The sequence below is a fragment of the Thermobia domestica genome, chromosome 12 (genome assembly GCF_964235325.1).
Source record: "Thermobia domestica chromosome 12, izTheDome1.hap1.1, whole genome shotgun sequence".
Lineage (NCBI taxonomy): Eukaryota > Metazoa > Arthropoda > Insecta > Zygentoma > Lepismatidae > Thermobia > Thermobia domestica.
In genome coordinates this window covers 114,728,632-114,800,720 of record NC_137465.1, presented here as the reverse complement: position 1 = coordinate 114,800,720, position 72,089 = coordinate 114,728,632, and positions in this window count along the sequence as shown.

Below are 72,089 nucleotides of genomic sequence, written 5' to 3'. Positions count from 1 at the left end.
TAAAATGACATCGTCTAGGGCTCTCTTGTTCCACATTTTGATTATCTTTTTATTTATTTGAAGATATCTCATAATTACTGTAAAATTAGCAATATTTAATTTCGCCAGGATGGCCGCCATGACAAATGTTTAAACGTCGAAAATTAATTTAAGGTGTGCTCTTTATGATAAATAAATTTAGCTTGAACAACTCTATTTTAGAATTTTGTTTTTCAAAACGGTACTTACTTTATATTGTATCACTTTGATTAAGGGGTGTATTCTGAGGGGATAAAGGGTTCAAAATGTATGTCGAAATAGGATAATTTGTGGGTTATTATTATTAACAATTTCATTGAAATACTAGTTCTTAAGGGGGGACAGGAAGGGTTCCAAATATTTTCCATACACCAATTCTTCCCGTGCAAAGAACGGGCATTTCAAGTACCATAATTTTAAAATAATAATAAAAAAAGATCATCATATTATGATAGCATTCATCTTTATTTAATTGTTTATATAAAACTATGGATTATAAATATTGTTTAATCATCCTATAAATAGACCATGAAATGTGGTTTGTTTCATGGACTCATGCTTCCTTATAACAAATGAGTTTTCGTACAATTGTTTCATGAACATTATTACTTTGAAAATACTACCTCATTTATAACATTAATACTCCAGTAGGACATGAGGAAAGATAAACTACCAATTGGGTAGAAGGAAAGAAATGTATTTAAAAAACAAACATAACCATATCTTTTTAAATCATGATTAGAAGCAGCATTTTTTTCTTTGTTCTATTCCGTTTATTGTTTGTGAACTTTTTTTAAATCCTGAAATTATACTGGGAATGTGGTGGCTATTGATTTTTTGGTAAAGAACGATCTGATATAAGTACAATTGCACACTTATATTATCCTCCCGGGGACTCATTTATATATGGAACACAAATGAGTGCATATATGTGTACGTATATACCTACGAGAGCTACGAGGAGCTGAATAAATCCCTATTCTCCACCAATAAGCATCGTCGTTCGCTTTTAAATCTCTCATTTCGTAAAAGTAAAAATTGTGTGCTTGGGTGCAATAACTAGTTAAGCCATCCTTCATATTGTTATACGACTGTTCTGTGGGTTCCTCAAATGTATGATGGGTAGGAAATTAAAAACAAGAAAAATAGGAACGAAAAGAATTCATTTATATTATTAATATCATATATTTGTTTTTCACTGTACACTGTAGAAATTCATAACGATAGAAACAGGTGGATTGGATTACTTAATTAACATTAGAATATTACAATATAAATGAATTACTAAACTAATATCTACTTTATAGGCGGCATTCCTTTTTTAAAAATTCTGATTCATATTGAAAATAACAGGAATTTTATTCAGGTAGTAAAATACTCAACTTGCATAAAACGACGAAAATTTGTTTTTGAATATATTGGGATGGTATTAATGCATACAATGGTGTTTCTAAAGGTGCTAACTAACCTATTTCAAACTGAAACTAGTAATGTCATGTAAGTATGATTGATTAATTGGATAGAGAAGTGCCCACTCTTTTTTTTATTTTTTTGTTGTTGTTGGGAGGGGTCCACGACTACAAACCACTACTCGTACATCTATGTTGTATGGAACAGGCTTTATTCTGCATCCGTAAAGAAGGTGAGAATTTTGTAAAATATTCTCACCTATACGGTATTAAAAAAGGTAGTACTAGATTGCTTTTATAATAGAAAGAGTACAGATGAAGTGTTAAATCAAATGTTCATGCTACAGCAATTATTTCCTGTTATAACAAAGTAGTTTTATTGAGAAAATGTATAAATGTACAAATGCATATTGAGTTATGAATTCTGGGCCCGGTGTACCCCGTGTGTGCACCCCTGATTCACCGTAATTTCCTTATATTACTCTGGATTAATATTAGCTCCACGGTAGGGTACATCTTCCTACCTGAAATATACATTCTTCTGGAAGTGGCATTTATGTACTATGTAGTCAACAAGAAAATATTGTGACATGATATTTAATTTCGTCTATGACTGTACAAGAGCCAATGGTTAAATATCGACAATTCTCAATAAACTGTTCATTCAGTAGCGTAGCTAGAACTTTTTAAGGGGGGGCCAATGAAGGGCCCAAGAAAATTTTGAACGGGTCATCTCCAATAAATGAAAAATTTTATTTACATAAATACACATACACACACACATACACACACACACACACACACATATATATATATATATATATATATATATATATATATATATATATATATATATATATATATATATATATATATATATATATATATATATATATATATATATATACGTGTGTGTGTGTGTTTTCATCTTTGTTGTTCATGATTTTACTCTGTTACGGTGAAAATGTAAGAATTTACTACTTCAAACAACTAGGATACATTAAAACAATTGATTTGTAATATAAGTAATTATTTAATCGCTCCGTTTAAAATATGTGTGGTTGGTTGATTAAAGTGGAAGCAGAGAAATACACTTTTACAGGTCAAGAAAATAACTTATAGCTTCATGCCTCTACTTAAAAGAGGATCTTTCTATTCTTGTGAACAGCACCAAACTTATCAAGTTCTTGAAGATCTAACGATTTAGCAATTTTCTTCAATATAAAATAATCCTAAGTTTTGCAACCTATCATCAGTCATTGAATTGCCTATATGTCTTCAATCTTTTCAAATATGAAAATGACTTTTCACGTGTAGCACTAGAAACTGATATAGTCACAGAGGTGATATCTAACTTCTAGGTTTCTAGGAATGCGTTTTTGTAGATGCAAAGAACAACGAAATTCATCAAGAAATCAACATTGGTTTTCTCTCGCCTTCATACAAGTTAATTGTGTTTGGGATGATTTTGAGTTCACATTTGAATATTTCCAGATCACTTCCATAATACTGGGCCATAGGCTCCACAATGTTGTGATTTAGAAAGTTTTCACCTTTTGGGTGTAGAGTGGTGATTGATCTGATGATTTTACTACATGATCCAAAGCGTTTTTCCGTCTCAGTGATTGCCTTATCAATGGTAGGCCCAATGAGGGAAGAGATTCATCCAAAATGAATTTGTGATATTTCGATGGCGAATGTCTACTTCATTTCCACGAGGAACCCCTATATTCTATCTGTTTCCGGTTCTGGAATTTCAAGACCATTTTCTTTGCATATCCACAAATATTCATGATAAATTTGTTCGAATGTTGTTTGTTGAGAGTCATATTCTCCAGACCTCATCTTCGACAGCTTTTGAACTAGTGAAACTACAAGAATCAAACCTTCCGACATGTCTGCATCTACTTGAGATAAGGTGAAGCTCAAAGTTAAAACATGGCAGCAGTCATCTCAAATTTAACCAGCCCGAAAACATTATGTCTTGTACAGATCACACTTATTTGCTGGATGGAATGATGGAAATAAATAAATAAATATCACAAATTCCAGATTTGGTTTAATATCGCATAATAATATAAATAGTTGTTTGGCAGATAAACTGTATTATTAGTAATAATAATAAAGTAAAAAGTTATGTATATACAAGGACAAAAGTGATTACGAGACAAACATCGCACATAAACAGGAACTGAACTCTAACAGGACACTGATTTGCCGTAACAGCCTACTTTAAATTATAAGCCTTGCTCTTGAAGCTTAAGTTCCACTTTAAAGTAAACTGCCAATAATTATGATGTGTTCTTAATATTTCAGGAAATTTCCCGATTTCATGCTCTAAAAATATAGTAGCCTAATCAATGACGAAACTAGACATTTGGTGCACAGGGAAAACTTCGCGATTAGTATCCCTTTCATCTACATCTACACCAATAAACACACAGATTAGTTTACTGGCGCCCGGGGCAACTATCCCGGATGCAGCATCTTGTTTTGATCTGGCCGTAGTTCAATTATTTTCGGTTATTTTTACCCTTGAGCTCTAAAACTGAGTAATGAATATGCCTTTACTTTATTAAAATGATGAAGTGAGCACACTTTGAGGCAAAAAGAGGAAATGCGTTTTTCTTTCCCTAATATCAAACAGTGTTTTCTTTCCTTAATATCAGACATTTCAATCGGGACTCCTTACAGCAAAAGAAGTATAGGTAACCTTTTTCTTTCTTTCATTTGTTTACCTTCACTAGTTTTTAGAATTTGACGTGAATTCAAATACACAAACACTTCACGCCAACACCGAATGGCCAAAGCTCAGCGGTAGAACATCAGCTTAAGATTCGGAAGATGCTGTGATCGATCCCTCGTGGATAAATATTTCAAATGAGAAGATTACCAAGATTCTTCCTCGGTGTTACTAGGGAAATTTTTATGGCCCTCATGACTCATTTCCCTTATTTCTATCCTGAGTCTTGGATGTTTCAAAGCCTTAAAATAAATTCAAATGTAGTTGGAATAACGCTACTATCTTGTAGTCGATGCTAAATTAATATTGTAAATTTTGAGATTCGATTTGAAGGAGGGATATTAATTAGTACATCCTTTTGAAAATTCATGTCACCACTGATTTACTGTTCTACATAATTCCTACAAAGTATTTTTACAGAAATGCTTAATGCTTAATTTTCTCAGAAATGCATATTTTGACGGAGAACTAATATAAAACTGTGATAAAAATTGGCATTCACTGACTGAACTTACTGAATTGAATAACTGTGAACCAGTCCTATAAACTCCTGATATATCTTTGATTACTAAACATCAGATAACAGGATGACACAACCTGGTCATGAGAGTAGCTACCATATTTACACAAAATAGCATTACTGCCGCGACCAAGTTGTATCATCTCGGTATCTTAACATTTGGTTAGTAATCAGGAGATTGTAGCACTGTCTCTGAGATAAATTTCGGAATTTCTGTAGTAGTACCAATTTTGGGATTAAGCTACAGTTAAAATCGTTTGAAAGAAAATACTTCTGAGCGATTTATTTGTAAAGAATCACTGATTTTGTTTAGCTTCATTTCCCCAGGCCTTAGTTAGTAGTATAGATTCACTAAACGCTGACTCCGTTTACCTTGGAGATCGTTAGTATCGCTTATTAACATCACAGCAGAAGGTTTCTACTTAGTTGCCACGGCCAAGAGCGTTAGGAAACTAGACGTACTAGAGACAAGACCAGAAGGTAATCGAGAAGGAAAACCAGTATCAGTAGCAAATAGTAGGTGTTGGTAGTATTCAGTATCTTAATTTTCTCGAACGATTGGGATACGAACAGCAGAGAGAATGACAGAAATAATAAAACCTTCTGCTCTCTTGTTTTGCTATAAACAAGCCTGGAGATTTTTGCTCGGAACGCAGACTTTTGCAACATACGGTATTCTGCAGTTGGCAACTCTGTTGTCGAGAGATGTTACGGTAGTAGTTTCACTTGTGGCCACTATCAACTCACCGTTTGTCGACCTATAGTAGTATCACTGTGTGGGGGGGGCCACTAGGGGGGACAAGAATTTGAGCAAGGGGGCCTGGCCTCCCAGGCCCTCCCTTGGCTCCGCCACTGTGTTCATTATATTTCTTGTTAGCGTTCTTAATAAAAGGACGTTGACTGGAACAGTTTGCGTTTCTTCCATCTTCCTGAGAAAATACAATTTATCGTATAATAGATTATACCATATCTTTTTTAAAGATTGCAGATATCGGGAAACCAATCGATGTGACCCTTTGCTACACCTACCTTAAAATAATAAATACCAAATACTTCCCGTGCAACCTACTTTATGTTAACATACCGGGCTTACTGGTTCCAATGGATACAACATCAATAGATGGCACTTTGCAGCTACATCAACCGTACTTTTTGATTATATCTTGTATATGCATAACATACAAAATAGCAAGTGTAACTGTAAATTTATAATTACATTTTAAGGAACGAAATGAAAATGAATAAGTAAAAAGCAGTTATAGAGCTCGAAGAAACATTAAAATATGTAGCTAGAAAATACGAAATTTTCGGCACTGATTTGTAACAAGACTGCTAAGCCTGTTCCATTTTTACACAGGTAGAATGCTGTTGCGGCTGACTGTGCAATTTCTGAATTAATAAATCTTGGTCTCGAATGATTGTCATCTGCGTAATTTTGCTGATAAATCGTCTTTGGCCATATTACCCACCGAAATTGCTGATGAATTCGTTTTACTCAATCATCCATTTACTGAACACACTATTTTTTTATTATCTTATCTATCACCTATAACAGAGCTTAAGCTCCAATTACAATAGGCATTATAACTATGTAATTAGTAATATGCAGATTTACGAACATACATCACAATATACATAAACTATCACATTGTACAAATAATCAATATAATATGCATATTCGAAATTACATTGTACAAATAATTTATATAATATAAATATTTGCAATTACATTATAATTCTTAACCATTGCACAAGATTTAAAATTGGAATCAGTAATTGAGGGTAAGTCACCTACGACGATAATAATATTATAGAACTGAAAATTAGTGATCTCCTCAAATTTTCTAAAAAAAAAAAAAAAAATCATAATATGATTCAATTTTTGAGTTAGGTGGAAAGTATACTGATACAATAATATAAGTACTACCTTCTGGTATCATCTTAATACAGACAATCTGTACATGTTCAATATTTATCCTAATTTCTTGTACTTGAAACATTTTAAATACTGCCATAAGTGAACCACCTCCTATTTTATTTGATCTATCTTGTCGAAAAATTATATATCTGTCATCAATGAATTCACTATCAAATACACTATTATTCAATCATGTTTCTGTCAATACAATAAAATCATAGTTTTCTGTTAAAATACTAGTATATATTTCATTTAATTTAGTATTAATTCCTCGTACATTATGGTAACATATTGAAATCACTTTATCATTATTACTCATAAATTATGTTAGTTGTCGAATATCCTCTATTGTACGAAGTGTTTAAATTACAGAGTCATCTGCTCTTTTTCTCAACTTAATGTTAGCAGACCAATCGACCCACAAATATTCGTAATTTTTTTCTCTTTTAATTTTCCGCGCCTCACTGAATACAATTTTTCTTGGTACAGAGAGACATTGGTTTACGTAAATAGGTCCCCCTGTAGTAAAGCCAATATCTTTACAATTTATATTACGTTTAACCTTTCTTCTATGTAAGAACCTATCTTTATCTATTCTTCTTACAAATTTAACAAAATCATTAGCAGCATCCTGACCGGGATGTTTTTTTACTCTGTGGCACGCATCAATCATGTTATCATTAAGATCTACGTCTATAGCACGACCTCTATTTTTTTACAGTAGTCAATATGTTTTTATTTGGTAGCTCAGGAATGCCGCACAGTTCCAACGTGTTACGCCGTTCGTATTGATCCAACTCATCAATTTGTAAGTTCATTTTATCTATTTGTTTTTGCCTTAAATTTTCACTTTTTAAATTATCGATAGTTTCCTGGCATGCTTTTAGCAGTTCACTTTGATTTTTGAGAAGCTCCGAATTTTCATCTAATTTTTCGTGTGCTAAGTTTAGCGACTTTCCTAATTCATCTTCGACTTCCTTGTTCGATTTTTTCAAGTCACTAATGTCTTCTTTAATAGATAACAGTAACTGATAAACTTCAAGTAAGGAGGGACACTGTGTTGTAGTCTCCAGTAACTTGTCACTATCCATAATAGAACGCCTAGCTCAATCGCAATTGTCGCAACGCCAAGCTTGATCATTCGATCGAAGAAATTTAATATCATCTTCCGCGAGATTAACACAAGTACCCTGAGATATGTTTTTACGTTTTTGCATTGAATTTTCAGATTCAATTCTTGCCTGGGAACAGCTTTGGAACATTTACTGCAAACTCCCATATTTAACTATAAATTTCTTGATATTTAACAAAAAGTTTTAAAAAAAACTTGCTCCAAATCCGTAATTTTATTAACAAAAACTGGGAAATCTCATGTTAACCATATTTAATAAAAGTATTTTGGCGTAGTGTAGCTTTAAATAGTGTCTATGACACTGATATAACACGGCAATTTCAGTTATGAAAGTTTCGAAATGTGACCTAGTAACACTGAATTTCCATCACAATAATTTTCTCACACTGAGTTTCCAATACTGTCACTGGTTTGTTTACATTCTTTAGACCGATCACTTCAATATTTCATTGCTGATAATTTACTGAAATGAACAAGTAGCTACTAAAGGTAATAATCCATTATAATCTACAGTACTTACTGTTCACTTCACACTAAATCTAATTCAATATCGGATATTTCTTCCCATTTTAATACACAAAAATCTGCGGAGCACAAGCCACCTTCACACTGCCATGATGGGATCTTTTCCTTCTTTTTTATCATCCTAGGTACTCTGCAGGTCACTTTCTGTAAGTGTTCAGTGCCGTTGAATGGATAGCTTGGGTGTTTCTAGACCACTTCTTACTGAGTACTATTCCTTTGGGCACTGACTGATCAGTGATAACATAATAGTATAAAGTAATTGGTAAATTAGTTAAAATAAGAAGAAGCGGACTGAGATAATCTACAAAGTCAGAACTATTGAAGATGATAAGAATGTGCTAACCACACTTTACTTAAGTAAAATATGTTTTGGTTGCCATAAGCATAAGTACCATAAAATCAGTTTAGTATAATTATTATGAGGTATCAGTCCATATTTTTGTTCTTTTTTTTTTTTAAAAAAAATTCTCGACTTTTGATTGATTGATCTTGATAAAATTAGTTAAATATGTCAAGGTAAAACATGCAACTGTATGAGTAAATGTTCAAAAGGAAAACGAACATTTCTACTGCACTAAGTGCTAGTATTGTCTATATACTTATATACAAAAAGCAAGAAAAGTAATAAGGCAATAATTTCATAAGCTTCCATTTTATAAGCTTCTTCTTTTTAGGTGAGAGAGTAAAGGTATAAAATATATCTTTATTCATCACTTTTAGAACAAATTTTTAGGGAAGAGACCTCAACTTCCAGCCATTAGAAGGTTACACCATCTCTTTGACACAGACGTTACGAGAACTTTTGTTGAATTAAGAACAATTATAGCTAATCTAAGTACAATTGTAACTAAGCTAATATTTAACAGGAAAAATAGAAAATACACATTAATTCTCACGAAAAATGGGATAATAATTATTAGTGCGGGAATACATTCCATGTGTTAAGTTGATGGACCTGAAAAAAAAACACGAAATTAACTATAACATAAATATACTGTGAAATTGTAAATAAGGTATGTAATATCGTCTCTTTGTTTACAAAGTGTCGTATCTCAGTTTTTTTTTACATTTTTCAGGAGAGCGACTTGAAATTTTGCCCCTATTTCACTCTCCTCTTACGGTCGTGTTTACCAACAAATATTTACAAATTTTTGGTACAATGTAGCCAAAAGTACGTCCGTTAATACAACATGTTCAAATTACGCAATACTGTAATATTAAACCCATAAAAATATGTTATTTGAGATACGTCACTTTGCAAACAAAATTGTATGTTTTAAGAATGAGTTACGTCACTGTACGTAGTTCTTGGGATATAATAATAATGCCAAGTTGAAGTTGGAAAGCTGTAAATTTGTCCATTGGTGTACATCTAAGTTGCTGTATTCACCTTTGATAGAGTGAGTTATAAAAAATAGTAAACAAACGATAAAACCAAAAGTCTTATTTCTTTCACTAATTATATAATAATGCTTATGAAATTAATATTACAAATTATCAATATTAAGTGAATATAGTAAAGCTGTATGAAAAAAAAATTCAAGATGAGGTCTAAATAGTGAAATAAGTTATCGTAAACAAACTAGAGTATAATAGTAGACCCTATTATTTTAAGTCAACATGAGTATGGGTATAACTTAAATGTGTACAATTAATAGCACCTCCACACATTACTGAAAATTACTAAATCATGTCCGTAAAATAATTGGCAATAAACAGTCCTGAAGTTAACAAAACTACGGAAAGAAACTCGTTTTTGTTTGAAACCGCCCTAATTGTCTAGGTGCAAGTAATATTGCTGGTGCTCAGACATTTTAATAACAGGGGTAGGTCCGTTGCACAGAGATGTTAAGTCGGCGTATTTTTCTTGGACGACTTTCAGCTTTCGCAGGTTAAGCTTCCCGACCTTAAAATCTTTTAGATTCTTCTTAAAGGCGCTTAAGTTGGAGTTCCTTGTAGTCTAATAGTATTTGGCTAATTTTGTAGAAAATAGTTGTCGGCAGTAACGTAACTAAAAGGAGGTGGCAAACAGGTCTTGTGCCGGATGGGCAAATATTTATTTTCACTATAAGGCAAGGGAAGGAGTTCTAGCAAACTAAAGATCATTAAAAATACCTCAGAAATTTAACAGAATAACAACGACTCACAAACCTTATGATCAAATCCACAGAACATACTGTAAGTTAGCTTCAAACTATCTTTTGAGGACATTGTAATAACGTTTGCACCCAAAAGAGCCTGCAAAGTTAAATTTTAGTTCCAGCTCTTTGTGTTTTCGTACAACTTACATCGATTTAAGAGATTTTCAAAATGTCCGAGTGTAATACTTGAGACAACAGCTTACTGTTTGTCATAATTAAATATTCTATTCTAAAGCAATAGGCTGTTGATTCATTCTACCGCTACACATATGCACATCCCGATATAATTCCAAAAACATTGTGATTTGCAGTTATTATGACAAGACTATAAGAATATATCAATCATTCTACTCTCAGATCATTTGGCAATCAAATACTAATTAGTTTGGTGTTTTATCTTGTACTAAAAATTAAATTATGTACTGCAATTTTGAAATCAAGCTTTACCATTTGAAAAAAAAAAATGAAATAGGAGAATTACTGTGTGATGCAAATAACAGGTGTAGTCGAGGACCGTTTCGGTTTGGATGGTCAGGGGTTCTTGACCGGGGCGATAACTAGCCTACTTGCGTCACTGGTTGTCTGTAATCTCTTATTTCAATCATGTTCTTCCAGTTTACGTCTTTTGTATTACTCCCCTCTCATCCTCGAATTTGTAGAATTCTAAGTTCTTTGGAGAACTGCTTGAAGTTGAGGAAGTAACTATGTTGTAGTTCCACTACCTCAAAAAGCTGCTTTCTACGAGCCAGCTTGATCACAGGGACCAGTTGTGAAGGTACGTAAATATTTCTTGCTTGGTTAAAGAACATTATGCATTGAGGTGAACATAAACACACACACAAATAGAATGTCGTTTGAGATACAACTCTCTGTGAACAATAGAAAGTTACCTTAATTTTACTTACAAACTGTCGTATCTTGAGTTACGGCAGTTCGAGAGAAATTTAAGTCTCTAAAATTCAGATACTACGAACATCAAATCTTTTATTCCACAGTTATATGTACGAATTTAGATACGACCATTAAAGAGAATTATAGAGCTCCTAAAGAGAAATTAGAGGCTGGTCTTAACTCAAAAATCAATTTTTTTGAGATATGACACTTTACAAACAAAGGGACGATATGATTATCGATAGATGTAATGAAGTGCAGTCACACCCTTCTCTCTCGTCTCTCAAAATAACTACTTGAACAAGTGCTTCTACTCTTGGCTAACAGTTCCTATACTTATTGGTAAAAGTGGATCTGGAAAGATAAGGGGACGCATGACGTCACGCCGTTCCCCGTGTCTATCTTAACCATTGTAATTTTTTTTAGATAGTGGGGGAACGGTATATATATATTTTCTGGAAGTGGGAGGACGACGTCCTCCCGCGTTCTCCTTTTACTCTGCCTATACTGCATTTCACAATATTCCTCATACTAATCAACTGGTACACGCGAAAGAAAACTAAAATCGCAATTCACAGATTTGCATCCAATTTTACCCATACTATGATAAAATTGAATAAAGCATACACAACTATTCGTTGAAGAAAAGATACAACTACTGATAAGGGTTCATACGACACAGCACTTTAGGTGTCGTTGAAACGATGCATCATCAAACACAACATGGCGTTAGTTTTCTGTTCATAGTCAAGGAGTTTTCCTCAATAGTGTTGTCTCTATATCAACAAGACCATGAAGTTTCGTATCCCTATGTGAACAACATGGTTCATTTTCAAAAACGAATTCAATAAACATGGCTTTGTATGAACAATGTATGTTTTGATTGGAAAATTCTGAAAGATGAATAGTGTGCTCAGGTTTTTGACAATGACTTTATATACGTATATAGTAGACTTCACAGAATAATTCAGTAAACACCCTGGATCTAACTGTATATAAATATAGGAAGGATTCAGGAAGAAGTAATATGACAAAATAGATGCAATTTAGAAACACATGTTACAAAACACTCAAAATATTCGTAAACAAAAAAATAAAAATAAGAGTTTGTGTGATTATGTTTTAAGCTGCAATAAATCACACGGTACGAACGGTACGAAAAGGAGAGAAACTTAAAAATAAATAGTTAAACTAGAAAGAAGAAAATATGTAAGTTACTGTTGATTTTTCAGTACATATATATATATATATGTGTGTGTGTGTGAGAGAGAGAGAGAGAGAGAGAGAGAAATATGTGTAGATAATTTCGTGAACTGGTGCCCGGCATACTATTAATACGGATGAAGAAAGTCCGTGACAGGTGGTGTGGTCACACGCATCTGTCTGGATCGATTAAAAACCATGGCAAAGTTTCAAATTAACACAAGCAGTTTCACTCTTTGTTTTTTAAATTCTTTTTTTCTAAAAAAAACACTCTTTCCTTGTTTCATGTTTTCTAACTCGTGGTTCTTGTATTCCATGTCTATCTGTCTATCTGTCTCTTACAAACTCTCCAACAACACTCTCTGGTAACAAAGCTAACATCACAAGAGCAAAAGTGGAGAGAGAAAAAAAGAGAAACTGGACTAGTATTACAAAGTTAAGGTACGATGCGAATAGAGTACTGTAACAAACACACTAAAGAATTATATGCATATACTTGGAACTCCTGTAATTATCCACACCGTTGCAATTGAGAGGAGTTTGGTTGGCTAACACGTTAACAAAAGACCCGTTATTGACTTAAATCAGTTAAGTAGAGTAGAATTACTTTATAGAATGGACTCATATTACTGTAACCTCCTATTTTTCAGATGTCAGCTTTTTTCCTTCTTCTGTAATGATAACATAGTATTATATCAACAGGTGATGTAAGATTTACGCCTCTTATTAATATGCCAATTTGAGACAAAGGATGTTCCCACAACTACAACTGAAATCCACTTATGACAATGTACCCCCCCAAAAAAAAAGTAGAATTTAGCTACGTTTTACACATAATATGCAGGCATCAATGGTGAGTATGTTAAATCATTTGTACTTTAGAAGAAGTCACCATACGCATCCAAACATTTATCCCATTGTGTGGTCAATCTTCAAATACAGCCCATGTAAAATATAGATTCTCGTTCGAAACATTAACGGATGGTGTGCTTCAGCTAGTCACTTGAATTAAAATTCTGATATTTCAACACCTTCTTCAGGGACAAAAAAGTGATAGTCGCAATGTGGAAAGTCAAGGTTGTAGAAACATTTTTGTACAATTGTCTTTTGTGGCAAAAACATGGGCTTCTCCAGGACAGCTTATCATTTGTTTCTGCACGTGCTTCCTGAAATATGCTTGATCATTCGAACACTGTTGTTTACAAAATGCTCACATCAACAAATACGTCCTTCATCCGATAAAACACTTCAGTTAGTTGACATTCTTATGAAGTAAATAACAGTGGGAAAGCACATTAATTTGTTTCTCTTTTTGGACTAGTTGCGGGTTATGAACGGCTTCTTTAATAGGTATTCCAACAACACCAAAATAATAGAACCATCATTTCCACTGTAAATGAATAAGAAAGTAAACCATGGTATGTCACTACAAACATATTCATTTCATATTGTAGGTATTGTAGGGTTGTAGTTATGTATCAACAAAGGGGTTTTAATTGATCAACCCTTCTACATAGATTTAACACAAAGTGATTTCGTCAAGTGATCCGAACGAAAGAAATAGATTGAAGTAAATCAGTTGAGTTGAGTTGATTCTGACAAGTGAGTTTAACGTTCTTTTCAGCAGAAAGATTACATGACAGGGTTGAAGTAAATCAGTTTGATTGTTGTTGTTGTTGATTGGGAGTTTAACGTCCCTTTCAGCAGCGAAGCTGTATGAGACGGGACCTACTGATTAACATGGACTCCGAACCACAAGAGCTCCGAAAGCGACTCGCATGATACCTTCAATATAAATCTTAAATGTTGGATATATATTTTTTTATACGAAGACAATGTGCTTTTCTAAGCGTGTTACTCTCGGATCTAGGCAACCCAGGTTACTTCGTTGTATGGTTGGTTGTCCAACTTCAGTATTGTTCGGCGCAAATGAGCCACCTGGTATATAGGTAGCTAGAAGTTTTTTGTAACAAGATTGCAGTGATATGGTACTAAACATAATAATAATAATAATAATAATAATAATAATAATAATAATAATAATAATAATAATAATAATAATAATAATAATAATACCTATAAACTCTCACAGAATTAGCGTAGAAAAGTGATTTTTGTACCAAATTACAGAAAAAGTGTTGAAACATGTTTATGTAGCAATATCTTACATATATCTAACATTTCCTCTGAGTTATATTAACCAAAAGTGAGAAAATGACATTTTCAAAATCTTTTTTCTAGGTTTCTTTATAAATAACTAGGTAGTTATGCAACAAAGTAATGATTATTTACGTCAGTTATGTAATACATTCTTAGATCTGTAAAACGATACCAATACTTTTTCTCTATCATTAATAGTAAGGGAGATATGTTAATTTATTTACTAAAAGGTGTCATTATTCCCTGGGTGGACTGCACAATGATGATACAACTTTCTTAAGTTAGAATTTTATGGAGATATAATGTTTAAACCCTGCTTAAAACATTATGAATATTATCAGCGGATACTAAAATGTCTGTTCTAGTCATGGCACACATCTCAATGTTTATATTTTAAAAATAAGTCTATCATGTCTAAATAATGTAAAGCGCTAATTTGAACTTTAAAAATAGATAAGTAATAGGGGTGTTGTTTTGCCTTATCAACTTTTCTACCTGGTTAAAAATGAGACGTACATTATTTGAAAAAATAACCATTATTGACATTATGTTCTTATTGAACCTCCTAATCATGCTGCATTGTAACCAACAATAATAATTAATGCATCATTCAAATAAATGAACAAACAGCACTGAACGCCAATATGGAATGTCACAAATGATTAGACTTGATACACTATGAATAACTAAATGTCTTCACAAATTTGGTATTAAAAATATGTATCACATCTTACATATCGGAATCATCTTCCTCAAGAACAGATAACGGAAACTCCTGCAGATAAGGTTCATCATCATCTTCCTCGTCGAAATCAGGACTACTGGGGTTGCTACACCACTACTATTGCAATATCTACACAAAACAAAACACTGTAAACTAACACTATAATAAGACACCCTTGTTCACATCCAGTTGCACACTTGCAAAATATTAACTTCAAGATGAAGTCGGGAGCCGCAGGTTCTTGAGTTAAAACTGGCTGCAGAAGACCCATTCCCATCAAATGGGTAGCAAATTGTTGCTCCACTACTGTTACATCTGAGATAAACATGTTTTGAATATTCTGTTGCTGCCGAAGATGTTGGGGAAGTCCAGCAAGTTCCATCTGAGAAGTGATAGGATGTGTTGCCACTGCTTTAAGGAAACGCTGATATCGAAGAGTATTGAAAGACGTTGTTGCTTTAGGAGCAGGCGCGGATCTAAGGGGAGGGCTATAGGGGCTATAGCCTCCCTTGACGCTGACGTATACACTGGATAAAATGAGCTTCAATCCTATTTTCTTTACACTGGATAAAACGGCGAACTCTGGTTTAGCCCCTCTCTTGATCATATCCTGGATCCGCGGCTGTTTAGGAGTAACATACAAGGCCAATAGAAATTGTTTGCCTGTTCCTGTTACTTCTTGAGCATTTGCATTGGGATTATTGAATACTGAAGTAATTTGTCGTAGATTAGGCTGTGTTTGGAGAAGTCGGAATGCTTTTACTTCCCTTGACCAAACAAATATGACGTGGTGTCACATCCGGAAACAGCATGCAAAAATAGCATCCCTTAACATAAATCTTCAAAGAAAATTAATATGGTAAGCCCGTGAAGTGCATTTTCCCACAGATGACTTTTGAAAGTAAATAGGCACATTATCGGGTGCAAGTGTAATTAGAAGGACTAGTAAATTGACAATTGTGCCAACCATCATAATTGCTTTCTCTTCTTCCATTTCCAGTGATATTCTGTCTATCAATGTATGAACATCAGTCTGTGCCTGCCGTGTCAAAATACAGTATTTCCAAACTCAAGGTGATTTCTTAAATCAACAATAAATCGTTCCTTATTTCCAGTATTGCTCAGAAACTTCTCTTGGGCTACCATGCACATAATATTTTCTGTGAAGTGGATGTTAAGTGACTTGTGCTGGGAATAGAATAACCATCAAAGACGACAACGTAGTTATTACCAAAATGCTTCCTCACATAGGTGGAGTACAGTCCATATAATTCTTTGTAAGTCAGGCATTGTGGCCAAACAACTCTTCGCAATAAATATCCACTATATGCAAATAGGCACAATCTTGAGGAGGACATAAATACTTGTCACTTTCGATACAATTATCTATTATAATACGGATTTCGGTGTTTTTCTTATGTAACAATCATCACAGATAAGGGCTGAGTTGTTAGTTCATAGTTTAAACATTTCTGGAGGTTCCCATTGGTTTTCGCAACACAACTGACTCTGAAGAATAACTGCGTGGTGTTTATAGGAGTAACCACGTCGTCGCTGATCTTGACAGCGCTAGTCATATGTGCTAATGACCACACTCTGTTATTTCGATGTAAATTAACTTCCTTAAAAGATATCCCTACATATTATCCCGCTGTAGCTTTCCGACATCAACTATATCGTCAGAATTAATAGACTTACTTGCTGTAATACCACGTGATAAAGATGAACTCAGAATGGTTTGTGAGAGGAGAATGAGTTGCAAACCACGCCACCACTTCTGAACAATTGTAACAACCGCGTACTTGTTGTGACTTCCTAAGCTAAATGTGCTGTTCAGAGGAGGTTAGTTCCATACCATAAAATTCCTCAAAGTGCTTAATAAGTTCTGAACATCCATACGTAAATCACCTGCACTCATCCATTCAGGGTGCTATTCGCTATCCCACTTCCATGCGTCAGACCGTAAAATGATTTGAACGATCTCATCAATACTTGTCCTATTGTCGTGTCACTCCAATTACCAGCTAACATTGTGTCGGTACGTCTAATTGCAAACTGTCCTGCGTGACAAATTTTTCGAACTCTCCTGGTGTCAGTCAAGCATTTGTAAGAAGGCTGTGACCAGTTGTAGTGCGGAGGCACACAATTCCAGGTGTTTCTTCTGGAATGTTAGTGATGGTGATGTCACTCCCAAAATGATCCTAAAGCTTTTTTCCCAGGTCTTTCTCTGAGCATATTTCACTTTTTGAAGGTAGATAGTCACGCAATTTTGGAGTAATTCATTCAAAGAGGCATTCATAACAGTCCTCCAACCAAGAAAAAAGTTTCTGCAGTGCTTCAGCCATTTCTTCATTTTGACCGTCCTTTCTTTTGAGATGATGGCATTAAAAAAAAAACTTTTGTAGCAGCTTTTGTAGCAGCTTCAGCAGCAACTAAATCAATAACGCTTTCCACTCGAACTGTCACATTTCGACCCCACTCATTATCACCAGAATTAATGACACTCAAAATTGACTGTTGCTCTTTATGGATCGCACTTCGCACACGTTCCAGCGCTCCAGAGGCAAGCTTTCTTCAAATCAAAGTGTATATCGCATTCCTCTCTACAAAAGAGATAATGCTGTTTGAAGTCAAAGGTAAGGACACGGGATCTCAGCTTTGGAATTTTTGAAGTAAAGTGTTGAATGAAAGCCACAATGCTGAATGGACGTGTGTAGTTCCTATGACAGCTCACATGTATCCGAACTGCTGCAACATTTTCCAGTGTTTTGTGTAATCCATCTTTACGTTGAAGACTGCTTTTCACTTGAGTATCGATCCCACGAGTAACCGTTACTGTTTCATCTTGTGAGAGCAAGGTCTTGTTGCAAATAAGACACCTCTTGCATCTCCGTAATACAAAACATTTTATCAGTTACTCAGTAACCTCAAAAACACAAAGGATAAGTACATTATTTTAATTACGGTATAAACCAACATTGAAAGATATCAACACAAGTAAACGATTCAAAAATTGTATTTTATTCATGGTTTTACAACTCAGAAATTTTAAAAATAAAATTCACCATAATAAAATATTGTGGACTTTTTACATAAACACATATTTTCAGTTAGTCTAGTAAATACACACAACAAATAGGAAAATTCCAAAGTGGTAGTTTCTGTATCATGTTCCAATTAAAATAACAGTATCCCAAAACTCTTAGCTGTAAAGCTTTTAACTCAAATTTACTGAATACGTTTGCCTGTTGTACAAAGTATTCATACGGCTTCTTGGTGGGACGCGGTTAATTGTTTGAGGAACACTCCTGTGACGAACTAAACATATGTTTTACAATCTCTGGAGAATATTCATATGTAATGGAAACTCTTGAGATAAGATCTTAAAATATCTGCTTGAGAATACTAAGAACATTGTATTACAGAACGTGTCTGGCTAGTAAATAATCACACCTTTTACTAAATAAACTAACATACCTCCCTTACTGTTAATGATAGAGAAAAAGTATTGGTATTGTTTTACAGATCTAAGAATGTATTACATAACTGATGTAAAAAAAAAGCATTACTTTGTTGCATAACTATCTAGTTATTTGTAGAGAAACTTAGAAACAAGATTTAAAAAAGTGGCATTTTCTCACTTTTGGTTATAACTCAGAAGAAATGTTAAATATATGCAAGAGATTGCTACATAAACATGTTTAAACACTTTTTCTGTAATTTGGTACAAAAATCATTTTTCTACGTTAATTCTGTGAGAGTTTATAGGTATTTAAAAATACCCTATAAATTCTTACGGTGGCCATATTGATGACGTCATAACTCCGATTCCACAACCCGGAGTTTTGGGGACTTTTAGTATGTCAACTAGGATCGTCAACTGAGACTATTGCAAAAGGTTACAGTTTCATTCCTCCCTTACTTTTTTCCAGTTCATTGCATAAAGGTCCTAGACTAATACCGCGCGACGTTTTGAACGAAATGCATCGTGGTCTGAAGCAAAAACTCACGTGTGGAACATTTGAGAGAACTATGTCATTGCTTCTCATTTGCGCTTTCTGATTCCCCCACTCCTGGGTCCTGTTTCACCTCTTCCTTGCTCTCAACAGGGATGGTTCTGAAATCTCATAAACATATACTAAATTGAAGGTAACAAAAAGTTCTTGGTAAACCTTTGCAACCAGTACTCAGAAGTGTACAATAATTTCCTGTTTATTATCGTCCTTGACCTTCTCAACTCTCGGTTTCATGCCTTATCAATCACCTTGCAATCCAACTTTTACCAATACTCTTGTAAAAACTTACATTTTTGTATTAGTTCGGCAGCAATCATTATGGCATGTAAAATACGGGTTGTGCTTGATCTCAACACCAGGGTAAAAATGATTCATGCCAGTGAACGTGATAATTGAACGTAAAGCAAATCATGAAGTTCAACGTCGGCAAAACTCAGGTGTATGCGATTCTAAAGAGAAAATGGAAATTTTGAAGCGGTGAGAAAACTGCAGTAATGGAAAAATAGAGAACTTAAGAAAGCTGAAAACCCAGACAACAATGAAATAGTGCGGGAGTGATTTGTTAGTGTCAGACCGAAAAATCATCACATATCGGGCCGTATATTATAGGAATACGCTAAAACAGTAGCTGAAAAACTGGGTAAAATTGAATTCAAAGTATCTAATGGATTGTTAGAAAGCTTTAGGAAAAAACATCAGATAGTTTTTAACGAACTTTGTGAAGAATTGTGTGACGTAAATAGTGAAATATTCTATGAATGAGTTGCTAAACTACCTTTCATAATCGAAGAACATGAAATTGCATTTTTTTAAGGAAAGGACTACTTCTATTAAACGGAAACTTGACTTTAACGGAAATTTTTGCGAGTCCCACTCGATTCCTCTAAAGACAGGTTTCACTGCATATTTAAAATTTACTATAATTGTTTTGAAAAACATCTCTGAAACAACTAAAATTGTTCGTAGAAAAAATTCAATATTCCTTTTTATATGTGTTCCTTTCAAATTTTTGGTTTTATTTCAAAATCTAGAACACTTATTTAATAAACAATATTACACCATAAGGTAGCCATGCCTTCAAACTTTAAGGGACGAAGTTATGGTTTGAGTCTATATCTTATATCAACATTAGGCCTTTTGTATTTAGTTGTCTTCAAATTTATGCTCTCTTCCACAGCAGGATATGGTCATTTGACTTCATTATTCATCTGGCAAATAGAAGCTCAGATGAGGTCATCAAGGTCCATCTGCCAATACGCTGTTGAGGTACATAGAGAAAAATTCATTTCCAGAACGACTGGCATTTGATCCTTCATTTTGTTTGGTAGTTGAAATAAGACAAACCATGTAATGGAACATTGAACACATGTTCTTTGAAGAAGTACGTTCTTCCTACTCCACTAGCTTCAACAGCCCTTTTGACACACCTGGCATCTTCACAAGAATTTTTAATTGATAAATATCTTCTTTTCTTTGACGCATAAGAAAACAAGGAAACTCGTTGTTGTTCTCGGAATGTAATTATGTCAGCAGTGTCATCTGAAATTAATGTTGTCCTGCTAATTACGCAAAACGCTTGGCCTCACACGTGGTGTGGGTCTCAGGTCATCGTTCCTCGTGATGAGTCAAGAAGTTCTAAAATGACCAAACATAAAACATGTAACAACATCCATTTATATATAACGATAAGAATATGCTGCCAGACGGAACAGCTGCTGATCTACAACAAGATTTGCTGCACAAATATTAAATAGATTTTATTGCTGTTTCGCTAGTGCATTGATGTAATGAGTCTTGTGCGTTATTATAGGTTCGAATATTGGTGTGGCGTATATGTGGTTAAATTGCAATGTTAAACTGGAGATGAATGTTGGTATTTTAATCAGGGCTAAAAGATGACACTAATTGGGAAATTAGTTGGATTAAGCGGCTACAAATTATTGTCCGGAAAGCTAAAAGTAATGACTGTTTGAGCCAGGGGGCAAGTTGCATCCAAGAGAGATCTTTTTGGAGGGTCTGTATCTTTTTTTTTAACTGAAAATGATACAATCTAACTTCATTTATACCACAATGTTGCTTTTAAGAACAGCAAGAGTTCCGAAATTGAATAAAATTTAGTTTACTAAACAAGTTACCTTGGTTCACGACAAACTCAAGTCTCCTTTATAACTTCTTTTTTTCGGGAGGAAGAATAAATTTAGGGGTATTCAAGTACTTTAGGAGATTGCGCTCAGAACTTGGAGGGCACAAACACCACTCATTAGAGTGTGCGCCGACGACGTATTGTCTATTGAAATCTGCAACATTGGTTAGATTTATCCATGTATATGATATAGTGTCAAAGGGCAAATAATACTATTGTCAAGAAGAAAATGAAAACAAATAAGAGTTAAAAAAAAATCTAAAAAATATTCAACTTTCATTTATTTAGTATACAATTACATAAAATGATTGGCGCTTTCTAATCGTGGAAAAAACACGGTGACTCAGTAGTAGAACATTGACGTCTGGTGCGAGGGGACCATGGTTAGATCTCAGATTATAGCAACTTCAATAAACTTTAATACCACCAACTACAGTGAGCTGATAGATTGGAGAAAATGAAGCTATAACCTCCTCCAGGATGACAAATCTGCTCATGAGTTTGACTTTTTAAATTTTCCATACCGTACTCAGGAAATCGAAAGGTGTCAAACTTATTATGTAGTTTACAGGAAAAGCGTGTGGACAAGAAACCCGAGATGGCTACATGAGAGCAAATTTGTTCTCAAGACTCTCAACGCCAAAATTTGATTAAAAATCTGAATTTAAGACAACATTCATGACTAAATCAACATAATATGGGGATACTCCTGATCGCGACCCTGAATGTTTAGTGAGATAGTGGGAAGCTATTAGTTCCTTTCTTACATTAGTAGTCATCTGTTGTGGCTTTTCTGCTTTATTGTACTTCTTCTTGATAATGTAAGGTTGCAACTGGAGCACCTTCTTCCATTTATTTCTCCTGGTCTGGACTACTGTAAAATCGCAGTCTTAGACCTCTTCTTCATTTGGGTCAACACAGTTGTTGTCTTTTCATTCAGTTTTATCCTCTACAAGAAATATTACTTTGTTCTGTTGATATACTATTTTCTTAAATTTGTGTTTGCGATATCTTGTTACAAAGTTCGGTCTTTGTATCTCTTTCGTATTCTTAACAGATGTTCTCGTCTTGCTGAGCTTCTTGGAGACGTTCTTCTTCTTTGAGTTATCCTACTGTACTACTTTTTAGTAGCGTCGTAATAGTACCAAATTTCTTTGTTAGTATCATTTTGAAGACCCACTTCCGATACAGTTCTTCATAGATGTCGTTGTAGATATCTTTGTTAGTTTTCTTCTTGCATGTGGTCTCTGTTGGCGTTATGGAGGATTGGTTAAAAGGATTAATTGGGCTACTTTTGTTAGTTTTCTTTTTACAAGAAAACAGTAGATTCTCTTAGAACATACTAAACTATGCTTCATTGTTGTCATGGCTTAGAGAAAAATATAAAGACAGAGAGAAGGAAGAGTTTATTTGTAGTGTGTGCGTGCAGAAAAGAAATTTTTAAACAAAATAAAGTCTTTAATTGTTATCAATATATATTTAGCTCATAAAGTATAATTGCATGTAGCAACAAAAATGGTCATCTAGTAAGTAAACTTAAATATCGATAATAAGACCGACCTTGCACGTACACGGATTTCATGTGAACAATCTACAGCGACATATGCACATGCAATCGCTGTCTTTTAATGGACTTCCTAAATATTTCTTTTTCTCTTCATTGTCTTAACTATTAAAATGCATAGAACTTAAGTGTTTGTGTGTTTTTAACAAGATATAATTTATTGATTGTGCACATTGCATGTACACTAACTGAAAAGTAAATATCGATAGCGATATAATCATTAGAAACTTGACTTTACCTCTTTTACAAAACATGTGTGTTAATTGCTCTAATAAGAACATACTTATCGGCTTATCTACTAGCTCTAATGAATGCAAGATGTAACATTAAGATTAATAAAACTGTTTGCAAGAATTTCTGCAAGTAAATTGTAGACTTACTTAATAATGTGACAACATCCTTAGAGTATCCAATATAACTTTGAATTCAGTATAAAAGGATTTAGACTTGATTTTAGTATCCCATTCAGCAGTGAGGCTATATGAGACGTGGACTTATAGCGTAACGTGGGATCCGAACCACATGGGCTCTCACCGGGCATTGAACCTGGATCTTCTACGAAAAAAAATAGTATCGTAAAGTACAGGGTGATTCAGAAGACGCTAGGCAATATTTTCTTTTTTAAAAAATATGATCTGGTTATGGTATATTAAACTTCAGCTATATAAATCGGATTACAGGGCATAACTTACAAAGTACTTCTGGGTGATGGCCGCCACGTTAAAATAAATCATATTAAATTGATGAAACATTTGGTAAATTACAAGGGTGTGATGTTGGAAATCAAACAACGTACGAATTTTCTCATAAATAAAATGCTGCAGTTCATTACATAATAGTTGCAACGGTTGGAAAGTTATTTTCACTTATATATTGACACGCACACTCTTTCTCTCCTATATGTAAGGAACAATGACCTTGACCACGGATGAGAGAATTCTAATTAAACTGACGACTAGAAATGTAGTTGCCTTTTCAACAGTTGCCTTTTCAAAAGTCATAGCTGCCTTTTCAACAGTAGAAATCCCACTACATCGTTTGATCTTTGATGGTCAAATTCGTGAGAAAGGTAATGGTAACAAGTTAACATTGGCCGTCCACAAACAGCTACAGACGACAAAATATCTATAATCGTTTTAGTATAATTTACCAGTTTCAATGGGAGATATGCCACATCCATCAATAGGAATGTGCTGTCAGTCAGGTGCCCATCATGGGACTTTTGCAAGCCTACGAAATATCATCTGCACAAGCATCAACACTAGCAGAAGACTGACAACCTAGAAACACAAGACGAATTGTTTACCATCACTCGCACCATGAATTTTGTTCTACGACAAGGGGTATTGTTACTCAAAGGACGAGGCAAACCATGGGACCGATCTTACTGGAGCGAAGTAAAGCCCTACTGGCTAGATGCATGCTAGAAGCCATTGGTTAAAAAGTGATGGCGTGGAGTGGGTCACCAAACTCATTATGTCCATATTCATCAGTATTTTTTTAGAACCTATCTGTTTGTATCTTACCACGAGAAACCAATTACAAGTACAAGTAAATTTAAAACCGTTACGGCTATCAATAAACTAAACACTTTACTGCATATATTGGAAAATTCTCTTGTTATTCTCAACGCCATATGAACCTCCCATCATTTTCAGATCATGACATTGAGCCGATATGGTGAATTTCAAGATGGCTGCCATGATTTGGAAATACCCTAAAGCAAAAACCTCAATGCGATTTTCCCAGATGATATCGGATCTACCATAACTTGATCCATTTCGAAGCAAAAAGAACGTCTTGGAACTTTTAGATCATATGTAGGCCTATAACAAATAACTGAATATTTCAGTGTACACTTTAGAAACTAAACACTTAAATTGAAGCAAAAGAACTACCATTTGTACACATTTTTAGACTGTTAAATTACGCTGTACATAAGGGTGGAATCTTAGAGAGGAATCTGTATATATTCGTCCTTCTGTAGACATATATCAGACTCAAATGGTTACGGGAAGTATGAATTCTTTTATATGAATTTGATTTGTAATAATGTAGGTTCCACTTTGCTTTATTTCTCTATCGAAATGAAAAGGAATAAGTTTTACTGGTCTGTATGTTGAACTTTTTACTGGTCTGATTCTATGTCGAAATCGCATTATTATCTCCTGAAACTGGAAGCGATAGGAACTTACAACCTATTTTTAGTTGCTACCTTGATCTTATACAACAAAAATAGTAAAGTTACATCTTCTTTAAAACAAAATATGGAATTACAGTTACAAGAAGAAATTCCATTTTCCGCTCTTCCTCGAACTCCTACGTAGCAAAATAATTAAGCAATAGCGATAGATTGTTTATTGATAAGGTTTCGGGGAATTATCAGTTCAGGATATACATATCCCTCCTCAATCCTATATTGAAATCTGAATTCTCAATGAGATGCATCTTCAACTTCCAGTTTCAACTTTCATTCTCTATAGTTTGAGAAGTAATCCTGAAATTCAGAAAGCGAAAGAAACTTACTTTTTTGCTTTTAATTGAAGAACAACTTCGTATTATCTAATATAAATAAAAAAGTGTTTGTGTGTCTGCCTATCTGTGTGCGACCTGAGGACCAGACGAGTGGACCGAGAGCTACCGAGAGCTTTTGGTCACGGGTACCTTGGTCTAGGCCCCAGACCAAGACGAAGAGTTTCCTTCAAAATTCGAACTAGGGGGTCTCAGGAGGTCCCAGGACATGTAAAAGTAGTAGAAAATGAAAGATGTTAGTGTCAAATTCATAGATTTCTCGCTCACTAAGACCAATGGTGAAACTTCGATCACATTAACTTCCAAATTCACCCCATTCGGCTGCGCACCGGGAGTCACAGGGTGGGGGAATACCGAGACATGTAAAAATAATCCAAAATTACCGATATTAGTGTCAAATCCATAGTTTTCGCGGTCGCTGAGATCAATTGTGACACTTCCATTAGCGATGACTTTCAAATTCAGCTACCATTGTACGCGGGCTGGGGATTACCTGCGGAGGGTTTACCGGGACATGTATAAATAATCCAAAATGACAGATATTAGTGTTAAATCCATAGTTTTCGCTGTCGCTGAGATGAATGGTGATACTCACAGGCGTTGACTTCGAAATACAGCCCCCATCAGCTGGGAGCCAGAGGTGTTATTTTTTTTATAATTCGAACCAAGAGGTCTCAGGGGGCGTTTACTGTGATATGTAAAAGTAGTTGAAAATTACCGATATTTTTTTCCTTTCCTTGTTCAGTTTGTTTACATAGATAATTTATCTGACCCATGCGAAGAATGGGTATTTCAGCTAGTAGCAAATAAATTCCAGAATTGATCCATCAGACTTCTATTATATTCCAACACACTTCGTTAGATTAGATTCACACATCCGTGCTGCACGTATAATCCGATAACCAATAGCAAGTATTTTGAAACATAATCCACACAAGTCCAATGATAAATTGATTTGTTCAGGTATTTAATGGGAATTTTTGTGTCGGTGCTGTGGCTATCACAAAAAGACCGATAGATTCTTCTCATAAAAACCCAAATAAAAATAATTACCCCAAATAAAAAAAATTTGATTAAATCTTAAAGTGAGTACACACTACATCAAAGAATGAAATAAAACTGCAAAATCTGCAAAATAAATAAGTTAATAAACAAATAAAACAGGAGTCATGGAAAAGCTTAAAGAATAAATAGCAAAATGGAAAGCATGTAACAAGAAAATAACTATAATAGTATTAAACAAAAAAAAGCCTCTGAGAACGATCACATTTCACTTACGTGAATCCTCGCTAAACGTGACTAATATTATTTGATAATCCTAAATGTACACTGAGATTTGAGTATTAGGGATACTCTACAGTAATGTTCTAAATACTAAGTGGAACGATATATTCTTCGAAATAAGAACAGTTGACATAACGCACTAAATAGGAACGTCAAAATAAGAATGCGACCAGTTCACAACGACGTTGGACAATTGCCCGAATTAAATTTTGCAAAATGGAGCATCTTATTATTGGAGTGGTTCGAATTTCGTTGCCAACGACAGCTCTTACCTTAACGAAATAGCTACAGACATTGGAACGCGGGAGATAGTGCTTCAAATGCAGTCCGTATATAAAGCTAATGATTATACGTATTCTACTATTGATCGACTTGGGGGAACACAATAGCATGCCACATATTCTAATTTTCGAGTAAACTGGAAAAGAATGTTTAATATTCCCATGGAATTCAATGCAATCTGCAGGTACATTTCCGAAATTAAACTACCTACATAGTGTTTTGTGGTTCGATTCCAATCCATTCTATCCAATAACTTTATTTTACCAGGAAGGGCGCTTACCATTAGGATCCCTCGAACCACTAAATTATACATATGCTTTTGCCTGAAATTTTAGAAAAAGAACACTGTTATACAATTTCCAGTACGATACAGAGAATTATACATTGTATATACCAAACACACTCAATTGCAATTTGTCTGCTCGTTCGGAAGTTGCTTACAATATAATATGCAGGGTGTGTATATCAATAGCTGCTGAATATACTTGTAGAATTCACATTAAAAAAAATGTGGAATATATTGGAATTGTGAAGAATCATGTTTCACTCCTGTACATTATGTTTAACCGTCTTGTGCAATTCTTCCCCATTACGAACACAAAAATGAAAAACAAAAGCACCATAAGTAAAATAAACCAACGTAAAAATTATATATAAAAACAAGCAAGCTAGGTGGGTTGCAATTTAAGAGCTACCAGGTGTGAAACCAGCTCTCGACAATATCAATTACCTCACGAAATTGAATTAGCATTTTCTGCAAGCACCCGTTGGCCAATGCCGTCTAACACCTTCTGGCTGGATCTGCGCCCGAGTTGGTAAGCCGGTTTATCGCTGTCCATAAAAGACTCAAACGAAAGTGCGGGACACCGCAGGACACACAGGCTCTTCGACCAGATGGAGATAAGCCTCCCCCTCCCTCCTACCTATTTCTGGCGTGCTAGTGGAAACACACGCTCATTCTAAAACTGTGTGGCTCTATTCGCCATTACTTTATCCGCTTCCTCACCAACGATGTAGAAAGGAGTATTACTGAAGGAGAGTTTTAGTATGACGGTGGGAGAGAGGAAAGAGGGGTTAAAAATGCAACATCGAGACATAATTGAGATAGAGCTTCATTTTACACATTCATGAATTTTTATTACTGCTCTGCAGTCTGTCCTAGATTTATAAAACTAAAAACGTGTTTAAAAGAAAAAGTTTATTTTCCCGAGAAAAGAAAACGGCTTTTTTAAAAGTCTCCAACTGAAAGTGTAAAGTTCATGGAAAGCAAAATAAAGTGAAAATAAATGTATTTCTTTCTTTATCTTTTTCAGACGCAAAAGTGGTAAATTCGCATTTTCTTTCTGCTTTTTACGTAAGTCAGAATTTTACGTGTACAAACAAATGTTGACTTTCCCTTGAGTTAAAACCTTCTTTCGACATCAATCATTTTTAACACTTTATTTTTTAATTAAGGAAGTCGATGAAGCGTATTTCTCATGAATCATGATCATCTACATATATTTAAAGCAAAAAAAAAAAAAAAAATTTAACGTCTGTTATCAGAATTATTATTATTATTCGGTGGCGGTTCTAGAATTCCACCACAGGAAAGTCATACCGGGCATGGCAGCAAAACCGGCTTTGCACCCAAACATCCGTCAGAAAATCATCACCCGGCTTTGGGGCCTCCAGTGATATTTTACTTCCAAAGCGTTCTTTAAATTTTGGTATTAGGCATAAGTATTCCAGGAAAAAAATGTCATTGTATAACCATATGGGCCAGTATATGGTTTACAGAATTATTTAACTTTGCATACTTTACTCAGCGTAAAAGAATTAATATATTCAAGAAGGGAAAAACGATTGATGTTGCCAGCACTATTCAACCTTGGTTACACAGCAGAGAATGAGCTCAAAACCTTAAGTTACCAGTAGACGTTGAGCAAAAGTTTTAGGGAAGACGTGTAGGCCAAGTTTTAGTAAAAAACTCTTTAAAGAAATTCAAAATAGACTTCCTGATAATATAGACATACTTCAGAAAATGCCAGTTTTCAGTGTCAATAAGGATTTGAAACATGTGAAACAGTTTTTTATTGATTTAGCTTCAGCTTCTAATCTGAAATTTTGAAGATGCTATCGACAAAATTGAAAAATCAGGAACATTAATTTCATGAAATGAGTAAATAAGTCTTCAACTGAAGAAATTTGGCAAGAAGTAAATCGCTACAAAGGTGATGGAGGAGAGAATCTATTTTCATAATTAGTTTCGTTTAGTGATGAGCGTAAGAGTCTTGGTCTTGCAGTTTCTGCAAGAGTCTAGCATGCAAGACCAAGACCACGACCAGGAATCCCGATGCAAGACCAAGACCAAGACCAAGGGGTGCAAGACCAAGACCAAGACCAAGACCAAGACCATCCCTGCAAGACCAAGACCAAGACCAAGACTCTTGCGCAAGAGTCTTGCATGAGTACCTGTACTACTTGATTTTTTTAAGAATGTAAAAAGGAAGGGGAAAAATTATTTTATCTTTCCCTTGAATGTCTTGGCTCCAGTAAAAATGCCGCTGGAGTGAATGTGTTCTCAGTAGTTTATGTAATCCGTGTGAGTCGATCTGCCTCTTAGCATATAGCTACAGTATGTCGTTTTTCTGAATCGGTTGTTCACGAGACGGCCGAGAACATAATTCTATGAATTGTTACAAGGTATAAAAACTTGAGTGTCTGACTTACTTTGGTCATCATTTGATTCATTTACGACGGCAAATGATTGGATCTGGGAAATCATACGAAGAATAGTTGTGTTCATAGTAAACTGAGCGAAATAAGCGAAAAGTAAACTGAAACACGTTATGGACGCGGTGCATCAGTGGTCGCTGGTCGAGTGACTAGTACGTGCGCCTTTGGTGAACGCGGTCCCGGATTCGATTCTCGGTGGGAGAGCCTTTGGAATCCTCTCGGTGGAGAGTTTTTGTTCTCCTTCCAAAACTAAAGAGTAATATAGTATTGAACATCAGTAATTCCCTACACCATAGGTGTCGACTACATGGGTATGGCGATGGCCTTGGCTCCGAGGCTCAAGCATCCGTTATAAATTTTTAATGTGTGCTCATAAAATTAATATCGAAATAACATTTTCATGACATTGACAAAAACTTGACCGCAATCTTGATTTCATGGGCGGATGCTTATACGTTAAATAATTGTTTATCAATATAATTTTTAGCCTCCTTGGGTATACGACACATCGAGGATTAAGTGATATAACATTATACAACAACAAATAATACATATTCTCAAGAGAGAGTGATTTTGTACAGTTATTTCAAATAACTTAAGAGTTTGATGCCGTTATTTTGTATTTTTAAAATAACGGCACAGTTGAGTCGTTTTCAGTTTTCACTTAAATTATTCTAAAATATTAAGAGGTTTGATTATAATCATTATTATTTTAATTTTATCTCTTTCTGTTTTTGACCAACATTGCTAAACATATCATCATCATAACTTTTCTTCTATTATTGGCAGGTCACTTGCTGCAACTGAGAAGCTTCGATGTACGGTGGTCCTCAGCTAGTCTCTTCGTCTTGAAGTAGCAATTTTGTTTTAATACCTTCCTTCAACTACAGTCTCCTCCCCTCCCTATTTTTCCTTCCACCATATACTCTAGTACGTTCCTCATAATAGACCTACAGTTCCTCCTCAGTCAATGTCCCAACCAGCTCCTCTTCCTCTTCTTAATTACATCTAAAATTCTTCTTTTCTCCCCTATTGCTAATATTTCTAATACTTTCTCATCCGTTTTCCGTTCAACTCAGCTAATTCTCTCCTTTTTTCTCCATGCCCCACGTTTCGAAAACTTCAATTTTTTTAAAATCTCTTTTGCGTAATATCCATGTTTATGCCCAATATATTATATATTAGAATCAGTAAAACAAAATTTCAACCTTTAGTTGGAAGTTTGTTCGATACAAAGATTAACTAATCGTGGTTGAAAAGAAAAAAAAATCTGACGCCTTTAGAGCGTAAAAGTAATTTTGCTATTCATGGTATTTCAGTAATCTGTGCTATCTTGATTTTCTTTCATGCCTCTCAGGGGTAGCATCCCCAGTTTGGGAACCAGTGGAGTGTTGGATCTGTTAAAAAAAAATATAAACAGATTACGAAACGTTGTTATTTAGGCATATCTTACAAGTAGTGAATCGTGGGCACCCATTAAAAAAGGAAAGGTTGTACACTATCATGTATTGTACCTATGTTGTACACTATCATGATACTTACACAAAGTTAAACTACATTACATTTAGAAACATGCATTATATTTCCGTTACTATTGGCGCATTGTAGAATTCATTATCCCTTATATCCATAGTAAAATTTACCAATGAAAAGCATGAGATTTCTTAAATGCAAGACTTGCAAGACTCTTGCATGCAAGACCAAGACCAAGACCAAGACCACCCGGGTCTTGGTCTTGGTCTTGCATTTGCTCATCATTAGTTTCGTTGCCCTTTTTCTTAAAAAAAAATGCTAATGCTTCCGCATTCGAACGAGGAATTGAAGCGTGTATTTAATCAGGTGAATAAAGTCAAAAACAGACTGAGGAACACGTTTCTTTAATTTTAATGCTGAGATCTGGGTTGCACCGTGTGTAAAAGTGTTATTCTCTATACGAAATTTCACACAGTTTGGCAACTAGTTGAAACTCAAGCAGCCCAGTACAAACAACACAGACAAAAGAAGTATTAGGATTAGGATTTAGATTTATGGGCTTATGGCATCTAAGGCCATTTAGCCCGTCACGTTTTGAGGGATGATGTGCCTCGGAGAGCACACTGTCCGGGGAAAGGGAAGGAAGAAAGGATTAGCGAAGGAAGGAAGCGGCATGGGACCCATAAGTTAGGTACCACCCCAGATTTTTGCCTGGTGTGAATGAGGAAAACCTTATTCAGGGTGGCTGGCATGAAAAGGCGTTTTACACTTTTGTGATCGAGGGGACCGTTCGAAAGAAGTTTTTCCTCAATCTGAAGAAGAAGATGACATTTATCTCTGTGTGGGGGGTTTTGCTTTAATTTTATGTTAGTTAATAGGATTTATTTATCTTTGTCTCAGCGCGGAAGCTTGGTCTTTATTTTAGACATTTTGGGTCATTTTAGCTATGGATTTTAGCCACTTTTTCACGTTGAGTGTTGGCAACAGTATGTGCGTTGACCAGTTCATTATCTCGCCTTTCCTTGTTTGGTGAACAATAATGACAGGTATCAGTGACTTCATTTTGGAGGAGCGCTTAGTGGCCCCTAGAAATCCGGAACTCACAACACACAATGTCCTGTGGGATATAATCAATTCACACGTCAGGAAGAAGCAGTAGTGGACGATAATGCTCTACTAGCAAGTGTATTTGAAGCCACTTAGCTTGTGACACCGCAGCTGCTGAAGCGGATGAGCAAGAGGGCATGGAGGCATATCAACTGTGCAGGGATAATGGAGGTGAACATACGGACATTTTGGGCACATAACTTTAAGTGTTATTAAGTATCATTAATGCAGGGACGAAATAAGTGCTAGTGTAAAGGGACTTTCTGGCTACCAACGTAGACTCTGAATCACACGTGTTTCTATCAAGAATCGAACCATATATCCACGACGATGCTTCAAAATACGCATGAAGTTCCGCAAGTCTACCGGTGACACAAATTTATTAAACCTTTATGAATATTCTGTGCTTTAAACCTATCCTACAAGACTCAATAATTGATTATTCTCTTGTTATTGTTATTTTATAATTACTTTATTAACATGGTTAATATACGTCACAATTTTTAAATATTAATAAAATACTGTTTTCGAAATACAATTTGTGTAGTTTCTTACTTGTGTTTTAATTTGAATTACTGGCAATACAGTATATTTGTCTGTGGCTTCGCATGCTTGCTTGCAAAGTAACATTTCAGTGGTAAATCAATTTAAAATGTAGTTCAAAATATTCATTCTTTTCCTAAATGGTTGGAAAAACAAAGATACGTAAAAGTACATCACGTAATATTAAATTCCGAAATTGTAACGTACGACAACTGTAAAACACTTAAAAGATGTTTCTGATGTTCTTCCTTCATAATAATTTGAATATAAACGTCACAAATGAACAATGAATTGAAATTGCACTGAACAATGACTTTCTTTTATTCTTGGTACAATATGAGGAATTCTATTTTGTGTGTATGTGTGACAAGCGGATCAAATCCGTTCCACTTCGCTCCTGTAAAGCGCATGAGTACAGCTACAGAACTTGTTTCACCTTATTTCTTCTTTTCCCACAGTCCCGCTGCCTACCGAAACGGATTATTTTTTCAGCCACAAAAGATGTGTGGTTAAATTTTACTTTGTACATAAGGGTAGTATGAAGGGCTGTTCTGTGAGATAGGCGATCGCTGGAAGGACGTTCTGGTCTGACCTTGTTGATCCGGAAACTACCAGCCCTTACCACCAGACCTGGTGACCGGGAGTGACACTATATAACACAGTGACCCGGTGTGATCAGGGGACGACGAATGAACACGTTTCACTTCCCTCTTTCTCTCTCTTCTCACTAAATCTATAATTTTCTTGTTGTGTGCATCTGTGTTTGTCAAAGTATTGTACTGAGAGATAACTACAAGGTATAAGCACGTAAGAATAACAGGAAAGAAAAGAGCGTATTTTCTTATGAGAGATCGTCAATCTTTAATCAAGAATGCCTATAATACTTGCCGTCTAGAACATAAAAGATGCCGCTAGGTACAAATACTGTTTTTGTTAAATCTGTCTACATAGTTTGTGTTCAGAACCACTCAATTCTTTTTTCAGTATGGAATATTCAAAACATGAAACATTCATTAAGAAATGTCACACCTGCAATCGAACAAGTTACCACTCGAGCTCAACTATGTATTGAAACATTCAAGACTTAATACATTCAGTAAAAAATGTCTCACTGGAACAAGTGAACATTCGAGCTCGAATATGTATTGAAATATTCAAGATGTAATACATTCATTAAGAAATGTCACCGGCAACCGAACAAGTGAATATTTGGGTTCGAGTAGCGGACATGATTTATCCACTAGAAAATTCTGCAGAAATGTTGTAGAACCGATATTTCGGTTGCTTCTAGTTCAATGATTCTGTCTAGGTCAACATGCCTAAGGAGAAGTTCCTGATGTGGGTGACAAGGAGAAAAGTTATGACCGTAGGTGATTCGTGACCCACATGCATATTTATCAAACACGTACGAATCTAAAGTGAAACACGAAATTCCTCGTTTTGTGTTCCACACATATGCACTTTAGGCCACAGGATATGGATGACTCAATGAAAATAAATTATTATGAACATGGGCGTCCGAAGGGGTAGGGTCCCCCCCCTGGCTCACGAGAATGTATTAAATTTCTCAAGATTTTCTTAATACAAATTTTAAAAAAAATACCAAACGTAAAATAGCAACCAGGGAGATGACACCCCTAGAAAAAATTTATTTGGGAGCCCATAATTATAAATCAATTGATGAAATGAGAATGTATGGAGAAAATGAGATAATTCTGAGAAAATCCATACATATGTTGTTGTACACTCATGTCCAAAATGATTGTCGCATATCTATAACTGTCTTCTTGTAAGAATATAATTTGATAATGATTTTGCAGGGTACTTTTAATACTAATGCTATGTGTATAATCGAGAAATGTATATTTGTGGTAATTTCATAGGAAAAGAATTATAAATACGAAAATTAGAATGAGTAAAACAAAATGTTGCTAAATGGACACGAATGTTTTATTGTCGTTTTATTGTTCTTATTTACTGCTCTTTTGACATGAAATTTGCCACATACATGTCTTTGCCGATTATACACATACTAACATTATAAGAAATATTGGGCGAATTTGTTATCAAATTGTATTCCTACAAAAACACATTTATAGACATGCGACAATAATTTTGGACATGAGTGTACATCACATTCCAGAAGATGGGTGAGATAGAACTAGGGAACCCTCATTTCAGAGGTGAACAATCTACCACTGAGCTGCTGTTTGTCATAACATATCTCTAGTAGACTATGTTAGGTAGTAGGCTAAGTTAGGCTAGTTAGTGGGATAGAACAGTTATTTCAATAAGCAAATAAAATAACTAAAATAGGATAATATCCTCTAAAACTTTTTCTTTTTCAGTTTTAATATTGTACAATAATGTTGCATATATCTTTGTACAGAATATTTCTAGCGCGTTCTACATCGGAAGAGATCCATCTGTGCTAGAGAATATTATTTGTCACGGCCTGCTTTTACAATGGAAATAAAACATTTTGTAGTTTTCCAATGGTATTGTTAATGTAGCATATTTTCCTTTTTGTTTAGATGCGGAGGGTATATGTAATATCCTTCGGAATATCTGAGGTAACTACTAAATATTCCTATAAGAAGAGAAAATTATTTCAAAGGTCATTTTGCTTTTAATTCCCTTGTTCTTGCTTTCAAATATCAATTCTCTCTTAGGGACACACACATTAAAAAGTAATCCATCTGTCCGCCTACATTCAGAATTCCACGTTAACTTTTTTCTCGTGCTATTCTCGATTCTATATATACACATGATCAGTTATCTCCTCCCTATTATGAAGCAAATAAGCAATAGAATGAGGACTTTTTTTTTGTTCATTCATTTTGTATCTTAAAACGAGAGAACAAAAAAGAAAAAAAGAGCAGAAACGAAAATGACAAAGATAGAAACCAAATGGGTATATTCCCCATTCGAAATCTTCATTGTTTTTTTTTTTTTTCCTTCATTCGAAACGAATTGAGCGAGCAGAAACCTATAGGACTGTGGGAGTGGGATGGTTGTGATTTATTCAGGAAACACTTCATACATGCACACAGAGTTTGGGCTTTTGTTATATTCACCACGTTCTCTCAGCATGCGGGCAAGAACGTGCTCTGGTATTCGACTGCTTTCATTAGCTGCAACATCTATCTTTAATATCTTTTTCTTCTTTTTTCCTACATTAATAGAGTGCGAAGCAATCCGAAGAAACAATATTCACCAAACACGTATATAAAAAGTATATATATTAGCACGAAATCCCTTCACGATACGTAACTTGAAAACAACAAAAAACAATCTTAATTTAATTTTGTAAGGTATAAATTTAGTTGGAATGAAATGAATTTGCCCTTAAGAAAGAATAAGGTTATATCTAAACTATTTATCAAAATATTTAATTTATTGTTTGCTTACTTGTTTTGAATCAAGTGCAAGGAAAGAGCTATGCATATCTCATAAACTGTTGCAGCGCAATTTTGACTTTTGAAGTTGAACTGAATTGAACTTTGACTATTTTATTTGTGTGAGCAGTAGGGTGGTCCTTATTTTGCACAATTGTAATTGTTTTCGGGACACCCTTCATTTGCTGACACTTGTCGAAATACATACTGTGCAAAATTTCATACCAATCGAATGAGGATAAATGGTGCCGCAAAGAGCCTAAAGTTTTTGTTCATTGATTGGGAGCTTTTGAATTATCCAATAGATGGCAGCACCTATAAATATATAATAACAGGCACTTATAAGCGATATTTTCAAACTCTTTCTTGTGATTTTCAAGAAAAAGTAGTAACTAGAAGTGAATCACGAGTAGTACTGCTAGTAGTAAGTAAAACTGAATCAGGCTTTTACTCCAGTGAAAATGAATCACGGAAGAGTAAACTCTTCAATGAATATATCGCTTTTGCCAACCATGGCACGATGATAACCTCCTGGGAAACGTAATGGTGGGTGGAAGTTCTAGGTGGATCTCCTCCGAGAAAAATAACAGCAAGTTCAATAAGTTCAAGGCAGTCTTCTCTGGGTAAGTTGTTCTAGATATTTTGCATAGCAAGCTGAAGAGCATCATTGGCACTGTCGTGTAGTTTTTCTTGAATGCGTTCATTTTGTACACCGGGCTTGAATTTAGTTTTGTCAATACCACTCTAAGTTTGTTGAAAATGAAAATAGAAATGTTTCCGGAACGATCATTGATCTTTGACTCGAAAACAACTTTTAAAACGAGTTCATAAATGTGATGCCTACATGACAAATACAAAATATCTCTTTCCAAATATTGTTCCTACAAGATGCAGGCACGCTTTATTCGTTCAGTATTTGCGGAGGTTGTGTCACAGCAAAGAGCTTCGACCTTGGGCGTAAACTTGGGTGTTCGGTATTACCCCAGTGCTCGCGAATACCCCGGTTTCTCCTGAACATAAATGTAATGTCATTAAGAGTAATCAATAATGCATTGACCTTCTTTGTACAAAATGTTATTTCCAAAATTACTTGTCTAGTGCAATATGGGAAAAGAGTGGTACAATTTAGGTAACAGTCCTACTTAACATTTTTCTTTATTTGATTAAATACTTTGGGTACAATAAATAGTATTGTTTTTTCAACAATTTCACACACTACTTAAGAAATACTTAAATATGTAGGTACCTAAGTTTTTTATTATTTTGAAATTTGCATTATCCATAGGAAATATATTTCCTACAAATGTTCCAATTTAGAGAATTTTCTCTTGCCTCTTACAAGAAATCGTTAATATTATGAATTCAGTTATTTGTCACACTGATATTTATATCCGTATTGACTATCCTACACTATATATTAAAGAATATTTAAAAGGAGGGTTTAGACTGAATAATCTTGATAAGAAAATCTTGTATACTTTCACACATGTAGAGAATAAGAGGCTTTTAAATTCACCATACTATCCCCTACATCAGTGTTCGCCAAACCGTCGATCACGAGCTACTATTATTTCGTGGGGACATTTTCGGTAGATTGAGTTAACGCTCCGGTTGATTAACCTTGATTCTTCCACTGAATTGGCACTAACGACAGGAAACGCTGACGACAAAAAATATTTGTTTCTCTTGTGCAACTGCCATTGGCAACCTCATCTCTCAGTTGATTGTACCTAGGTATACTCGTGGGGTTGTGCAACTTATATTTTTCGTGTGTAAACGGGACATTTGCTAACTTGTATAGTTTGATTTCGTATTTAGTAAAAATGTAAGTTTATAGGCAATAAACAAATGTAAGATTTTTTAAAAGAAATGGTAGTTATATAGTTGGTAGCTCAGAAGTAGGAATTAAAAGCAGCATGTAGCTCAGAAGCTTCGTAAGTTCGGCGATCACTGCCCTACATAGTCACCTACGTGCCCTCAAACAAATATAAAGATATCTCTTCAGAGTCGAACCAAATAAAATGCTACCGTGTACCTAACCCATTTCTTCCACATCGAAAACAGAATTATTCGTCACTTAGCCATGAGTCTTTCGTGTCCATCTGTAACGTGTTCTAAACATTTAGTAGTGGTAAAAGTTCCATTTTGATACTCCAATTATATTAGCATTTTTTTGCGAACTAAGTGTTTCAACTATATATTTTGCTGTACATCTTCATTTAAAAAAAAATAAATAAATAAAATAATGTGTAGGAAAATCTTCGTCAATTTTGTAAGCGTTCTAATGAATGCTTTTATCGCCGAATGACTTTTGAAGCGAACTCAATTCGATTGGATATGTTACACGTAACTAGTTGACACTTATTATTGTAATTATTTTGGACAGAATTTTTGATAGGTTCTCGCTTGGGATGTTCATGGATTAATGAACCTCGACAAGCTTAATACAATAACAATATTGAAGACATTTGGAACTTCCACGGACGCTGTAAGGCTACTGAATGCCTGTCTTATTAAAACCAGTACTTAAGTACACATAGGAAGATGTATATCAAACTCTAGAGATTTATAACAACTAGAAGCAGATCACCGTTACTCTTTATTTTTGCTTTAGAAGAAGCCATTGCAGTAAGTTTCATAAATATTAGAAGGAAAGAATGTCACTATCTGTTTATTTTGCAGCTTCACAGTAACACTCTTCGTTACTAAATATCTCTTTAACAAGGTTACAATACTCTTTATAGCGATGGTCCCGAAACTCAAGAATCACCATCTTCTATTCAACCAACTTCAATTTCAGTCATTGAACATGAGTTCGAGTATGTTCAATTAAGTTTTATAGTAAATCTTGACGTTTAAACAGGAATGGTGTTTGTCTGCTAGTACAAAGAGCAAATTAATCTAAACATCAATTAGCGCCGTAAAGAAATGGAAGATTAAGGCGATTGAAAAAAGGATATGAAGAAGAGTGATGATAATCCATCGTCACTCATCAAAAAATTTTCATCGTCACTCACCAAGAAATTTCCATTCTAGAGTTCGGAAAGCAAAATTATTACAAAAACCCTTCCATAAATACTATTGGTAAGTAACCTGGATAAGCTAGATATCTCTTCACTTCCTCGGCAATGGGAAAATGAAATTAATTAAATTTAATTGATCTCCATTTAGATTATGAACCCGAGTTCAAATCATCGCAAATTCCATTGATATACTAGTGCAAGATCTTGTAATTGTGACTTGTAATGTAGTTTGTAAACTCAAGGCCAAGTGAAATACATTGCGAATGGACATCCCTGTTTCATAGAGAAAAATATACATCTATGCTTGCTCAACTTTACCTAGTAATAATGGCAGAGAGCTTATAGAAGAAAGACGAAAGTTCAAAATTACTTTGAATACAGTTATACGTGTACATAGACCATGATTGATCGGGACCTGAAATGGTTAGAGAACAAATTAATATCAATTTATTTTGCGTGACGTTCTGGTATGAAGTATTTTATATGCATATGTGAGATTATTTATGTGTGTATGTGCCTGTACAAAGTATGTAAACCAGCCTTGGAAAGTGGAACAAGAACAAGAAAATGAATATCAATTACCGCCGTTTTACAAGAACATCTGACAGTTCACAGACAAAATATGCTTGTTCGTTTTCACACTGACAGATCCCCCCAAAGTCATCATCTCTCTTTTTCATACATTAAAGACAGGAATGAATCTCCCCCAAAGCACGAAGTTAGCAGTGTCAGGCGAATGGTGTCAGCTTTCATCGTACTGGTAACGAAGAAAAAATCGCTATGAAAGTTCCATATCAATACGTCAAGCTGTCAACAACTCAAATATTAAAAGATCCCAGGAAAGTAAACCATTCGTTAATATTGTAAGCATGTTGTTTATGCATATTTATTCTGTTTATATTATGTAGTATTTTTATTTTTTAATGCTGTTATTCCACAGTGACTCGTAACTTCTTGTCAAAGGATTTACGTAGTTTGCAGAGTACCAGAAAGTATATGTAGGGCGGACATTCTGTCGAAGGTGCAAAGGGAAAAGAAAATCAAAGTCGAAAAAAATGAAAGATTGAAAGAGAATGGATTGAACATTTTGAAAGGCAACGTTTGCCAATGGTTTTTGTGTTTCTGAAACCCTGACTCGTTCGTTACTGAATGCAGTGGCGTATTTACGATTTTGTTTCGGGGGAGGGGGCTTTGCTAACTTTTTGGAGGAGGGCTTTGCCTGAAAAATGTGGAAATTCTGCAAGATATTTCATATACTTTACTATAGTAAGTAAGATTTCGGGGACGGCTTAAGCCCGGAAGCCCCCCTAAATACGCCACTGACTGAATGGATTCTTCCCCAAACGTCTTGACATGTTTTAATTACCAGATAAAACATTTCAATGAAGTTAGAATTTATCCTTTACATTTTTAGTTTTTGATTAAATACAATTGTTGAGGAACGTTATTCTTTGCCTTGTTCTGAGTCTGAAAACCTTCAATAGGGTGTTTTGAAATAGATATATAATGAACAATTTTTTGCTTTGAACTCTTCTTACTAGTGATTGGTAATTTCATACGTGCCTGTTTTACCTCTGATTTTATTGCTTTATTGCAACAGGAAATGATAGATTTGGTGCTATCATTCTCTTGCGGAAAGTTAATAATAATAATAATAATAATAATAATAATAATAATAATAATAATAATAATAATAATAATAATAATAATAATAATAATAATAATGTTTATTTCTGTGCCATGAACAGCCTAACGGCAAAAATACAGCACTTTATCAGACAAGATAAACACATATTACATACAATGTAAGCTACGTACTAAAACAATAAAACATAATGATAAAATATAGTAAAATAATATCGGATTAATAATTCCTTGTCAAATTAACACCTTTTTTTTAAGTATCAAAACAGTCGTCATAAACAGTAAAAATAATAGTTGTCAAGCTCTAAAATTCATGCTTTTATACTGATAAAAAATTAAACTAAATTAAAAGAATCGGTCAATCTTCTTAAAATTACAGATTTCTGATTCAAAGGAACTAATGTTGATTTATTTCTTGTATTATACATTGGTACCCTTATACCTATATTATGCAAGCAATATTCACTATGATAGTTATTGTCTAGTAGTTTCTTAATAAAATCTCTTTCAATAACTTTTCTCCTGTCGCTCAGTGCCTGCAATCCCCAAAATTGACACCAATATTCATAACTACGTGAGTAGTAATCTCTAATAATAATAATAATAATAATAATAATAATAATAATAATAATAATAATAATAATAATAATAATAATAATAATAATAAGTTTCAGTGCTACGAACAGCTCACACGCAAAAATACAGCACTTTGATAAAATCTTTATAAAGTCATTTACAATAAAGCCGAAATTATGCTGTTGTATATAACAGTCTAAGCATCAACTTGACAAAAGTGCTCTCCTTTCCGAGTTTAAAGGCAAATCACGTAACAATTTAGCATCCTATAATTTTTGAATATACACCCATCACTGATCACAAAAATGCCGGATGCCAGACAAAATACCTCACAGAAGGGTTGGGGAGGGGAAAAAAGCTGAAATTTTAGCCGTTTATATTATGCACTGTAACTCCGTATCCATTGGAACTAGAGCATCCAAACTTTTTTTTTTTTCATTTTGTTTGTCTATTTGTCTTCTACAATTTAATTCAAAAGCAATTATGAGCTAAATATAATAGTTTTCTTGTTGTTTTCATTTTTACTCAGTACTGGTTGCGCGTGACGTCAGTTTTTTACTCACAGATTCTTTACAAGATCGAATTATGAAAAATGTTTCCTTTAAAAGTTTTTCGCCATTTTGTGCTCTTTCAAAAAATGTATACTTATATTAGTGTAGAACTAACACTGCATGAGTTAGAAGCGACTTTATTCTGTCGTGTGCGAAACTGATCACGGCACGGCCCAAAAGTTACCTTCCCACAAACGGTAGATACTAGCAGCTGATGATGATTAATATATATCAATTAGTCAATATATATCAATCCACAATAGTCCATAGAACTTGCATCTGGAGATTTAACAGGTACCTCATTGAAAGGTATCACCTGTATGCCACTTGTCTCCTCCATCTCCCTGTAGAATGGAAGTTACGATCGTGAGGTATGTGACGAGGCTTTGTCCATGTAAATGCTCATCAGATTGGCGTCATTTCCGTACATTGTTGGAATCTCATGCTCGTAGATCGGCCGCATGATATACTGAAAATACTGAGAATTTATTTTGCAGTTCTTCGCCACCCTACGAATCTTCAGTTTACCTCACCAGTAATAGTAGCAAGTAACGACCATGAACCCTTTTGGGAAGGATTCTTTACAGACACGGACCCACCTTCTGAAGTTCTTGGCGCCTTTCTCTCAGTACATGATGGTTCTCGGTTTGCGGAAAGGTAAATCCATGCTTCATCGAGCGTTACGACGTATATCCACCTTTGTTTTTCCAGATGCCGTTCGTACAGCTTCCTGGCGTTACACTTTCGTTCCTTTTGGTGGGCATCCGTGAGAATATGGCCGCGAGCTTTCATGACCTTTTCCAGCTTGAGTTGATGGTGTAACGTCCGGCTCACAGTCCTCAAAGACACGTCAAAACGATTAGCCATACACCTTTGTGTTGGCGGATTTTCTCGCATTGCCATTTTGCGAAGTTTCCTCTGCATGGTGGAGGTGGCCTTGATGCATTCCCGCTTCCTAGGCAACTTCGTTGGTGATCCAAATGGTGGAGCTTCGTTGTCCTTGTACATTTTAATAACATTTTTTATTCCACTTAAATAGACTGAAATAGTTTGACGTCACATCCTTCTCGTTGCCATGGTGATCGCCATTTTATTTTCTAAACAACAAGTAGCCTAAATACCTAAAGAACCTATGTGCAAAACGAAAACAGTGATGAAATATTTCGGAACTGCAAACATTAGAGTAGAACAAATACTTACGTTTCTTTTTAAATATTTCTAATGATTGAAACTGAAAACAGGGTAGAAAAGGTAATTAGAAAAGGAATATGTTAAACTAGCAGCGTTCACCCCGCTTCGCTGCGGTCACCCCGGAACGCAATAAACTTTGTTACTTAGATAATTTTTACTTTTTCGCTTTCAAATTGCAGTAAATGTTAACATTATAGCGCCTGTCATTTATGTTAACCCGCCGAGTGACACGGTCATGCGGGTTGCATATAAATACGTTTATTTTTATACCTATGATGAACTAACAAAGGATTTGTACGTTATGGACACTTGAATGGTCAATTATCTCAAGACACTGGTAATTAAAAATTAAAGTGATATGATAAAAACCATCTAGGGTCCAAATCCTAATAACCCCCCAAAAATGAAAGAAATTGGTTCAGCCGTATTAGCGTGATGAGCTAACAAAGGATTTGTGCGTTCTCTTTTATATAATAGATAATGTTACGTGCATGACAAGCATTGACACTGAAATTAGCGAGTTCACATGTCTTGTGAAATTTTCCCTCTGATGTATATTTTGAGAATCTCTATATTTTTAGGTTAAATTAAACCTTAAAGTGTACTCACCCTGTTCATAATCAGATATTAACTTTAAATAATTCCGGAAAATTCTTGATTTAGTAATATGAGTATGATGTACTATTTCAAATTTGAAGAGGATTATTGTTTAACAGTTGTTTAAAATATATACTGAACCATTCATAATTGGATGTATAGTTATTGTACGTATTCTAAATGCTTTAAAGAAAGTTGATAGAGAATATAAGAAAAGATGTTACCTATATCCACTGATGGTCTGGATTGAATATTTGTAAAGCCTAGCCTTATCTTTCTTTTGTAATGTATACTTAGAAATAATATTGTGCACTCCCATTATAAACAGTAGACATTAGAGGTGTAAATGTCCCAATAGAATTAACATTATTCTAAAAGACTTTTTTTCTTTTTCAAAAATCATATATTTTTACAGCTTTCTCTGTGCCGACAGTTTGTCAGTCTACACGTTAGGGAGTTTATATTGCGTATAATTGCTTCTTATGGTGGTGTGCTTACATTAACTATTCGATTTCTACCTTATTACTTAGGGATGTGGATCTTTTAGAAATAAACTCTTTAGTTCCATTAGCTTCACGCGTTTGTATAGAAAAAACATGGCTGTCACCATGATAACGGGAAGGAAATGACGACATCGCTATTCCAGTCTATTGACGTTGCAACCTTCTTCTTGAACTGTCTAATGACAGAAACACTAAAGTGGGCGTCATAAACAGCCGCAACATAGCCTTCCCAAAACCGGCTTAGTTTGAACTGTATTTTGATCACGGAATGGAAACTCACTCACTTGGAAACAAATTTATCACAACACTCACAACAATGGTCGTGTTTTGTGCGTTATTGTCGTCCGCGCGGAGAAAAACAACTCCGTTCCCAGGAAGGCACTGCACAACACTGCAGGACGCCACGAGCCAGGTCGGGTGAGTCCATTTTGCCCAGGAGGGGGAAGGAACGAAATCGGCCAAACATAGGCTGAACAACCTCTGTAATACATCAAAACGACTTTGCATAAGTCGGTACATGTTTTTACAGACGTTAAATCAGTTCCAAAATATCGCTTTTCGTTATCTGTTACTGTTCTTATTCTATGAAGATCAATATTGAAATTGAAGATGTTTTTTTTTTTACCACTTCCGGTTTGAATACAGCGTTAACGGAGGAGACGGTACTATTCTTGAGATGCTGACTCGAAATCTTACAGTTTTTGCTGTGGTACCTGTTTACAGACAGACTTAGCCGTTCAACAATCCAACACTTACGCATAGAAAAGTCTGAAAATCTAAACTTATTCAAGCGCTCTCAGCAATTAGTTTTCCTGTTTTGGTAGTCATATATTCTAGAAATCGGTGGATTATCAAGAAGGTAACTTTATTTAATTTCAATGAGGAAGTTGGAAAAAAAATGAAAAAAAGTGCCGGGAATCTACAGACACTATACTGAGAAAAATCCTTTATCCGAAATATACTAATACAAATATACGAAATCCTTATGTTTACTACGGGAGTCTCTACGGAGCATACATTACCCATATGCTACATACGTATTACATTTTTCTCGCTTAGATGTTATATCACGCCATTGCAAGATGTCTGACATCAAACAGTCGTCCGTATATTACATACGTATACGTGCGTAATATACGTCAGCTATATGTTATATACGTCCATCTGTATGTGAGAACCTGACCACCTATATACAGTCCTTTATTTCATACGGAAGGTACGTATAGATGGAACACTCATACGAAAAGAATTATAAAACATACGTTTTCAATTGTAATGTTTGCTGGAGGATGTCACAAATAATCATATGTTAATTCCAAAATCTACATGATTTACGCATGTAACTTACGTTTTAACGAACGCCACATACGTATTTTTCTGTGTATAACGTTCATCCTAAGTTGCTAAAGACTAAGTATTCTATCACATCGTAAGTTTAAGTTCTAGCTATGATCCATAATGCTACTTTAAAATATTGTGTGTTTTGATTGCAACTATAATTGAATTGTAAATAGAATAATCTTTGAGGTATTGATAAAAAGCAATTGAAACAGGATAACTGTTTAGCCAATAGGAAACAACTATCTATTCAGGAGCTCAGTTACTGTTACTTTTTATTGTTATTTGCATTTTCCTTGTTTCTATTCTCTTTCTTACCCTCTCCCTCTTTCTCTGTCTTTATCTCTGTGTGTGTTTGTGTTAGATTAGCACACACACACACACATACACTCATACAGCCAACCTTTTACTTTTCTCAGAATTGGATTTTCAGTTAGTTCCTTCCACTCTTTCCCAACGACATTAGCAAGTGTCTCTGTGGTGTGTAACTGGGCTTCAGAGATTCTGTTCTGTTCTTTCTGAAACCATTTACAAGCAGAGAATAGAAATGGGGTGTCTGTGTGCAACGGGGAATTAATACCAAAAAAATTGTCTTTTTCCCCCCTTTTCCTAATCCTATTAACTGCAATAGAAACCATTTCTGGTTCTATATGCAAATGTATTTCTGTTGAAAACACCTTCTTGCTCCTCTTTCAGTCAGATTAAATAAGATTTTTTTTTTTTATTTTTATAAAATCGTTTTAGTTCTTCCATTATGAAACCCAATAATACCATTAAATGTTTGCTACGTAGTTTGATGTTTTCTAAGTATTCACTATTCGGTATTGACCTTAACTTTCTTTTTGCATTACGTATGTTAAAATGAAAGTGATATTCATATCGCAGTCCATTAGTCTTCATTTGATAACTTGGTGATGCTACAGTGATTAATGGGGAAGTGTAGTAATTATAATTATTTCTGATAGCTCTCTCTCTCTCTCTCTCTCTCTCTCTATATATATATATATATATATATATATATATATATATATATACAGGGTGGGCCATTTTAATTAATCCACGGAAATATCTGAAAAATGATAAAACATAGAAGAAATTTTTGAAGTACACGTTATATATTGCTAAGGGGGAAAACCAATTCCGCCAAAAGTACCCCTCTCCGCCCCCCGTAAATGGGGGTAACGGGGGGTAACTTTGAAATGTCAAATGGGAACATGGGTCGAGTAATACCTCGTTCGAAAGGTCTTGGAAAACTAAGTAACGCTGTACCAAAAGATGTTTCATATTGCGCACCAGTTTCAAAATGGCCGCCATGATATGGTTCGGAAACTCCAGTACCCGTAGTATGAAAAACATGGAAGGTAAATGAATGGAACAAAATTGAAATACGTAAATATCATAGGGCATATCGAACGATGCAATCCCTGTAATCCCAGTGGCCTCCCTGAAGGGGTCTTGTGGGCTAACTTCAAAATTTCAATGCCCGACCGGACAACGGTTCGGGCGTACGCTTGACCTACCCAATGCTGTTTGAAGGCAGACTTCATGCATAGAGAATTGGTGCACTAAGTTAACGCGGATGGTCACAGTTACATTTTGATTAACTATTAGCATTCATGTCATATTGTGAGCTTGAGGGACGAAACGGTGTGTACGTATATCCCCGAAATGCTTTCTGAATAACCAGCACGCATTGCTTTTTTTTATTCACTACAGCGTCATCCTTATAAACAAATGTTTCAACCACACCATACCTATTTGTAAGGTTAGCCTTAATTTACGAATTAAAGTAGAGTTCTCGTTTCAACTTTCACTTTACTTTCCACCTCACTCACATACAGAGCGCAGGGAGAGATTATTTTGCAGGACTTGGATTTCTCTCTATACATTATAGCAATTTTACTCTAATATTTTTATCTCTGTTGTATTATTCTCGAGCCTTGGAACGCCTCCGTGGTTTTCCTATTTAATTTTCGTTATTTTCATTTATGTCTAACCGTATTCATACTATGGGCACTAGACGTTTTCTTAGACACAGTCACCATGTCTTTGTGATCATTTTGAAAACGGTGTCTCATGTCGAAAATTTTCTTACAGAAGCTGTTTGATATTAATTTGTCTATGTAACGTGATGTTACTCCCTTCAAGCTGCTATTTGAAATTTTCAAGTTGGCCCCGGATACCTTTCAGTTGGCCCTTGGAGTCACCCCTACAACACCTCTCGATGTGCCTTACGTCAGTTAGCTACTCCAGTTTTACTTTTGTTGATTTATCTCCAATCGCTTTCATACTACGGGTACTAAACCTTTTCTCTGACACGGATACTATTTTTCGGCGGCCTTTTGAGAACACTGCCATTTCACATCAATCGTTTTCTCCTGCAATATGTTAGATTTTGCAAGATTTATCGAATGAGGTACCACTCGACTCATGTTACTATTTGAAATTTTGAAGTTAGCCCCCAAGACCCATTTAGGGAGGCCACTGGGATCACAGGGACCACACCGTTCGATATGCCCTATGATATTTACGTATTTCAATTTTGTTCCATTCATTTACCTTCCATGGTTTTCACACTACGAGTACTGGAGTTTCCGAACCATATTATGGCGGCCATTTTGAAACCGGTGCACAATATGGAACATCTTTTGGTACAGCGTTACTTAGTTTTCCAAGACCTTTCGAACGAGGTATTACTCGACCCATGTTCCCATTTGACATTTCAAAGTTACCCCCCGTTACCCCCATTTACGGGGGGCGGAGAGGGGTACTTTTGGCGGAATTGGTTTTCCCCCTTAGCAATATATAACGTGTACTTGAAACATTTCTTCTATGTTTTATCATTTTTCAGATATTTCCGTGGATTAATTAAAATGGCCCACCCTGTATATATATATATATATATATATATATATATATATATATATATATATATATATATATATATATATATATATATATATATATATATATATATATACAGGGTGTCTCACCCAACTTTGCGACCTGAAATATTTACGAAATGACAAAAAAAATGTGACAAATCTAGTTACGTAAGAATGTACTAATGTCAGTGGCCTATAAAATTCTGTAAACAATAAGTGCCCCAAGGGATCAAATCATATGGCCCTAGGGACCAACTTGAAAATTTCAAACCTAAACCCCCTATTTTAAATGCAGATTCTGATTCTGCGATCAAAACTAAGCAACTTTTACTTGAAGCATTTTTTCGTTATTCTAATAGATGACGCTGTAATCGCAAAAAAAAAATATGATTGTACGTACATCCCCTAACTTTGCGACCTCAAATATTTTTGAAATGACAAAAGATGTGATAAATCTAGTTACATAAGAATGTACCCAGGTCAAGGGACTATAAAATTCTGTAAGCTACAAGTGCTGCCAGGGATCTATCATAGAGCACCGGGAGAAAACTTGAAAGTTTTAAATGGAAGCATCCTATTTTTATTGCAACCGAGATTTATCCCTCAGACGATGAGCTACTTGCCCTACAAATCGTTGAAATTCGGTCAGTAGCCATCAAGAAATAAACCTGGAGTGAAACCATAAGTTCTCGTATGCAAAGTGAAGTGTAAATTATTTTGATGCCTCATAAAACATGACAACTTGCACAAACAACTTACGAATCAAAACTTTAAACAAAGCTATTACGATTACAACCTCATTATTTTAATAAAGCACCTCGGTCCAAATCAGTACTAAATCCTAACAAAAATGCCCAATTTTTATCACAACAGTGGGGTCAATTCTACGTAAGTCCAAACCATAAATAAACCCCACAAATTCTTACTTCTTGAGCGCTAATTCTAAGGACGCGTTAAATGAAGACTTCTAAAAAAATACTAAATCCTGAGAAAAAAAAAAACATTATTTTTTCCCAAATTGGCTGAGTAACATACACATATGTCGAAAACATAAATATGCCCTCCAAGCCTTTATTTGTTAAGAACTAATTCTGGACATATCTGGGATAGAAAGCACTAAATAGACATTAAAACCTGCCGTGCAAAATTTTAATTTTCTTGTAACTGGTTCAGTCAACATCACATTTACACCAAATATAAATGTGACACTTATGACCCTATTTATAGAGCACAAATTCTGGTACAATGCGGGATTGAAAGCACAAATTAGGCACTAAAACCTGACGCGAAAATTTTTCATTTTCTTCTAAGAGGATGGGCGAATTTCACATTCATTCCAAACATACATATAAGCCATATACCCTTCTATATTGAGCATTCTGGCATAATGTGGGATTGAAAGCACTAATTAAACATTAACTCTTGACGTGAAAATATCCATTTTCTTCTAAGTGGTTGGGACAACGTCATATAAACCCCAAAAATAAATATGCCCCATATGTACTTCCTTATTAAACACAAACTCTGGGACCTCGCGGGATTGAATGCAAAAATCAGGTACTAACTGCTGACATGAAAAATTTTCATTCTTTTCTAAGTAGTTGGGCAAAATTCACATTTATCCCAAACGTACATATGCCCCGTGTACCCTTCTTTATTGAGCACTAATTCTAGGACCATGTGGGATGAAAGCACTAATTAAGCACTAATTCGTGTTGTGAAAGTTTTTGATTTCCTTCGGAGTCGTTGGGACAACTTCACATTTACCCCAAATATACATATCCCCTCATGCCCTTATTTATTGAGAACTAATTCTGGGACTATTTGGGATGAAAAGTACTAATTAAGCACTAATTACCTATACCGTTTGAGTTATGAAACAACTTTTAGAAAGCGTAAAGTTGACCCAACCATCTTAGTAATCAATATATCTCGAAAACAAATTGATCACTAATTCTGCGATCTTGAGCACTAATAAACACTAATTAAGCACTAAATCTTGACATAAAAATTTGTGTATTTCTGCGACGTTGTTGGGCCAACTTCACGTGACTTTTCATTAGTACACTTTCGATAACTGCAGACCAACATTAAGTGAACTACGAGAGTGATTCAAAAGTAATGTTTCCAAGGTGATACCTTTATTTGTGTTAGACAGATAGCACCGTTACAGATATTAGTGGAAAGCTCCCATCATTTTTCAGCATAGTCCCCATTACGGGTAACACGCTTGCGCCAACGGGAAACAAGGTTTCTCATGCCGTGGTCGAAGTATTGTGGTGGCTGCTGGTAACACTATTATCGAACTGATGGTTCCATCTCCGCGTCACAACTGTAGCGGTGGCCCTTAAGGGGATCCTTAAGTTTGGGGAAGACCCAGAAGTGGCAGGGCGCAAGATCCGGACTATAGGCAGAATGTCAACAACACTTTTTCAGCAAATGGGACAACTTGAATTATTTTGGAGAAGGAGAGGACGTGTGGCGGTATTGCATCAACTAACACTTGGTTTCCGGGTCGTAATAGTGTATCCACGACTCGTTGCCGTCGATGAGTGTTCCTGGGCGCACAACCTTCCGCAGTCAGAAATTCAATGACGACCCCCCCCCCGTTTCAACCAGATGTCACCACTGGACGCAACGGATTGCTCATTACTCTGGAACGAGAAGAGATAGTGAGGTGAAACAAGTGAAATTCTATAGCTTAAACATCAGTGCATTAATGATAAATAGTTCAGAATGTTTGCAGAACTATTGGCAAAGTAGTGGACTTGCAGGGATTACTTTCTGAATCAACCTTGTATAAACACCATTTCAAGTGCAACGATCCAGAGCGTTCAGGGACATGATTAGAAGGATGCACATGTACTAAACAGTAAATAATGGTCATTTTCAAAATCTTTTGTAACGCTTTGATGGATTACGTCACTTTTTTTTAACATTGTAGATTCTTAAGATGGTTTAACTCCACATTAATAAGATAAGAGTAATTACGCTAAGGTATTTTCATTATTTTTGATAACTATTCCAACATAGTTGTCCATGAAACTCATCAATATGCCTAATTTTGTGGTATCATTATTATTTTACAAACATTTTTATTCTTAAGAAGATACTATATAATCAAATATACGATATCATCAAGCTAAAATACTTTTTATATTCGAGAGATGAAGTAACGCTCGATTGGTAAATTTTAGTTAACAATCAGATAGTATGATAAGATTTAGTTGGGTATTTTCGTGGTTATTTTTCTTTCCACTCCCTCCTTCCTTATTTTCTCTCTTTCTTTTTCTTTCTGGCGTCTCCTTGAAAATAGAACTTGAATGTCATGTTTTGAACTCGGAAAATCACTTCGAAAGAAGAATTTTTTTCAAGAAATTTTCTCTCAGAAAGAAAAAAAAATGACAAAGTTCTAATAAAATAAGTATGCTATGTCATCTTCGGGAAAGCAGAACTGTCAACTGAGATACGAAGTTCTCGTAATTTCAAACAAAAATCGAGGCAAGAGTAGAAGGAGTTTACATGAATGTCTCTGAAAAATGAACATGAGATATTACTTGTTATACTGAATGGCAAGTTAAACATATATACACAAGGAAGCATGTTGGAAATGAAAAAAAAAAAAAAAATAGGACAAATATTCGTAACAACAGAGTTATGTAGTTACGATTGCTGAAAGCTACGGGGTGGAGTGTTGCGTTTGGTGTTATGGACTTGTAGTTCGATTCCATCCCATGTGAGACTGCAATTTATAATATCATATTTGGTGTTTTCTTGAATTCTTTTACTTTTCCTCCTACTATCTCCATTCCAGTACTTCTTTAATCCACAGGACTTAAACTGAAAACATTAAATTAAATATTTCGTTTCTCTCTGCAATGCATTTTCAAAACTAATGTACCGGTGCTTTATACAGACATTAGCATTACCAATACATCAAATATTATTTTAAGATTATTTAATGTTAAAGTAGTATACTGTGTAGTATACATTATTAGTAACTAGACATTCTTTATGAAAGTGTGGTAAACATTTTATAGTGTACGAATATCACTTTAGTTCAAGTGCGAATGGAACTTGGCCTTATGTACTGCTTAAGTGTTAATTTATCCATTTTAAGTGATGCATACTTTATGAATTTATAATTTTGGTCTTCTAATACGTTAATATAAGAGTCTTGTCTTGCAATATTATGGTACTCAGCATGCCTATAATTTATTTATTATAGTACAATGACAAATGAAATGAAATCTTCCAGTTCAATGTCCCACGATTATATCTTTCGAGCTAAGGGAGACGGATGATTAAGGAAAGTGAATGATGATGGAAGAATTGGTGGATGAAAATGTGGGAGGAAACGGGAGAAAAATCACGGACACTATGTACCTACCACAACTTACTTGGCCGGCAATCGAACCAGGGACTCAACGCACCAGAGATAAGCGCTGTACCACTGCACTACCTTGAAGCCCTTACAGTACAATGAAAAAAGGTTAACAAAAAACTGAAATGAAATCTTTAAATTTTACATCTCACGGATATGCCTGGTAGGCAAAAGGAGACGATTATAATGAAAAATGAATGAAATGTTGGAATGAAGAAAGTGGGAGAAAATGAGAGAAACCCGAGAGAACTTACGAGCACGGTGTTTGTCCACCCAAAGTCACTTTGACGCGAGCTGGGATCGAACCAGGGACCCCTCACACTAGAAGTGAACGCTCTGTTACTGAGCTACCGTGCTCCGAAGAATGTTAACATTCAAAGTATAGTCCCTCGTGTTGGAGTGCCTGTAGCCTTCTGCCTACTAGCTCCTCGATTCCACGCCGATACCACGTCTTGTCCTTAAAGGCAAAAAAAGTCAGTTACTTCCGTTTCCATCTTCCCTTGGCTGATGATACTTTGTGATTTCACTCTCCTTTGAACCTAAGATCCGTCAACTCAAGTCACACAATGTTGCAGCTCCTGATGGTTTTCACGAATTTGTGAAGGCGAGTTACTAAAGTGGGCTGGAACATACCCAGTTTGCCAATTGGCGCATGCTGATCGATGAATCATTTTCCTCAATATTGTGTAGTAAGTTTTGAGGATCTTTTACACTAGGGTGGTCAATTGTTGGCTGATCTTCGTGACTTTTACAATGTGTACGATATTTCTGGAACCAACTAGTTGCTGTAGTGTAAGATTCACTGGACCTTCCCCTCCTGTATGACGAGCGGTTTGGATTGCTCCAGTGTTATGTCCAATTTCGAACTCATGCAGTAACAGTTCACTCATCAGATGTTGTTGAGTACACATCGTCACTGCCACTAAAAACTGACTGAAGATACTGAAGAAGTGGGAGCATTCACGTTAAATACACACTACTTCTTGGCAGGGCCGTGCTGGTATACTAATGAGGGCGGTGGACAAGTCTACTAAAAGGGCGCCCATACAAACGGGAATATATATATATATATATATATATATATATATATATATATATATATATATATATATATATATATATATATATATATATATATATATATATATATATATATATATATATATATATAAGAGAGAGAGAGACTTTGAAAGAAAGTATTGTTGCCATTTTGTATGAAAATAACCACCAAATTTGTTTTAGTATTAACGTAAATAGCTAACCTCGAATCGAAATCCTCTTTACTACAGAAAAACTTTTTAGTTCCTGTAATAACATTTCTGTCAAATCAAAAGAAGCTCCATTGATTTCTGTCCTTAGAAAACTGAACCCAGTTTCTACTTTATATTTCAATCTCTGCGAGAACTATTTTAATATTGTCCTCCCATCTGCGCCTCGGTCTTCCTAACGGTCATTTTCCTATTTGGATTTCCAGTTACAACTTCGAAAGCGTTTCTAATTTCTTCCATTCTGGCTACATAACCTGACCATTTGATCCTCCTAGACTTGATGACCTAATAATGTTTGGTAAACGGTACAAAATTATGCAGTTCCTCGTTATGAAGTTTCCACCTTTCCCCATTCCAGTTCCTTTTGGAGTTCGAATATTGGTTTAAGAATCTTATTTTCAAATACTTTCAGTCTGCGATTTTCTCTCAGAGTCAGTACCCATGTTTCACAACCATACAGCACAACAGGCATGATTATCGTTTTATATTTTGAGCTACAAATTCCTCAACAGAATTAAGAGACAACAAAAAAATTTTTAACTGAATAATAGCACGAAATCCCTGCTTTCAGTTGACATCAATTTTTTTCAGTGATTATGGTTTGATGTGTTAATAATGATCCTAGATATTTGAAAGTATCCACTTTGTCGAAAGAAAATATTATTTGGAATTTTAACGCATCCATAAAATGCAGTATTACGATCCCTACAAACTTCCATTTATTTAGTTTTCTCTGCGTTTAAGCCTATATCCGTGCAAGCGTTAATTAAGATTTCTGCATTCCTTTCTATTGTTCTATCATTCCCTATTAAATTTACATCATCAGCATACGCCATGTCCTGGCAAATACAATTCAGCTCTAGTACCTGATTGCTGTCTTTAATTTTCCTTATAGCGTTCTCCAGAACAAAGTTAAATAATTATGACGACAACGCATCTCCTTGTTTCAGGTCATTCTCAACGTGAAAGCTCGTGAACAAGAATTTCTCTACTTGAACCTTACTTCGGGATTCATTTAAACATATCTTAATTAATCTACCTTTTTCGGTATTGCAAATTCTGTAAGCATGTTGTACAATGTTTCCCTCCTACCAGAGTCTAAAGTCAATAATTGATGTGCCAGGATGTTGTATTCTCTCATTTCTTTCCAAGTATTAGTCGAATGGTAAATATATGGTCGATAGTTGATCGATTTTATCTAAATCCGTTCTGATAATCTCCAATAATTTCATCTCCGTATGGAGTCAATCTTCCTAATACAATGTGTAAGAGGATTTATTGGATGTTGACAGAAAAGAAATACCTCGATAATTATTTGATCTGTTTTGTTGCTTTTCTTCTGAACTGGAACAATGATTGATTCTCTTCATTCTTGTGGTAATTCCTCCGTGTTCCAGATAATGAGAATGAGTTTGTGTATCTTGGTCTACAATTTTTCCCCTCCAGCTAAAATTAAGTCAACCAGAATTTCGTCTACACCCGGAGATGTGTGTTTATTTATTTATTTATTTATTTATTTATTTATTTATTTTTAAATAGCGATTTCTATTTCTGCCTGGTTAGATTCTGGAATATACGGTTATGCTGCATGCATTTCACTTTATCCATGCGCATTAGTTTTTGGTTATGTGTTAAGCAAATCATCAAAGAAATCTTCCCATCTATTTAAGATGCTATCTGTATCAGTGAGAACTGTTCCTTTAGGTTTCTTTAATATATAAGCACGAAGTTGATAGCCCTTCTTAAGTTCGTTGATGCATTTATACATGTCCCGAATGTTTTTGTTCTAACTATTATTTTCAAGTTAATTAATTTTAACTTTCAAAAGTAGCGTTTCTTTGTTATAAAAGTTTTAGAAGTTTTCTGCCAGATGACAATGAAATTTTATGTAGTTATTTCGTTCGGATTTTGTAGCCAACGCAGTTTCTTCTGTTTTCTCTTCTCTGCTACTTTAGTACATTCCTGGTTGAACCATGGTTTGTTCCTACGTATTTCAGCGTGCTCCAATATTTATTTTGCTGAAATTTTAAAGTTATCTCTAATTTCAACCAAGTATCTTGAAGACTAGTGCACTCCGAACCTTCTAAAACCGAGAATCTATTCGACACTTCAATCTGGCTCCCCTTTCACCTGACTCTCCTTTATTAAAAAAAAAAAAAAAATACCGCTCCGTTTTCGGATATTGAATATTTTCTTTATTCAACGATAGTCTCTCTCTTACTATCACAATCAACTCCTCTGAACCACCGATCATCAGTTGTGCTAGACTGTTCTTTTCTGTCTACTAAAACATGGTCAGTTTGAATCAGTGGTTTATTTGTGGATTTTGTAGAAGGGGGGAATATATATATAAAGAATTGCTACTAAAACATGAAGTTGACCTATGAAAGGGGGGAAAATATCTAAATATCTTTCCAGGTTGGAAAGACTGAATTAAACTTAGAGACAGGGAAGTCAAGACTTAGAAGGGGGGAAATTCCCAGGCTTCCCTGGCTACAAATAAATCCCTGGTTTGAATATGTGTTTTTCCATCTGATGAGGTCCAAGTATATTTATGAATATCGCGATGTTGGAATTTTGTAATCTTCACGATAAGGTTTCTGGATATTGCACAGTTCACGAGTCTAACGCCGTTGTCACAACCTTCCTTATGCAAACATTTATTCCCTATAATCGGTTTGAAAATACCCTCTGGTCCTACCTTCGCATTGAAACCGCCTAACAGAATTTTCATATGGTATTGCAGGAGATGATCAAATACCCGTTCTATTCTTTCGTAAAAACTGTATTTTTTAAATCGCCATCTTTATTTTCTGTTGGGGCATGTGCATTTAAAATAATAATATTACACCACCGACCCTTAAGAGAAGTAAAAGAAAATCTATCATTAACAAATTCAACCTATGTAATTGATGATATTATGTATTCGTTTGTGAACGGAAAGCCCTGTTTCTAGTTGGTAATTTTTAATTTGTTCCCCGTAAAAGAACGTAAAATTTCCCGACTTGACTCCTCCATTTCCTTCTCATCTAACTTCCTGATATCCCACTAGGTCTAACCTCTACTTCTAAACTCATTTTTTTTACAAATTTTAACGCGCCTGTCCTATACAGACTTCTTATATTTTATGTTTCCAAATCTCATGTCGATTTTACTTTGCGGAGTTATCTGATTTTTTTTTTTTAATGGATGAGGTTGTTAGCCTCACACCAAATTCTCAAGCTGGATTATCACTTCTTGTCTGTACGCGACTGCTTACTCAGTATATTCACAGCTAACCTCTATATCCCAGAGGCCTTCTCCTCGATCCACAACCTGAGGACGCGCCGTGCCGTGGTGACAGGAAGACCACATTTTACGGAAATTAATACAGCTTTATTTTAGAAATACAACAGGTACTGATTATCCAAACACTGCTTTAAAACACACAGAAACAATCAATATGCTCGGATATATGGATGCATATTAAGACTGTGAAAGCTTCGATGCCGTAAAAATCGTAAATTAGAGACTAGTGTCAGTGTAGTATTACATAAATGCATCGTACGTTTGACTATCCGAACTATTCTTGATGTATCACATTGTTTCGTTTTATAGCTGTATAACTTTCTGAAAGTATTTGAGAACAAGATCCTGAGACGAATATTCAGACCCAAGAGGAACGGGAATGGGGAATGGCGGAAATTATGTAACGAGGAACTACTTAATTTATACGGTTTACCCAACATTGTTAGGGTCGTCAAGTCTAGGAGGCTTAGATGAGCAGGTCATGTAGCTAGAATGGAAGAAAGTAGAAACGCTTTCAAAGTCTTGACTGGAAGACCAATTGGAAAACGACCATTAGGAAGACCTAGGTGCAGATGGGAGGACAGTATTAAGATGGATCTCGCAGAGATTGGAATACAAAGTAGAAACTGGATGCAGTTAGCTAAGGATAGAAGTCAGTGGAGAGCTTTTGTGAACGCGGCATTGAACCTCCGGGTTCCATAGGCCATAGAGTTAGTTAGTTAGATTATATTCTTTACCTGTTCTCTGCCAATAGCAACTGTATGAATTTATAATACAAAACTGAAATACAGAAGAATAAAATAAAAAATAATGTGATATTTCACACTGCATCTTATGTAAAGGGCGCCTTGTATTCTTCAAAGGTTCTGTACTACCAGTCAGTATTTGAATTTATTAAACAAAGCTGGTATACAGGATAACTAAAACCACTTATCTATAATGTGATGTTTCGTAGGGCGCCTTATGTAAAGGGCGCACTGTACCTTTCACGGGTTCTTCGCCAACAGTAACGGTGTGTATTTATTGTACAGAGCTGTGCTATACAGAAGAGTAAATAACGTCGTTCATCTTTGATGTGGTCTCGGAAGGGCGCCTAATGTAAAGGGCGCACTGCACGTTTCACGGGTTCTTTACCAATAAAACTGTAAGAATTCATTACTAAAAACTTGTACCTTTATTTATACTGTGATATTTCGGAGGACGCACCGGGACACGTCCCGGTGTCCCGGTGGCCCAGCACGGGCCTGCTTCTTGGGAAAGTTTGTATTTATGGCCGATCATGACATATGGAGTCGTCCATTACCAAACGGCATTTTATCCAAGAAAATTCAATTTTGAGATATGGGCACCATTGGATCAATAGTATTCGTAGCATTCATACGATATATGCTTTATAGTTCAAAAAAATCCGATAAGCGGTTCAAATTACGTTCAAATATGGGAAATGTTGTCATTGTCCACGTCCAGCAAACCAAAATAGCAGAGGGAAAAAAAATATTTTTTAATTTTACAGAAACAAGCGGCTTTTTGTCCTTTAAGCATCTGTAGTGTGTAACTAGAAACAATTTCAAAACGACTCTTATTCACAAGTCACAACTAGTTTCAGATAAGTTAAAAATGTACTGTTTTCTCATAACACAGTAGGTTCTAAGGACGGTATGTTTATTCGTTACGGTAGGTAACCTTTTCTATTGTTATTATTGTCTAAATAAAACATGTTTTCAACGATCAGTTTCATGACAAAATGACTTCGTACAGTTCCAAAAGGTATCTTGTCCTTCAAACAGTTCCAAAATGATTCTTGTCCAAATTACTTTTTAATATTTTCTTCAAACTGTTGCATAGTTTTTGTTCAAATTTTTACCAAACATTTATTTGACCAGGATCAATAATTCTTTTTAAAAAGCACAGAAAAAAAAGAAAATGTGAATAACTCTGTAGAACTTGAAATTTGACTAACGTCTCGTCAGTCAGTAAGAAACATGCGAACCTTTAGGCATGTTTATCTCAAAATCAATAATTGGGAAGTTTAGAGCAGAAGGGAATCAAATCCAATTTTTCAAGTTGTGAGAAAAAGAGATATAAAATTTGTACAGTACTCTTAAGTACATGAGAAGCTTAGAACTATTTTTTTTAGTATTATAATTAGAGATGCAAGGGCTCGGAAAAAAACCGGCTTTTTTGGAAAAAAATTCGGTTTTTTCTGCTTCGCTTTTTTGCTTGGGAAATTTTGGGCTTTTTTGAAAATTCTGCTTTAAATTGATAAACCAGATTTTGTTTCGCTTCTCTATAACACAACAAGTAATTTTATTAGTGATTGATGCCAGTAATAAGATAAAATCTCGAAAATAAACCATGAATTTCGAAAAGATATTTCAAACAGTTTTATTTCTCAACATATTTACATTATGAATTCCAAAGGATTAACCAATGGATATAATAAGATTTTTTTAACCTCCTACTTACAAAAGTAAGCAGGGTTGGCAAGAACCATGGTTGTTTTTGAAAATGCCAAAACCCCGTTTTTTGGGGGGAGTTTAAACTAGGGTTTTTTAAACTAGGGTTTAAGCCAGGTTTTTTGGGTTTAGATATTTTGCTTTATGTATTTATATTACATATTGACAGAAATAAGTTTGTTTCGCCTTGGTGTTATTATGTAACAACGAGGTTATGCTGGAAGAGGTCAAAGAAGACCGGTCAGTAAATTTCTTAAATTGAGAAACTCCCGCCCTAGCCATCGGGAAACTCCCGTCATTACTCTAAATGTAAAACAATAACGGAAAAATCCTGTTCTTGCTTTGCATGTAAAATTTAAAGATCAACGTATCATAATCAGTACCCTAAAACTGAGGTATTAAATTACAAATTTAGTACGTACATATCATTGAAAGTACAATCCAAGCTAATGTTGGAAGCTACGTAGGCAATCGATAAATTTTGCCAATTTATATCAATATATTTTAGCAACCTTGGCTTCTTTATAAAACAACAGGCATTCAGGCATGCGGAAATATACAATTTAGTTTCGTTTCGTATGTTCAGGCTTAGCATCCTTACGTAATATCGAGGTTATCAAGGAGAAGATTTTCGCTTTAAAGTTACATCCGAACCGCTACTTTGTTTACGCATGAAAGAAGGGTTGTGGTTCGACCGAGAGTTGGAAGTACAGTTAGAGGGACATATTGAGAAACGTACGCTTTGACGGATATATAGAAAAACGTTAAGTTTAACTTTTGCGCTAGAAGCTAGAGTACTAAGCTCTTAGAAATGAAACACAGATGACAAATTGAAATGATCCCGAGAAGAAAAAAAAATATCAATAACTCAAAAGTTAAAATAAAGTTAAATAGCCTCTAAAATTGCCCTCAAATACTACATTCTTCCTGTTAGCTTTAATTCGTAAAACGCGTGCTCCATCCAGCTTGATGGTGAATTGTAGAGCAAAATATGGCATTTAGGTCATGGAATTCTTATCAAACTATAGAATATACTATAAGAAAGCTATTTAGATAGAAAAATCATGAAAATGAAAAAAGCCAAAATTTCTAAAATTCTCGTTTTTTTTCCAAAAAAGCCGGCTTTTTATGTAAAAAAACATCGATTGAAAAAAGCCGGCTTTTTTGCATCTCTAATTATAATACAGGGTTATTACAAATGATTCATCAGGTTTTAAAGTCTTGTAACTTGAAATATTTAATGCCCATCTACTTGTTCTAATAACCAATCGAAAAAGCATACTTTAAAGTTTTGTTTATGTCATTGTTGGTTCCGTTGTGACTCAACAGGTGGCAGGGTGATAACAGTTTGTAAAATGGCGAATAAGGTGGGTTGGGAGATGTGCTCAGGATGATTTGGCACTCTAATGGTGGCTCCCAAGGTCTCCCGATCTTACAATTTGTGATTTTTTTCTGTGGGGATACGTGAAAAACAATGTGTACTTACCACCTTTCCCGACAACATTGCCTGAACTCAAGGATCGCATCACTGCTGCGCTACCGAACACTGACGGGGACATTCTCAAATGTGCATGGGCTGAGCTTGACTACCGCATAGATGTGTTTCGTGTAACACGAGAAGCACACATAGAATATTTGTAATAATGTGTAAAAAAAACTTGAAAATGTGCTTTCTCAAATTATGTATCAATTATTATTTAGTAGGTAATACTTTGTGAAATACATTCATACAAAACACGATGAATCATTTAAAATAACCCTGTAGTTATTTACAATATTTGGACATCAATCTTTTAAGCCTTTGAAAGGAGCACCAACCAGAGATTTTTAAGATGAAATACTGCATATTCAAAATGATCCAAAAGTGGACTTGATTGCCTTGTACACTGAACGTGCCGAGAAACGAATAAGTCGTTGCCATTCAAGAGATCTCATATGCGTTCAAGAGTAACTGCAATGGTTAATCATCCGCATATACGCTGAATTGTTCATGATAATGTTATGTTATTTCATATGAAATAATTCATGTCGAATCAGCTCTTCAAGAGTTACCCAGTAATTGATGAATTGTTGTATCTTTATGTTTATTTATTTAGCTTATCAAGATATAATTTATAGTTATCTTGTGTATCTGTGACAACGGTCATAAATACAGAAAAATGGAATACATTTTAAGTGGAGTGTTTAAGCGTCACAAGAAAAATATAACAGGAAGAATTTGTTTTATACTGCAATTAGATTATTTGGTTAATCGTTTCAATTTGTCTGTGCTCATCTCATAAAACAGATTGTTATTAAAATAATAGAGTTTGAACACTTCAAATGTCTGAGTTGACAACAGTGTTGCCCAGACCGATCAGTTGGAAAAGCAAAAAACTCAAAGATAAAAAAACAGGAGAAAGCAGTAGACACAAAGTAGCGGCGTTTGAGTGCAAATCTAGGTAAAGTAAAAAAAAAAAAAAAAAAATTGTCACTATTAATGGGACAGTGGTCAAAACAAGCGGTCCAAAGTTCATTATTCCTTTCATTACAAAATAAAACAATATATACAAAACATAAATTTGAATTTTAATTACTTCCAAATTCATAAAAAAATATATTCCGATGGTTAGGTAATCTTTTGGAGGCAAAAATCATGCCCCCTTTATGTTAATAATGTTTGATACACACGTGTGAGAAATAAGATAGTGAACGACGTCCCCGCGCATCACAGCTCACTTTTACCCGTGCTTCCAATCCAAGTCCCAATCTAAACAACACGTACTCGTAAATCTTACAGTAAGTCATAAAGATCGCCAAGCATCATGAACATAAAAGATGATGTACAGTTGTATCCTTGTATTCATGTTATATACAGCGAAGCTCTATAACTATATGCTCTACAGTGTTTTGTGTATGCATACACAGAAATTTCCTCTTTTTATGTGAGGAAAAGATGAAAATTCAATATTAATAACAATATATTTCTTTAACTTCTCGAAATAAGGAGAAAGCAGGAGATTGTTCACTTTTTATTTTCTTTCACAGTAGATAAGTAGAACGTAGAAAAAACAGATCTCCTGCAAAATCAGTAGTTCTGGCAACTCTGGCAACACTGGTAGCTCTGACACACATTAGAACGACAGAATGCAGTAAACTGAGCAAACGGCAATAGTGTAAAATGGGCTTGGTTATTTGATGCAAGCGTGACGAGAGTGATAAGTCGCGATGAACAGGTGATGGCGGCCTATAAAAGTTACAGCAAAGCCATATCAGAGGAGGGAAACAATGGACGGACGAATACTCTTACAAGGGAACCTCCCGAAAATGATAGTTGCAGTGAAAGATATGGCCTATACCAATTGAAAGAGCTGTAGCAGAGATGAGCATTCCCAGAAAATTAGCTGCCCATAGCAATAGGTTCAAGAAATATAAAGGGTGGAAGTTCGGGAGACAGCAAGGTTGGACAAGGGGAAAAAGTGCAAATTTCGCAAAAAAAAAAAAAAAAAATAATAATAATAATAATAATAATAATAATAATAAAAAATAATAAAATAAAAGGGGGGCACAGCAAAATATAATGCTGGCAAGTGATGCACAGAAAGAGACTTGCCACAATAGGGAACAAATGGAGGCCACCAGTGGTTTTAACAGTGTTGCCAACTGCAATATAAAGTACATGTTTTGCAAAGAGCACTATATGTAGTGAGTGCAATATTCAGTGTCATGTAGAACATAAGATATGACGTGTATAATCAGTTGTACAATCTAACAAAAGAAAATAGAAAAAACAGAAGTACGTAAAATACGGAAAAGACGAAGTTGGCCATAATGCGCCACATTTGATCACGAGCTGTGCATATTAGAATGAACAAAACAAGAAGCATCGACTATGCAGGAAACCGACGTACCTAGAGTCGAAAAGAAAAACGAGTTCCAAAGTTGGCAGCACTGGCCATGAACATCCAGACAAGTCTTATATAGTTAGGCCACTCGCTTCACAAAAGGAAAATTCCGGCAACAGGCATCACTCGGAATGCATCAATGTTAAGAGTGATTGAGGCAATGCCAAGTCGGGGAACATGAAATGGTTGGGCTAAGCCAACAACCTATAATAGAAGTAAACATTATGTCATGGTTGGGTCGTATGTGGGTGTCCCACCAAACTTTGTGACCTGAAAGGTTTGAGAAACGAACAAAAATGTGACGGATCCAGTTGTGCAGGAATGTACGAATGTCAGGGGATGATAAAAGTCTGTGAGAAGCAAGTGCCCCCACGATCCCCATCATAGGGCCCCAGGAGCCAACTTCAAACTTTCAAATGGCAACAGGGACCGAGTGGTACTTTTCTCGATATATCATGGAATGTGCAACAACACATATAGGAAACATTTGCTATATGAAGCATGTTTTTCAAAATGGCCGCCACAAATATATGTTGTGTCTTAACATGGCATCGAACATTGTGATCTCAAATTGCTGCGAAGCGAAAAGAGATGTTGCAAATCCAATTGTACGGGAATGTACTTATGTCGAAGGTCAAGAAAACTTTGTAAGAAGCAAGTCTCCAGGAGCCCCATCATAAGGCTCGAGGGGTCAAAAGCAACATTTGAAATGAGAACAGAGGGCGGATGATATTTCTCTGGATAGACACAACACCGCCTATAAGAAACATTTGCCATATGAAGCACGGGTTTCAAAATGGCCGCCAAAATGCAGGTTGTTCTTGTCACCGAGCAGATATTTTTGGCGGCCATTTTGAAATCCCATATAGTAAATATTTCTGATATACGTTGTTGCATATTCCATGATTTATCGAAAGAAATATAACTCGACCGATGGTGCTATTTGAAAGTTTGAAGTTAGCCCCTGGGACCCTATGATGGAGGATTTGGGGGCACTTGCGTCTCACAGAAGATTCTCGCCCGCTGGCATGGGTACATTCCTGCACAACTGGATGTGTCACAATCTTTTTTTGCTTTGAAATTATTTCACTCGCAGAGTTAGGTGGGACACTCTGGATACATCATATGGGCGGTGATAGTACTGCAGACAGCAATACACAGCAGATCAAGCCTTTAATTATGTTTGCTTTCTACTGGTGTGGATATGTGATAGAAAGACCACCAAAGGTTCCGACACCTCTAGAGTACTGTTTCGAGACATTCGCAGACAATCATTGTACCATGTATGACGGATTGGCAGTATTCCGCTGTGCTCACTGCAAATGTATCTTCTGTTTGGACCATTGTCTCATCGAACAATTGCTCGTACAATGTGGACGAGCATGTACAAATGATGCGAAGGCTAATGCCTTTTGCCGGAATTTTCTTTTTGTGAAGCGAGTGGCCTAACTATATTATAATTGTCTGGATTTTCATGGCCAGTGCTGCCAACTTTGAAACTCGTTTTTCTTTTCGACTCTAGGTACGTCGGTTTCCTGCATAGTTGGTGCTTCTTGTTTTGTTCATTCTAATATGCACAGTTCGTGATCAAATGTGGCGCATTATGGCCAACTTCGTCTTTTCCGTATTTTTCGTACTTCTGTTTTTTTCTATTCTCTTTTGTTAGATTGTACCACTGATTATACACGTCATATCTTATGTTCTAAATGACAATGAATATTGCACTCACTACATATAGTGCTCTTTGCAAAACATGTACTTTTCATTGCAGTTGGCAACACTGTTAACCCCACTGGTGGCCTTCATTTGTTCCCTATTGTGGCAAGTCTCTTTCTGTGCATCACTTGTCAGCATTGTATTTTGCCGTGACCCCCTTTTTTGCGGAATTTGCACTTTCCCCCCTTGTCCAACCTCGCTGTCTCCCGAACTTCCACCCCTTATATTTCTTGAAACTATTGCTATGGGCAGCTAATTTTTTGGGAATGCTCATCTCTGTTACAGCTCTTTCAATTGGCATAGGCCACATCTTTCACTGCATCTATCATTTTCGGAAAGTTCCCTTGTTAGTAACAGTTCCCACCAATCATTAAGAAGGATTGTCATCTCAGAAGTGTGGTGTGGCTGAGGTTCAACTGACAGAGGAATTGAAGTATCACCTCTTACGCTCTGGCAACAATCACAGCCCACCACAAATTCCATGACATGGACATTCGGGATAGGCAGGTTCACGTGGAAAGCCATTGACAATGAACCATAACGCTTTTAGAACGGGCCTGTAATAGTACACTTATTGATCTTTTGTTATATCAAGTAATGTGCTCTATAATGTGCATATCCATCTTGTCATATATCCGGTTGACTATCCGGTTCCAATATGCATCTGAGGTGTTCTTTGGTCCATGCTTGACTTGACCAATAAAAAAACGGCTTAAATGCCTATTATAGAACCTAAATGAGCGGCCAAAGACAACACTACGCCATGGTTACAAAAGTTACCATCAATCCTTAAAGGGCTAAATGTTCTTAAAGAGCTTCTTATATTGATGGGTTGTAACCCTAAACAATAGAGTTATCTTTCTGATCGGAGGAAGGCACACAACAAGTTTCATCATAATTGGAAAATCTCTGAAATGAAATCTTTGAGTTTTACGTTCCATGGTTATGCCGGTTAGGCTAAAGTAGACGGTGATTATGAGAAATGAATGAAATGGTGGAATGAATAAAATGGGAGGAAACGGGAAAACCCCGAGAAAACCCACGCACACGGTGTTTGTCCACCACAAAGTTCACTTGGCTGGAGCAGGGTTTGAACTCCAGACCCCAAACACCAGAGGTGAACGCTCTACCACTGAGCCACCGCGACCCCCATTCATCTTAATTGGGTAGGTTTTACGAAAGCTATTGTGGGACAGAATGACGGACAGACTGACACATGCCAATAATGTCGAATAATTTGCTAATGCTTCATTAACGATTGGCATATCGTCGTAGCTACTATAGAGACCTTATGTCTCTCAAGTTTAATTTGTCGGTAAAATACCTAAATATCCACAATAAATTATCGCAAATAGTATGTTGTTATCATTCGCCTTCAATTGAAATGATATAAAGAAATACGAAAAGGTAAAGACTGTTCTTATTCAGCCTCGTAACCAGAAACTTCATTTTCGGGAAAGAGGATTCGACCTTTGCTATGTTTAAAAGTTAAAGTCCTATTTGCCCAGTGTTTCCGTTTTTCCTTAGTTTTCGGGAGGTCTGAATTTCACGCACACCCCACGAATACTTCTCTGTCTTCATTTGATGGAATCATGGGGCCCAAGGGCTGATGTAGGTAAAACTAGACACTTTTTATATTTTAGCGATATTGCCTGCACCACACTTCGGTCGCCTCTATCTCTTTCAGGTTTCCCCAGACACTCAATTTATTGAGGCCAGATGAACTCCTGTGCTGCGATGGGACGAAAATAGAAAGAATAAAAGATTCCGGACTCAATCGGGGATCAAACTCGAGACGTTTAGTTGGTAGGAACACATACTGAGTATCCTATTGTGGCTCTATCTTAAGAAATATACTATTTTTCAATGGAAGCAAATTATTTCAAACGAAAAAAAAATAAATAAATAAAAACGCAGGGTTTCTCTTAGATTCCCATCGTTAAGAAAGTCGGATGATGTCTATAATAGAGATCGTAATTCGCATTACGAAAGATTCTGGTTTAATCTTCGGATAATCAAACATTATTATTTATTTTCTCCAGTGATTTCTCTTAGCTATGAAGGTAAATACTGAATTGGTTATTACTTTTTGGTACACATATTTTTTTCTTTTAGAGAAAGAAAAGCCTTTCATAAAGCACCCAATGTATCAAAATTATGCCTCTGGATAAAAATATACAATTTTCCTGCAATCCTCCTCTTCTTCCTTTTCGGACCTTTTATTCCTTTTTCTCTTAGTTTGCACCCAATCCTCTATTGCCCATTTTCTTTTTCTTTTCACTGCTTTATTCTAAAATTTTGTTCAAGTAATTTTGATTGAAAATCTTATTTCATTTTAGCATATTTCAGTGTTATCTTAGATGTAGGCCATAATACAATAAAGAAGCAACAGTACATTGTTACTTTCAGTTTATATTTGTTCATATTATTAATCATTGCACTTGGTTTAAAGTAAGTTTCTTTATGTACCGTACATTAGAAATCTAAATATTTCAATGAAATATGTAGTCATCTACTTTTGAACTTTGTAAATTCATACCTTCACAATTTAGGGAAGCATTACTTTATACGAAAGATGAATAAATTTTGGAATGGGAACTTTGAGGGAACTCACCGAAACTGACCTACGATTCAGAAGTTACTTTGAATGAAAAAAAAAAAAAAAACAGCTAGATCTACCTAGGGATGGCCGGAACCGGTTCCTGGTAGAAATGGTTTTCGGCGCTGAACGAATCCGGTTCTAGAGGATCCGTTTCCTTAACTGGGTTTTCGGAACCAAGACTGTAACTCGTTTCTGAGATCCGGTTTCGGAACCGATTCTGAATTTATGTACAACGTCGTCTCGTAAGGAGGAACGTGGTAACGTAATCGAACAGGAATTTGTATGGAAGCTACAACTGATTTCATTTTTCGCAAATGAGTTCTGAATCAAATGGATTAATACAAAATCACTACTGAAATTATTAGCTCCGACTACATTCCAGCTTTCACTACTCAAGTAACTTTTCCTGTATGGGTTTAAGTATTTCCAATGAAAAATTACCACAGTGATGTATCTGCGAACAGTTTCAATTCCCTATAAATTCTAAATACATTGCAATGCAAAGCCAAAATTACAGCTACAGAAAAAAAAAACTAGCCATTTGTTGTTTTCACTATGGATGCCCGGAACTGGTTCCTGGTGGAACCGGTTTTCGACTCTGAACGGATCCAGTTCTAGAAGATCCGGTTCCCGAACCGGGTTTTCGTACAGGCCCTACGTGTCTGGAACTGGTTCCTAAGATCCGGTTCCGGAACCGAATTTTCCAGATCAGGTCTGAAACCGGTTCCGGAACCGGTTCTAAAACCGGATCTCCACGAACTGGATTCTCGCGGAACCGGTTCCGCCGGAACTGTAATTTTGTGGTCGTCCATAGACTTATCCAACAACACATTTTCAGCTCGAAACATCAGAATCTTCAAGCAAGGAGAAGAAAACTACTAGACCAATTTGGAGAACAGGAAGACACCATACACATAGCTAAATCAGCGTGAATCATGTTTACAAGCACGGGATGAAGCCATATTTACTTAATGTGATTGTGTAATGTAAAACAAAATAGATGTTACATTAATTAATATATGGTCTTAACAAATACCTCTGTATGGACAACATGCTAGTCTTATACAGTAATTACATAGCCTAAATGAGGAATTACGTAATTGACCATTATAAACAGAGGATCAAATGTAAGAGTGCACAAATTATTATCACATTTTACCCGATAGAAGTCATAAAATATATTGAAACAGATCAACATTTTTTTTTGTTACTTATTAACGGTTTAGTTAATAACATTATCGTCGGACCGTGGTGGATCAGGGGTAGAGAGTTCATCTTTGGTATCTGTGGTTCGTGGTTTGAGCTCCGCTCACGCCAAGTGAACCTTAGTGATGGACGAACACTATATGCGTGGGGTTTCTCGGGTTTGTTCCGTTTCTCCCACTTTCTTCATCCCACCATTTCATTCATTTCTCATCATCACCGTTTCCTTTAGCCTAGCCGGCATAACCATGGCACGTAAAACTAGAAGATTTTATTTCATTTCTTTAACATTTTCATCATTACATAAGTAATACTTAATTGGGAGAAACCTACACCCTACAATCTTCTTTAGCTGATCTCTATTTTGGCGTAAAAAGTAACCTCTTTTTATTATTATTTCTCAAAGCAACTAACTGTCTGCATACGTTTTATAAACCTTTTACGGTTCCTTTAATCAATCCTTTATAACACAATTTATTTTTTGTCTATGTTCAATTTTCCTCATTGAGTTTCAGTTACACCAAACTAATTCTCTTTTCCTCAAGCAAATTGCATTGTTAAAAATTGGGACTATTCGGCATTCGCATCTTCAACTTCAAAACAGTACGTATCACTTTTAAATATGTTTAATATTTTCTTTCCCAGTGCCCAATGCCATTTTGTATACAATGACAAAAAGAGACGCCTAAAGAAAAGTCGTACATTAAAAAATCTCTTTGCAAAAAACTGTCTTTATTTTAATTTTGTAATGATTCTTTGGGGAAACCAAAGACACTATAGAAGAAGAAGAGATAGGGAAGGGTGTGTGTGTGTTTTGATGACAATGAAAAGTCCCGTCGTGTTCAATGGCGTTTCGCATGGTTGATTTCACAAGGGACAACGTACGGGCTTGGGTTAGTTTTCTACTTAGATTGGCTCGATGACAGCCACCTGGCGGCTAAATGTTATGCACCGGTGTGTGACGTCATAACTATGGCCGATGGATCCGTCAGCTGTCAGCAATGGAGAAGTGTGCATGACAGAATCCAGTTTCTCTCTTCTTATGCATCACACTCAACGACTGAGAGCGCTATTGTGTCATGCAATGGGATAAAAGTCTCTTTTGGTTTTAATGACAGTTTTTTTTTATTTCTCGTTTTTCAATCATCAAAGCGGGAAGGGGTTTCTAACAATACGGTACCGCAGACTCTTACGAGATTTAGGGCTTTAGCATTAAAAGCAAAGCAAAAACAAAAATCTTCTTTCAAAAAAATTATCTGATTAATTTTCCTGCCTTCGGTTTATTTCATCAATAGAAGTTAAAATCCCATTATTTACAGTCAATTTCCATACCATATGAAGAAGGTGTTCATATAAGTATGTCCAACAGTATTACAGAGATAATCCACAATACTGCACTTAAAGATTATTCAAGATACTTTGGCTATAAAAAAAAAAGTACCTACTTCATGTGTTCAAATTCTTCCCTTTTAGTTTCCTGTAGCTAATATACTTATTTTCAGTTGAAAAGAAAATGGAGAGCTTTATCATATAAACAAGTTACAGTACGTTTAAATTTATATATTTTCAACGGTTTTAGTCTTACACTTCTTGTTTGTATATTCTGTCTCATGACATATTTTAGTTTGCATTTCTAATGTAATTAGGGATCACTATGTTACTTAAGTTTGTACAGGGTAGTCAAGTAGGCCAGTTTTTCTCCTTAGGTCACAAAAGTACATGGAAATTAAGGAGTGTGAGGATTGCCTTGGAAACTGAGAGGCCGTGGCTTCACCAGATAAAGCAAAAGGATATGTGAATTAATGCCCCTCTTATTTTGGGGAGTGTGGCTTATTACAATGTTAAGAAACCAAAATGAAATGAAATCTTTGAGTTTTACGTCCCACGATTATACCGGCTAGGCTAAAGGAGACGGTGATTATGAGAAATAAATGAAATGGTGGAATTAAGAAAGTGGAAAGAGACGGGAGAGACCCGAGGAAACCCACGCACATGGTGTTTGTACACCACATTGGCGGGAGCAGAGTTTGAACCAGAGACCCCGAAACCAAGAGACAGAAACTGAACTGCGAAACGTCTCATATAAGATGGTGTGAGGTACAAGAAGCACTTCGAAGTATCATGGGAAAGCATTACCTAGAATACGTGTCTATGAGAAAAGTAAGATACACCTTCTTCCAATAATGTAATAGCAATATGATGATGGTTGGTTCGTTGTTTGCAGTTTTATGTTCTTTTCAGCACCCAGGCTATATGAAATGGGAGCTACTGTTTAAATTGAGATCCCAACTGCTTCTTCGATTTATATTCTAAGCAAGAGCCTCAACCAAAAATCAAACCCAGAGTACGTACATAGAAATCATACGTGTGAAACACCAATGAACACTTTTGTGCATCCTCTATTGGGTGAAGATATTTTTTCAATTCTTCTCTACAACCTTAACTTTAGGTAATTCTTTACTATGTTACTCTGAAGTGCTATCTACATAAGAAGTTTATAAATTTGTTACACAATTGTAGAAAAACAAAACTCGAT